Raw genomic sequence first — 72,089 nt, 5'->3', positions numbered from 1 at the left:
ACTAACCTAAGGACATCACACAACACCCAGTCATCACGAGGCAGAGAAAATCCCTGACCCCGCCGGGAATCGAACCCGGGAACCCGGGCGTGGGAAGCGAGAACGCTACCGCACGACCACGACCACGAGCTGCGGACAAATTCTCCAGTTCTTTGGTCATATCGTGCGAAGAGCTGTAGAAAACCTAGAGAAAATAATCGTGGAAGGAAAAATCTAGGGCACGAGAGCCAAGGAGAGGGCAGTGCGCAAATGGATAAATCAAGATCTCTGGTCTACAACTGCAGGCTCTAAGAGAAGCTAGTAGCCGCCCTGAATGGAGATGCTTGGTCTGTGGGGTCACGACGCTCAACAGTGAGCACAGAGGTTTATGATGATGATGACTACTAAACGGCTAAGACGAGCACACAGTTCTAGTTGCCGGTTGCCTACATAACGGCTTCCTGTGCAACAAAAATCTGATTTTCAGTATTTCATTTAATTATTGACAGAATAAGTCTAACAGATTAATTCAATTACTAACGTAATTCAAAACCTTTTCGATACTTTTCTCGCTAACTGTCGCACTAAATAATGAAAGAAAAAAACTTCTTACTACGTTTTCGATGTTCATGCAGTAAAACTTCAGCTTCAGGCATGCCACATGAATTTAATTCTTCTTTACTACTATTTTTTTCTTTATTGAACTTCGATTCGCCCCCTCCCCCCACTCACGGGAGGAGGGGAGGGGGGGGGGGCGCTGCCCGCAGCGTAATATGCCGCTCTGCAGCCAACAGAAGAGTTTAAAAACATAATGAGTAGAGAATAAACAATAAAAACAGGCGATAACACAGTGAATGGTTAAAACTGTAACGGGGCGAAAAGTTGCGGAAGTTAAAATATAAAAACAAGGGGGTGGCTCTGCTGATTTAAACAAATAGTTATGAGACAGGCAACAAAACATGACGACAGTCTGGTTTCTGTTTGCAAGAGTTCAGAAACACACCTACTGACAGGATGCTGTCTGTTCACAACACGTAAGAAACAGGATGCACAACACTAACACTTAACTTAAACACTGCACTATAAAGTAGACACGAAGGCAGATGAGAGGAGGAGGACTCAGGCAGGAGGGAGGAGAGAAGTGGGAGGAGAAGAAAAGCAAAAGGGGGGCAGAAAATGGGGGGGAGGCAGGGCGGATGTGAGAAGGAGTGGGGAAGACAGTGGAGGGGAAAGCAAAATGACCTGGGGGAGACGAAGGAGTCAAAGAGAGGGTAGGCGGGGAGAAAGAAATAGGATGGAAGGGGGGGAGAGGGAGCCCAGGAAAAGGACAGACGGAGGCAGAGGGAGGTGAGGATCAGAGTTGATAGGAGGGATAAATGGAGGGAGAGAGGGCATCATCTGGGAGGGGGAGTTGACCAAAGCCATCTTGGGAAAGAAGATGAAGGGTAGGGGGGACACAATGGTGAAGGCGTGGCAGTGGGCGAAGGTTGGAGAGGAGCAACCAGGGGATGGGGGGGGGATCAAGTCGGTGGCAGGTGTAGAGGACTTGGATATGTTAGAGGAAAAGGAGCAGATGGGGGAAAGGAATCAGGTCATTAGAGGATCCGTATGGGGCACAGGAGGCGCATACGGAAGGTGAGGTGGAGTGCATGGCGCTCGAGGATCTGGACGGACTTACAGAATTCGGGGGGGGGGGGGGGGCGCTATATCCAGACAGGACTAGCATAACAGAGGATGAGACAGATTAACGATTTGTAGGTATGGAGGATGGTAGAGGGGTTCAACCCGCATGTCTGGCCAGAGAGGAATTTAAGGGGACAGAGGCAGTTGTTGGCTTTGGAGTGGATAGAGTGGAAGCGAGGGATCCAGGTAAGTCCAAGGTAGGTGAGGGTGGGTGAGAGGCAGACAGGGCGATGTAGCAAAAAGGTCAAGGTGATTCTAGAGAAGGCGTTGGGACCATTGTAGGGTAGGAGCGAGTGCAAGGAAGGCGCTACTAACTTTATTCACAACACATTTTGAAGACAGCGTTCACAGATACACTACTCTCCATAAGTTTGGAAACACCATATTGCGTATTACAACGGAGCAAGATGGAAGTGACCTATAAGAGTTACTGGTGAGAATACAGAATAGTATGATTAAATAACGATTAATAAGGACACTTACAGTATTGTACCAATAAATATCTACATATTGGTATTGTTCAGATTTATATAAACTGACTTTACTTGTGCAAGTGGCTCTACTAAACACGCCAGGTGCCGCCAGTAGATGCCACTGGGGTGTAGAGGTACGTTATTCACAGTTCTGCTCAATTGTAGTTCCGTTTGTATGAAGGTAGGACAACTGCAATACAAGGTAGTACCAGATTCCGTATGATTCTAGGGTAACGATAATCACTTTGCACCAAGAAGGCAATAGTTTGTTCGACAAATATGAAAGAAACTGAAGATTGTAATCAGCAGAGTTGTCACGCTCCTACACTGGCATCGAGATACAGGCTCCTATGATGATCGTCCTCGCTGAGGAGTACCCAGGAAAACACCAGAACACCAGGAAAAGTGTTTGGTAGTTACCAGTAAACGTAATAGTGAATTGATTGCTGAACCGTACACGACTAAGGACATTTCAGTGAGTGAGTCAACAGTGAGATGGCGCCTCGCAGAAAACAACCTCCGGGATTACGTAGCAGCAGGGAATCTATTGTTGCGCGTGTTAACAAGAAGACAAGGCTTCAGTGGGCTACGAAACCCCAACATTGGACAGCAGCGGTTAGGGAAAGAGTCTTATTCAGTGTTGAATCCACGTTAGAAATATTTGGAAGTAAACATTGTCAATTTGTACGCCGTTTATCCCGTGAACGCTTGAATCCTAAGCGCGTAATTCCAACTATGGAGTGTGGAGTGGCTTCTTAATGATATGGGGATCCTTTGGAGGGAATGTAAAGTCGGAGATTTGGTGAAAGTAAGTGGAAAATTGAAAGATATGGATTGTCATGCCATTCCCCAGCAACATGCCAAGAGATCTGATTTGCGCCTTATTGGGAAAGGGTTTGTCTTGCAGCAAGACAACGATCCGAAACATACAATCCGAGTCAGAAGTATGTGAAGTCTCTGAAGGTTCTGAAAATTTTCAGAAACATGGATTGGTCTCCCCAGTCCCCAGATGGTAAGCCATTTGAGCTGCTAAGGGATGAGTAAACGGGGAACCATGAGTGGGACACACTTGTGCGAGGTCCTGCAGCAAGAATGGAGACTAATTCTAACTGAAAGCCTGGAAAACTACCGAGAGTATGCAAGGCAGTGATTAAAGCAAAATGTGGTTGTTTTGAGGAATCTAAAATTTAGTAGCTCCATTTACCCATGTATTTATTGAATTTAATAAACATTTAAAAAACACTAAAATTCAATTTTATAATGTATTTCCTTTCTGTTGTCCATAATCACTCGGAGTTTCCAGACTTATGGAGGACAGTGTACCACTGAATGTACCTGCCAAATTATATCAGGATCTATGAAAACATAAACATTGAGATGCATGAGAAACAGCTATGCATTCCGTAAATCATATTATATACGAGGTTCGTTCACAAAATTCCAGAACTTTGTTCACAAAATTTTTCTACGCTTACCTTTTACTTATTGTGTATGCTTCCCTTTGAAATACTCTCCTCCACAATTGATACACCGCTCCTAACGCCGTTTCCACTTCTGGAAGCAGTCTTAGTATGCCTCTTTCTGGATTTCACGAAGCACCGTCTGCAAATTTTCTTTCATCTCGTCTATCGTTGGAAGTCTTCGTCATTTCAACTGGGTTTTCAGCTTTGGAAATGCAAAAAAAAGTTAGCAGGGGCCAGGCCTGGAGAATACTGAGGATGAAGCAGCACAATGATGTTTTTCGTGCAATAGTGACGCACCGACAGGGATGAATGTGCGGGTGCGTTACCGTGATGCAAGAGACACGTATTGTGGCCTCGCGTTTCAGGCCGCTTCCTTCTCACATTTTCTCGCAGGCGTCGCAACACGTCCCGATAGTACCATCGATTAACATTTTGTCCCTGTGACACGAATTCACGATGAACTAATCCTTCAAAGTCAGAGAAAACTATCAGTATGGCTATGACATTTGACCTGACCTGACGAGCTTTCCTGTGTCTTGGACAACCTTTCGCGACAAATCGTGAAGATTGAACCTTGGTCTCAACATCATAACCGTAGACCCACGTCTCATTACTTTAAGGAACATCTCGTTTTCATTTGCGTGATCCAGAAGTTCTTCTCAGATTGCGAGGCAAAGGTCCTCCTAATCTTGACTCATGAGCTGTGGGAAGAACTTGGCGGCAACACGATGCATTCCAAGATGCTGTGTCAGGATTTCATGACAATCCAACTGAAATGTTACATTCTTCGGAAATCTCGGGCAGTCAGTCTTCGACTAGCATGCAGAGTTTCGTTGACGTTCTTGACATAAGCATCGTCAGTAGGCGTCGAAGGGCGTCCTGAACGAGGGTCACCTTTAACCACCGTGCGGCCATTTCTAAACCTTGTGAAGTATTCGTAACACCGAATATGGCTTACCCAGTCATCGCCCTAGGGTTTCTGCATTATTTGGTGTGTGTCTGCGAACGTTTTCTTGAGTTTAGAGGATTATTTAATGCACACGCGTTGCTCCTGCAACTATGCCATTTCGAAATTCGCAAACTGTGCCACACAACGTTCTACTCAATGCAACAATGAACAATAACTAACAGACATACAACAATGAAACTTCCGGCATTTCATAATAAACACAGGCGTGTGCAGGGATGCCAACCGCATTTCGCTCCAACAAACCATTGACCGGAACTACGAATGCCGCGGAATTTTTGAACAGACCTCGTAGCTCAGGTAGTCCCAGTGCGAAAAATGCAAGCCAAGAGGATAATGCAACTTTCGAGTAGTTTTTTGTGGAAAGGCAGTATCTTCAACTACAACACGATCGCGAAATCAAGACAGACGGGAGGCTTGAAAGTAACAACATTAGAAAGAAGGCGAACGCAGTTTTCATAAAAAAAAATAATCATGATCGTTAACAAGGGGGAAAACACCATCACGAAGCTATTCATTTTACGGCCTGCAAGTATGCAACTGCCAATAAATGTAGAGAACTTTAATTTTAAACTGAAACCAATCAGAGAGCGGACGACTCCTTCCATTCCACGGATGAATTTTTATTTAAAAACTGCTAGCCTCCAAAGAAAAGAACCGGTAGCCTGAAACAAAACTAGTTATTAGTGTAGTTGCATGAGTAGGACTAAAACTACACTCCTGGAAATGGAAAAAAGAACACATTGACACCGGTGTGTCAGACCCACCATACTTGCTCCGGACACTGCGAGAGGGCTGTACAAGCAATGATCACACGCACGGCACAGCGGACACACCAGGAACCGCGGTGTTGGCCGTCGAATGGCGCTAGCTGCGCAGCATTTGTGCACCGCCGCCGTCAGTGTCAGCCAGTTTGCCGTGGCATACGGAGCTCCATCGCAGTCTTTAACACTGGTAGCATGCCGCGACAGCGTGGACGTGAACCGTATGTGCAGTTGACGGACTTTGAGCGAGGGCGTATAGTGGGCATGCGGGAGGCCGGGTGGACGTACCGCCGAATTGCTCAACACGTGGGGCGTGAGGTCTCCACAGTACATCGATGTTGTCGCCAGTGGTCGGCGGAAGGTGCACGTGCCCGTCAACCTGGGACCGGACCGCAGCGACGCACGGATGCACGCCAAGACCGTAGGATCCTACGCAGTGCCGTAGGGGACCGCACCGCCACTTCCCAGCAAATTAGGGACACTGTTGCTCCTGGGGTATCGGCGAGGACCATTCGCAACCGTCTCCATGAAGCTGGGCTACGGTCCCGCACACCGTTAGGCCGTCTTCCGCTCACGCCCCAACATCGTGCAGCCCGCCTCCAGTGGTGTCGCGACAGGCGTGAATGGAGGGACGAATGGAGACGTGTCGTCTTCAGCGATGAGAGTCGCTTCTGCCTTGGTGCCAATGATGGTCGTATGCGTGTTTGGCGCCGTGCAGGTGAGCGCCACAATCAGGACTGCATACGACCGAGGCACACAGGGCCAACACCCGGCATCATGGTGTGGGGAGCGATCTCCTACACTGGCCGTACACCACTGGTGATCGTCGAGGGGACACTGAATAGTGCACGGTACATCCAAACCGTCATCGAACCCATCGTTCTACCATTCCTAGACCGGCAAGGGAGCGTGCTGTTCCAACAGGACAATGCACGTCCGCATGTATCCCGTGCCACCCAACGTGCTCTAGAAGGTGTAAGTCAACTACCCTGGCCAGCAAGATCTCCGGATCTGTCCCCCATTGAGCATGTTTGGGACTGGATGAAGCGTCGTCTCACGCGGTCTGCACGTCCAGCACGAACGCTGGTCCAACTGAGGCGCCAGGTGGAAATGGCATGGCAAGCCGTTCCACAGGACTACATCCAGCATCTCTACGATCGTCTCCATGGGAGAATAGCAGCCTGCAATTCTGGGAAAGGTGGATATACACTGTACTAGTGCCGACATTGTGCATGCTCTGTTGCCTGTGTCTATGTGCCTGTGGTTCTGTCAGTGTGATCATGTGATGTATCTGACCCCAGGAATGTGTCAATAAAGTTTCCCCTTCCTGGGACAATGAATTCACGGTTTTCTTATTTCAATTTCCAGGAGTGTATATTCATCAATGATAACACTGAATATATCAGACATTTCAGAATAAGAGGAAGCAAATAATCAAAATTTAAAAACTTTATATAAAACTTTTCAAAATTTTCTTTGTGTTGTCTCAGTTGCGTTCAACATTAACTTTGTTTACGATATGATCACCAGTTTCGGTAGCTTATCTTCCATCTTCAGATCTGAGAACAGACAATGAAATTACATGCAGCTAATGAGGACGACGCGCCTTCTCGTGGGGCGCGACAGCAGGAAAAGCCATTGTGGAGTTTACAGGCGCCGCTAGGTGGAAGCTGCTGGCATTACAGCCCACTGTCTTGAGGCTACCGCTGTCGCCTTGCGCCTCTCGCGATGATTGCCACCAGTTAAAGTACCTCGTCATAGATACTAAAATGATGGTTCGGATTACTCTAACTGGCGGCAATCATCGCAAGGCGACAGCGACAGCCCGAAGATCGTTGGCTATTATGCCATTAACTTCCATCCAACGGCGCCTGTAAATACCACAACGGCTCTTCCTGCTGGCCCGTCCCACGAGATGGCGCGTCGTCCTCCATAGTTGCATTTAATTTGAAATATACGTTATCAATTGTTTAATGTTATGTATTGGCTAATAAATTTATTAATGTGTATGGTTTGCTACGGAATGACGACGAATTATGTCGGGTAGTGAATACCAACATTTATTTGCTTCGTATATTTAAGTCACACGACATTTACAGTCCTGTTAAATAGCCAACTTTGTAACTTAGTTTCATATTCTTTATCCTTTGCAATATGCATACACTCACGTTATATTTTACTACTCTGAATAATCATATTACTTTTATGTCCTGTTAACTGAAAGTAAACATGTGTGACTTGCTTCTTGCCTTTCATAGGAAAATCTGTGCTTTCAGTTAATGACTGTAACGGAAATAATTATATGGACGTTTCTATCTATAAAAAAGTTACGACGCTGTACAGGTGTTTTGTTTGAGTAACAGATAGCGTGGTACTTTCAACGAACTAGTCTTTTCGTTAAATAATTATTTCTTATTTTTATTTGTTTGCCAGTACACAATATATTTGCCCTTACGTTCGTTGTATGCTTTACATAGCACATTTTATCCGAAGATTTAAAACACGAATGTTATGGATTGGTGGGTTGGTTGATGGAGGGGACCAAACTGCGAGGAATGTTACGGACGATGCAACGGTTTTGTCCACTGCGAGTTCATCTATAATACTACAGGTGGTATGTTAATCAGCTGTAAATTTTTTAAAAGTAAGCCAAAAGCAATTTTTACGCAACTTTGCTACTTACTTTCTCTTCGTTTGTCTGTTCTCAGATCTGAAGATGGTAGTTAAACTACCGAAACCAGTCATCACTTTGTAAAAAAACAATCGTCCAAATGATCAGGGGAACAAGTAACTAGCTAAGTGACAGAGTTTTATCTTGAAGTGGATTATTTAGGTGAAAGCATTTTTCGAAAGACTAATTAAACTACTAAAGTCTTGGTTAATGCACAATCCTGTATCTATAATATCCTGTAATACCCTAATTTAGTTCCCATATACTGCTCTCATGATCTGTCTGGATGGTACTTTTCGACCCGGACAAATATTCAATTGTCTATCTGCAGCTTCTGAAACAATTCTTAAAGAGCATACAAAAGAACATTTGTATTGTTAATTTAGATACATTATCATCAATATGGATTGAATTGGGAATACCCCAAATTTCTACCAATGGCGGTTTATCATTTCTTATTGCATTACTAATAGGATTTTTATAGCATACTACCTCTGTGTATCCTGTGTTACATTTTCTCTTGTTTACTCGTTTCAGTATACTGCGGATGTAAAAGTTGCTTTATGTCGGTTGCATTGTGAAGACTATTAACAGGGTAAGACTTACGAATTAACTCACGAGGTGTGATCTGTCAGACCGCCGAAAATTTTCGAACTCGCTTTCCAAGGCCAGTTGTGGTGGAATGCTTCTATACTCCCCCCACCTTCCTTAAATCACCAAGCCTACGATGTCTTGTTGTCGGTTGCGTTATCGCCTTCTGTGTTTATTGTTGACACGTGTTATTGATAGGTGTTGGAGTCTCCTACACGTCGCCTCGTGAACTACGTACCTGTTTTCTTCAGTACAGTGCCGTATAGCTCAAAATGTGTTGGCAAGAATGTTTATAACTTTCCTGAGTTTGATGAAATTGTTAGTCGGTCTATGTGATGTATAGGTCTATGTGATATAGATCGAGAAATAAACGAAAAAGACGACGATTTAACATTAGCCAGTGATCACAGTTCTGCTATCGAATAAGAGTATCATTCAGAGGAAGAAATTCAGGAAAGTTGTGATGGGGATCTGTCTGTTTCTTCAGTGAAATGCTTAAAGTGCCTATTAAAATCGAATGTGTTCTGAGTGATGATAAAAATGTAGTTCCCAGCAATGAATGTCAATTTGACAGACTTTCTTCTTGTGCCACTCGGGTGGAGTTTTTATGCGCGAGTTTAAACCCTGGAATTCAGTTTTATTTGGAAATTTATTTGCTATAAAGATTATATAATTCTTCAGAATGTAAAATTCAGTACTCTAACGGTCTCTTTATGTGTGCTATGTAAAAGAACTACACAAAATTATGTGCTTTTGTGTGATAAATAGTAAAATGCTGCAGGCTTTCTTTAGTGCAATAAAATAAACTAGAAGCATTTAAGTAACACTTAAATAATTGTAAAAATAAATGTTATATAGCATAAATTATAAATTTCAAATGATATTTTCTTAGATCTCGGTTTGAACATGGGAGTCCCATAGACCCCACCTCATGGTATACGTTACAGTGTGTTAACTGTAAGACGGCAGAGTTGTGCGGGGAGAGGAGGAAGCAAGCATTGGCTGGCGAGGGGAGAGGAACCGTTGGGGGGGGACAAGGCACGCCTAACAGTTGCAGTGCTGGCACTACAAATTGCACGTCATGCTTGCACGAAAGCAGACGAAAGGCTTGGAAGTAAAACTCGCTTTAAATGTTCGTAAACGAAACTGAAATCGTCATATATATATATATATATATATATATATATATATATATATATATATATATATATATATATATATATATATATGGGGTATTCCCAATTCAATCCATATTGATGATAATGTGTATATACAGGGTGATTCAAAAAGAATACCACAACTTTAAAAATGTGTATTTAATGAAAGAAACATAATATAACCTTCTGTTATACATCATTACAAAGAGTATTTAAAAAGGTTTTTTTTCACTCAAAAATAAGTTCAGAGATGTTCAATATGGCCTCCTCCAGACACTCGAGCAATATCAACCCGATACTCCAACTCGTTCCACACTCTCTGTAGCATATCAGGTGTAACAGTTTGGATAGCTGCTGTTATTTCTCGTTTCAAATCATCAATGGTGGCTGGGAGAGGTGGCCGAAACACCATATCCTTAACATACCCCCATAAGAAAAAATCGCAGGGTGTAAGATCAGGGCTTCTTGGAGGCCAGTGATGGAAGTGCTCTGTCACGGGCTGCCTGGCGGCCGATCCATCGCCTCGGGTAGTTGACGTTCAGGTAGTTACGGACAGATAAGTGCCAATGTGGTGGCGCTCCATCCTGCTGAAATATGAATTGTTGTGCTTCTTGTTGGAGCTGAGGGAACAGCCAATTCTCTAACATCTCCAGATACTGTAGTCCAGTTACAGTAGCACCTTCGAAGAAAAAGGGACCAAAAACTTTATTGGCTGAAATGGCACAGAAAACGTTCACTTTAGGCGAGTCACGTTCATACTGAGTTGTTTTCCGCGGATTCTCAGTGCCCCATATACAGACATTGTGACGGTTGACTTTCCCGTTAGTGTGGAAAGTTGCTTCATCACTAAACACGATCTTTGAAACGAAAGATTCATCTGTTTCCATTTGAGAAAGGAGGATAAAATCACAGAAATCGATTATTTTAATCTTATCAGCTGCAGACAGTGCTTGAACCAATTTCAGACGATAAGGTTTCATAACTAACCTTTTTTGTAGGACTCTCCATACAGTTGATTGTGGAATTTGCAGCTCTCTGCTAGCTCTGCGAGTCGATTTTCCTGAGCTGCGAACAAATGCTTGCTGGATGCGTGCTACATTTTCATCACTCGTTCTCGGCCGTCCAGAACTTTTCCCTTTGCACAAACACCCATTCTCTGTAAACTGTTTATACCAACGTTTAATACACCACCTATCAGGAGGTTTAACACCATACTTCGTTCGAAATGCACGCTGAACAACTGTCGTCGATTCACTTCTGCCATACTCAATAACATAAAAAGCTTTCTGTTGAGCGGTCGCCATCTTAGCATCAACTGACGCTGACGCCTAGTCAACAGCGCCTCAAGCGAACAAATGTACAACTAAATGAAACTTTATAGCTCCCTTAATTCGCCGACAGATAGTGCTTAGCTCTGCCTTTTGTTGTTGCAGAGTTTTAAATTCCTAAGGTTGTGGTATTCTTTTTGAATTACCCTATATATATATATATATATGTTTGTCTACTATGCGCTCACAAACCATTCATCCGATTGCAATGAAACTTTGGTGAGGAGTTCTCCGAACGCCCGAAAAGAGTAATGGACAATGTTTCAACGATTATATCACTGTAACATGTGCAGCGCAATTGATTAGGTGAAAGCTTGACATACAGCAGACCTAGGTTCGATGCCTACTGCTCACAATTTATTTTTTCATTTTATTTCATTCCCCGCAATGTAAAACTATTAATTATAAAATTTAAATATACTTAAACAGGTCATACAGTATAACGTAACTGTAACTGTCAATCTCTATTTATAAAAATGAATGTATGATTGTCTGCCCTTTGTGCGTTCCCAAACCATTTATCTGATTGCGATGAAATTTTGGTGATTTGTTCTCTGTACGCCCACGAATGTACTGTAATATGAATGTGTTTCGAAATAATACAGTAACCAGTGGTGTTTCCATACAAAGCAATACGGTAGCAAGGAAAAATGAAATATAAGGTAATTCGGACGAAATAGGGGGCTCCTTCAAAGTGATCGCGAACAAAATATCTGAAATGGAAACACACCTTTTCTTGCCAGGCGTTTGTGGTGATACGCCAGGATGATTCTTGGAAAACTGTTTGAATCTTCCAATGCTATGCATGCTTTGTCCTGTGTATGTAGCAGCTCTCACTGAAGATTTGTAAATGGGGTGAAGCAGTTTTTTCTACTCTCTTTCCCTTTTGCAGCATTCAATCACACGCAATATAATTTTGCGAGCATCGCTACGTAATTACTGGTTTCCTTCTAACCGTAGGCCTACCAGTAGTGGTTGTTGGCGACTCCCGAAATGGGCCAGCAACTGCCTCTTCACTCATTTTGATAATGTTTAGCACAACTGCACAATAAAAACACGCAGAACAGTACAGCGCAAAACAATAACGAAGCAGACGACAATGGCTACCTTGTACAACACAGTCAGCTACGTAATGTTGGCAGCAGCCGAAACTGCGTGCCTACCGAAGCCTCCCGACGTTTACCGACTTCTACCGATTCAGGACTAGGGAGAGGTCTGCCATCTAAAAGTTCACACACTGTACAGATAAGTTACCTCACGAGTTAAAAAAAAAAAAAAAAAAAAAAAAAAAGCGTGAACTAAAGTTACCAAACCGGCTAAACTCGCGTTGATGGTAGTTCATGTCAACCCGAGTTAGATTAACTTGAATTGTGTTCGAGCGATGCACAATGGCCGCCGCTATCGATAGTTTCTGCGCTGGAAGTTACCGCCGTTACGCCAACGGAATCCTAGTTAAATCTTTGTCTACAGAACGGGACGTCACTCTCTGTAATCCTTAAAAAGTATAGTAGTTATTATGATTTATTTTGTTACAGAACATTGGCATCATGACAATTCGGAAATGAAAATTTTGAGTAGAAAGTGACTGAGGGAAACGATGACGAAGCGGTAACTTTACACCATTCGTGCTCTAGCAGTGGTATTTGGCTATTAAGATCGACCGTCGTCAAAATCCTACAGCAAATTCCGGGTGTCTCAGGAGTGTATTTTGAAATGCGGCTTATAGCGCGAGAACCATTCACGCACGTGACGTGGTATTTAACTACCTTAAGATCCTCCGATCACCGACCATGTCTATTGTCTTGCAGCATATTCAAAGTGTCTCATGAGTATATTTTCAGATTTCAGTCTGTTATTTGGTATCCATTAATCCTCGTGACGAGGCATTGACTGCCTTACCATTACAGCAAATTCCGGGTGTTTCACAATCTTCAAAATTTTTTGTCAAAAGACGCGAAATTGTGGCCTGTAACACGGTTTGCAGTCATGCTTGTGAACAGTAATTTGGCTACCTTACGATCGTCTGATAGTTGTCAAAATCTATACAGGAAGTGTAGGATGGTTCACAAGTGTATTTTCCAAATTTCATATCAAAAGATCCAAAGCTCTGGCATGTAGCGAGGTATGTAGTCATGTTAGTGAACAGGCTTTGGCTACGTTGCAATAGACCAGTGGATTTTAAAATTTGTAATGCGAATTTCGGATGTTTCACAAGTCTATTTTCAAAGTTTCAACACCAAAAGACCCAATATTCCGGCCTATAGTGCGGTATGCGGTCTTAATCGTGAACAGCCATTTGACTACCTTACGCTCGCCTCACAGCGGTCAATATCTGAAAAGCGTGTTTCAGGTTTTTCACATATCTGCCTTCAAAATTTCAAGCCGAAAGACCAAACATTGCGTCCTATGTAGTATCCATCACACTCGTGACTATACAGTCACGTAAGACGTGAAACCTCTTTTATTTTGTGAAAGTTTACACATACTGAAACGCGGTTTTTGACAGGCACGTGTGTTTTTGTTTGGGCAATGTTATTAGCGCTGGTATCAACTGAGAACTGAGATATTAAAGTAAGTACGTTTTTTCTAAATGGAACTGCTTTCGACAGCGCTCTTGAGAAGGCAATTACAGTGATACAGCATTTGTTAAAGTTGACGTTGAAACCTGCCGTAAAAATGTTGAGAAATGTCCTAGAATGTGAGAGCACAGTGGCCGGAAACTTCATTTGCGGTGCCAACACTGCCAAGCAGGCGTCTCGGATGAGGCTGCATGGTTGTAAACCGTAAGGTAGGCCTGCGCTACGAGAATAAAGCATTGTTTCCCCTTGAACCAACTTACGACCTAGATGCAGGTTCACCTACGACTGTTGTATGTGGAAATACGTCATAGTCTGGAATCTAGCGAATCACAAAGGGCTTAGGAAAACTATTTCGCATTTGTGTATCCTCTCAGATTTACGTGAGTTGAAACAGAGTAATCAACGGTTCATTGTTCAAAAATAAAAAGGTCTTATACGCTGCGAAAAGCATCTATTGTATTAAATATCAGAATATTAGAAGGAAGACCTGACCTATCTTTTCACGTACGTGGCTGTGTGTTTCTTAGGAGGTAAACTGTCTCTACCGATATTGTTCTAAATTGTCGTATAGGATACTTTCGTTGGACCATGCATGTTATTAAAAATACTTGAGTGACCGCTTGTACATCGAAAAACAAATATTCTTCTTAATGGAACGTCATTTCATGCTGAACGTAAGCGTGCAATGACAGTGTGCCAGCCACGTGCAATGTAAGCTGTCGACTTATTTGACATTGCAATGTAATTTCGTACACACGTAAATGAACTAAACAATTTACTAACAATGACTTGGTAACGATGTATATCACATAACATAAATTTTGTCTTCCAAAAAAAACTTTATCCTTTATTTAACAAATTATTCAAACTGTTGACCATGGACAGAAAGGCACATTTGTAATCGCCGTTCAAAAGAACGATGAACAGATGTAATTACAGTAGGGCATACACTGGCGATTCGGCGACACATATCGTCTAGCGTAGTTGGGGCTTCATCATAGACTTCATCTTGGAGTGGTGCCCAAAGAAAGAAATCAAGAGGAGTCAAATCGGGGACCTCGTAGGCCATTTGACAACACAATTTCGCCTTATCCAACGTTCAGGAAAGTTGTCATTCAGTATTGGCGTTGCAGCACGGGACGAATGAGCTGGACAAGCGTCGCCTTGTAGCCACATACACTGTCGAATATCCAGGGGTACCTCTTCTAGAAGAATCGGAATGTTCGTCAGAAAATGTGCGTACGAATGTCCATTAACAGCGCCTGGCAAGAAGTAATTTCCACGATGCCGCACTATACGTTTACGCTGTACGACCGTTGATGTTGCACCTGACAGAGCCAGTGAGGATTTTTGGCTGCCCAGAAGTGATGTTATCCAAATTTATATTAACATGCAAATTTATATTAGTGTGGTTAATAAACGTTGCTTCATCGGTAAAGAGCACGTGTTGGAAAAACCTAGGGTCATCTCTCAGTTGCTGAAGGGGAAGCCGACAGAATTCTGTGCGACATTCGCAATCACGACCGTCGAGTGCCCGATGTAAGATGCGAATGACACACGCATAGCTGATTCCACATTCCTTGGCACTATGTCTCGTATCACTGTGCGGATTCATTAGCGTCGTAGCCAGAACAGCTTCTTCGTGTCCCCTGTCAGTTGCAGTCTTCTTTCTTATTCTTCTTTCGACGTTGAACCAGCTTATCTGCACTTGGGTCTTCATAATTCGTGCAATTTCCTGGCGCGTCGGACATTGGCGATCCGGATAGATAGGCCTATACCGCTATACTGTTTTTACAGGATTTCTTTTACGTTCACCCTCGTAAAAGCAGTACATCCAACTTCTCAGTGGTGTACATGTCTGCACGCAACGAACGTTGAAGCACAGCGTAGCACGAGGGCTCTGCTTGGTGGTGTTTGCAGCGCTAATGTCGTTCTCAGCCACCGTGCTCTCGAATTCTAGGATATTTCTCGAATTCCCATGTCTTGGTGTGTGCACTCATAGGTACATTTCTCGATTTTTTTTACGACAGGTTTCAACATCGACATATCACTGTTAATTCTCTTCTCAAGAGCTATCTAATGCAGTTATAAAAGGTACACAGGTCCAGGTTCCATTTAAAAAAAATGTACTTGATTCAATACCTCTGTTGATACCAGCGCTAAAAATATTAACCACACCAAAGACAATAAGTGCCCGTCGACCTTCTATCATTTTCCGAAAACCGCGTTTCGATATGTGTAACCGTTCACGAAATAAAACGGGTATTACTTCTTACGTGACTCACCCTGTACATATAATCACCGATTGGGAAACAGCGAAGCTCCGGGTTGGTCAACTGAACAGAATCGTAAGCTGCACAAACGCGAAAGAGACAATGGCGTTGAATGTTACCTCAGTTTTTTTCGTCCCGATCCGATTTGAACTCGGTTTATGCAAACCTTCAAACTGGTTTACTCGGTCTGGTGTAAACCCGAGTTGGCCTATCACTGCTCATGTATACTATGAACTCTAAAAACTAATTGGTGTGTAACGTCTCCAGTGTTGAAATGACTGCATAGACATGTCCAGAAACCCAGCAGATTACAATAATAATAATGAAATGAAATGCGTGTGTGACTAGAGGCTCCCGTCGGTTAGACCGGTTGCCGGGTGCAGGTCTTTTTAGTTGATGCCACTTCGGCAACTTGTGTGTCGATGAGGATTAAATGATAATGAGGACAATGCAACACCCAGTCCCCGAGTGGAGAAAATCTCCGACGCGGCCTGCCCTCTGACCACTCAGCTATGGAGGTGGACGTAATAATAACAACAATTGTTCTGGCGTAAAGTCAAGCGCCGGCATGCCTGGCGGGAACGTTAGAGGAGAGAGGACAGTGAGACGACGTCAGCCATTGCACGCTGACCGACCCCTCTCCAGGACGACAACGCGACGGCGACGCCCTGTACACGAAGAGGACATAAGCGCCGCACAGCCTGGCCGCGACTCAGTTCTGCGAGTTCTACAGCAGCGAGTTCAAGAATAGCATCGAGACTAGTCATTTCGTTTCTACTATGTAGCATTGTCTGTACTGAAGAGATTTCTTATTTTGTCTGTCGCCCTATGCTTGAGATACATCTGTTTAGTACAAAATTAAGTATTGTAATCATTTTCTTTTTTAAAATAAACTTTATTAATACGATTTGCTTGAATTGGTGTCTATCCATATATGCCTCCCGTCCCCCATGCGGATCCTCTATGACCTCATTCCTTTCCCCCATCTGCTCCTATTCCTTGAACATATCCGCATCCTCTACACCTCCCGCCGCCTTGATCCCCCTCACCACCTGGTTACTCCTCTCCTCTCCCATCCCCGTCCCCTGCCGCGTCTTCACTGTTGTGTCCCCCCTACCCTCCATCTCTACACCCTTCATCTCCTTTCCCAAGGTGGCTTCCACCAACTCCCCCTCCCGGATGATGCCCTCTCTCCCTCCAGTTATCCCTCCTATCAACTCTGATCCTCACCCCCCCTCCTTACCTCCATCCTTTCCCTGGGCTCCCTCTTCCCCCCCTTCCATCCTGTTTTCTCCCCACCTAACCTCTCCCTACCTCCCTTCTCCCCCCCCCCCCCCGAGTCCTTTTGTATTCCCCTCCTCTGCCTTCCCCACTCCCTGTCGCGTCTGCCCAGCACCCCCCACCCCTCTTATGGGTCCTCATCCTCCATCAGTTCCTTTCCCCCCTCCCCCTCCTTCGCTTTTCCTCTCCTCCCCCCCTTTTTTATTTTCCCATCATCTGTCCAGTTTCCCTCCACCTGCTCTCGGCTGTGGTATGTCATATTTGCCAACGTCTTAGTGCAGTGTTCCAGTGAATGTTCAGTGTTGTTCGTCTTTCCAAGTGTTGCGAACAGAAACCATGTTGTCGCTGGGTGTGAATTTTATGTCTTTTGCGAACAGAAACCAGACTGTCGCCATGTTTTTAAATTGTCTGTCTATTATTTTACCTGTCTGCTTCATATGTATTTTATTAGCATCATCATCCCTTTGTTCTATATTTTAAGTTACACGATTTTTTCGCCATGTTACCATTTAAGTCTCCGATTTTATCGCCTCTTTTCATTATTTATTATCATCTTTTTAAAACAAAGTATGTAGGCTGAAGAGCAGCATACTAAGCTGCTGCCAGCCCGCCCCCTTCGGGGGGGAATTGAAATTCAATAACGAAAAAAAAACCAACAACAAAAAAATTGGTGTCTAGTCCCCCTCATCCCCTGGTTGCTCCACTCCTCTCCAGCTCCCTCCCTCTGCCGCGACTTCACCGTTGTCCCCCCCCCCCACCATTCACCTCTACACTCTTCATCTCCTTTCCCAAGGTGGCTTCTGTTGACTCCCCCTCCCGGATGATGCCCTCTCTCCCTCCATTTATCCCTCCTATCAACTCTGACCCTCACCTTCCCCTCCTCTCCTCTGTCCTTTTCCCAGGCTCCCTCTTCTCTCCCCACCCCCCTTTCATTCTGTTTTTACCCCGCCTATCTTGTGCGAACAGAAACCAGACTCTCGCCGTGTTTTTTAATTGTGCCTGTCTACTTCTTGTGTCTCTTCATCCTCATCGTCACTGCAGTGTTTTTATATTTTAAATTCCACAACTTTCCGCCATTTTACAGTTTTTTACAATGTCACCGTTTTATCGCCTGTTTTTCTTGTTTGTTTCTATTCTCATTCCGTTTTTTAACTTTTCTGTAGGCTGTAGAGCAGTTTATTACGCTGCTGCCAGTCCGTCCCCTGTCGGGGGGTGGGGGTGGGGGGGAAGAATTGAAATCCAATAAAGAAAAAAAAAAACTGTTGTCTAGCGAACCCAGGAAGCAGGTTTCCTAGGCACCCCATATTCGATGAGTAGGCAGGATATAATAACAATAATAATAAAATTGGTTAATGCACAGAAGAAGACAGATAGCCCAAACAGAATTGAGTTGAAGCATCCAAACATAACATGGAAGAGATTGTGGCGAAACATTAACTCAGAAATTCATTCATCAGAAGTGGGTTCAACATGGTATAAAGTCACAGACAATATAGTTGCAACTAATGAAAAACTGTATCATATTGGGTTAAGCGACACTGACAGTGCCCAAAAGTGGTCTAGTTGATAACTGCGACATAGGTGGACTTACAGCAGACAGTTAATGAACTGCAAACGGGTCAGGAAGAGATTAGCATTCCTCGCAAGAAGGGCCGGAAGCCAATTACAACACTTACATACTCCTCTGCCCTGCCTCAGATTTCCATTCACAGACGAAAACGAGTACTGTGATGAAACAGTGTAGGTAACATCATCTTATTTCAAGTTTATGTGGAAGAAGACTGCTGACAAGTAAAATGGTTTCAGAACTTCAAAAAGAATTTTGCAAATATGCAGCTGATTTTCCAGAATGAAATTTTCAGTCTGCACAATGCATACTGCCTATTTGGCTGCCAGTTACTATCCTGGCAGGATAACGGTTCATATTTCGACCACTAGTTGTTGAAACTTTCTGATACATTAAAACGGTGTGCCGGACCGAGACTCTAACTTGGGACCTTTACTTTGCACAGACAATTGCTCTACCTGTGCAAGTGCGACTTGTAAGGCTTCCTCACAGCTTCATTTTTGCCAGGACCTCACATTTTACCTTCCAAACTTGAGAGAAGCTCTCCTACGAAACTTGCAGGACTCGCACTCCTGGAAAAAAGAATATTGCAAAGACATGGCGTAGGGGGTAGGAGATGAGGTATTGGCCAAAGTAAAGCTGTGATGATGGCTTGTGATTCAGGCTCATGTGGTTCAGCTGGTACAGCAATTGCTCTTGAAAGGAAAAGATCCCGAATTTGAATTTCAGTCTGGCATACAGTTTTAAACTTCCAGGAAGTATCACATCAGCACACACTCTGCTCCAGAGTGAAAATATCATCCTGGAAATGTCCTCCAGCCTGTGGCTAAGCCATGTCTCCACAATATCCTTTCTTCCAGAAGTGCTAGTCCTCAAAGTTTCACAGGAGAACTTCTGTGAAGCTTGGTAGGTAATAGATGAGGTTCTGGCCAAAGTACAGCTGTGAGGATGGATTGTGAGCCGTGTTTGGGTGGCTCAGTCAGTAGAGCATCTACCTGCAAAAGGCAAAGGTCTCGAGTTGGACTTTCTTTCCGATGCACAGTCTTAATCTTCCAGGAAGTTTCGTGCTCCAGATTTTGTTTGAAAAACATGGAATTGGATGAAATATATTACAAAAGGAAAAAAACTGACCCTTGATATTTCAGCTGACAAATTTTATAAGAAAACATTGTGTCCATTCAGTGTCTTATCACTGCTTTTCAGTTATTGCTTTTATTTTGTCTCTCACAGGAAATATGAAATGTATAGGAAGATTTTAAAATAACAAGGGACTCTAGTTTGATTAGGCGGCAATTGCTTTTGTGATGCCACATACTAAAGAATAAGTACAATTTTGGTTTACAGCAATAAGAGAGGACTACTATTTTGTAATTACAGATAAAAAGGATTTTCACTTGTGAAAGTTTATAGAATCGTGGATTGGAGGCAATATTTCTACTTAATCAAAAAAAAAAAGGGTAGTGTCAATAATAATGACAGTTTTTCTTGCAAGGAACCACTTGGGTGCAAGGTTGTAACTTCAGTCTTTAGTAAAGCTCATATGAAATTTTGTGTTAATGATAGTGATAGGAAAAATATTAGCTGCTAATGACTCACCATATGCATGAGGAGGGCGACAGAAAATGAGTGTCCGGGAGGTGCAGAGGTCAACGTTTTATTACACTTCACAAAATGGACATTGTCAACATTCAAAAAATGTTTAAAACAAACCCTTGCACCAAAAACACCAAATGGAAAATGGTGCACCATAGTGAGCAAACAGCTATGCACCATCAGGATTGAAGGTGAACTCCTTGTGAGGTACAAACTATGCAGGATGTTCAGGTTGATATCCATTCTTGGAGAATGCGATAAAATCCTATTGGTGTAATGGGTTGACGAGAACTTACGGAATGTTATTGCATGCAAATGAATGCAAAACACTCTGTCATGGAGTTTATCCTGAAACTGGCTCTCCTTTAGCTTGTAGTTGCAGACAGTGCAATAATACATTTTATAGGCATTGAAAAAAGACAATCCAGAGGCTGAATTTGTCCATGGTTCCGGGTATGAACTGTAATTTCATACACTTTCCAGGATGGATAGTTTGCTGTAAGGGAATATGATTTTTATTCGCATACCAAGAATGAAGGAAAAGCAAGTTATTTTGACCAGCTATTGGTAAAAAGCTCTGCTCATAACATAGTTGTAGTTGTCCTACGCCCATTTTCCCGCTCTTGCTTGCTGTGACATAAATATTCTCTACTATACTTGCAAGATCATGCATGCCAGAAAGAATTGTAGGGGACAGAGCACCTCCAACTTCTCACAGCACAATAAATAACTTTCCATTGAGTTTACCATCCGGATTAACAGTCGGCATAATTGTATGTGAATGCTTTATGGTGTTGATATTAGTTCATCTTGATACAATGCTTGGTACCTCTAATTTCAAGGGTTCTTTGCACATACATTTCCTCTTCAAATCCCAACTGATCAGAGTTCCAAGTCAAATTCCTTGCTGAACGTTGGGATAAGTTTGCTTGTATCATCTACAAATTTTTCGACTGATTCCGCAGTTCGCTGTGCATTGTCAAGTTGACACTTTGTTTGAACTTTTGTTATCTCATGTCTTCCACTTCTGTAGCGCTGTTTGAAGCTATGCAATCATCCACTGCTCCCCTTGAAATCACTGTAATCTGTCATGTGCAATTTCATGTGCATAATGTAGCAGGTCACACTCAAGCACATCCAGTAAATTGTATCGAGCAGTCTCGAAATGCACAGATGTCAGTTTTTGTAACAAGTGTGCCTTGTCCACCCTTGAATATCCATAGTATTTCTTATGAACTACACAATCATATTGCTGTGGACTTATTCAAAATCTGTTCATAATTGTTTTTACTATGCTGTGGATGATCTGATCTTTCACATACATAATTACGTTTAGTACCTGCTCCTTGACAACGATTGTTCTTTACCACATTGTACTGGAGAAAGGATGTGTGGCTCTCTGTCTGACAAGGATGACGGACTACACGGCTTGACACTTGTTTCAGTGCCACTTTCACTTGTTAAGCATGTATCATCATCATTGTACTTCTCATGTACATTGCGTGCACAGTCCAGTGTATGTGTGTGCAACATCACACATTTCACTGACTCATCTTGCAGAAAGGCTAATATTTCTGTGCCACTTCTTTATCACTCTGCAAAATTCCTTGGGTTCCTTCCTGACAAAATGTCAGCTTCGGCAACTGTTGTAGTGGATATAATGCATGTTTGCTTTGTTTATCATTGCCATTGCTCTACTTTGTATCAACACCACTAGTACTGTTGTGAGCTACTCATCCACTATGCAATTCAGCTATGCTCCGTAGTCTCATGCTGTACTCACCATTGTATACCATCACCAAAAGCAACCAATATTGTGGTTGCATAGTAGACAATAAGAGGGGCTTCGAATGCCATAAACTTATTGCCCTTTTGTTACCTTGCACTCAAGGGGTTCCTTATGAGATCTATTTAGACTATTTGCCAAGATATGATAAGAGAAGATTTCATAGGTTTTGTCAGCCCGCAAGAGGCAGGAAAGTGTCTGTGGAAATACTCTAAAAGCTCATTGTAAATGTAAAGTAAACGAAGATTTCTCTTCAGCTTCTGAAAGTTACCATGATTAAAAGCTGTCTTTTGGAAATGACAAAGATAACAATATGTGTGACAAATATAAAGCATATGAAGAGGGTAAATATCCCCAAGTGACTGGAATAAAATTAAGTAAAACTGTGTTAAACACTATGAGAAATCACAGTCTCCATCTTAGTAAATGCACTGACATTGCTGCAGATGGCTGCTCATGCTCTGTCATGAGTTCAGAGGTTGTGGGAGCAGTCATTAAGAAAAAAAGAACATCTCAACAAGTTAACATGCATAATGCTTTAAATATAGAGGGCTATTTTAGGTTGAATGTCTGTATCCCTATCCTTGACACAATAAACACTGATCTAGAAAACAGATTCTCTAAAGACAGTCTCAGACTCTACAATCTCAACACACTTCTACGAAAAATCTTTCCGTCCTCAATGAGTTCCATGGAGTTAGTGATTATAGATGCAGAAACTTGGCTACAGAGTACTACAAAATAATCGGGGAGGATGCAAGAGACTGCATTTCTGATCTCAAAACAGAGATAAAGCTGTGGGCGTCAAAATGAAAAAGAGAAGATGTAAACAAAACACTTCTGCCATGCCACACAGTTGATTGTATGCAGTTTTGCAATCCACAAATTTTCCCTTCAATTAGGTATTTCTTCTCTTCTTGTGTCAACTGCAACAGCAGAAAGATCTTTCTCAACACTGATACTTATTAAGAGTTGGTTAAGAAAAAATTGTTGGAAAAACTACATAACAGGACTTGCTTTGTTGTATGTCCACAGAGACAATTATTAACAAAGTAAAAATATAGGTAGGTATACTGAGAAGGATGGAAAGAACAGAAAAGATATGTTTTCCTAAGTATATATGATATAATGCCAGCTGTTCTCCTGTGATGTAAAAAAGATAGAGTAATTAGTATTCATACACTTAGACTTCTCTTTACAATTTTATGTAAAAAATGAAAAAAGTGCATATCAGATGCTTATATGCACGAAGCACGCCAAATGTATACCATTCTGTATGGGCATCGAACTAAACTGAAAAATATAAACATGATAATTTTTTTTGTAAAATGGTCTTCTATATCAGATTTTAACAACCCAGTATACCAAAAAAATACAATATTACATTCAAAACTACAGTTTTATACATCTTAAGTAAGTTTTTGATTTATTGTGATGGTGTAAGATCATTGTCACTATGTTTACTTCAATATGAGTATCATTGTAAGTACTATAAGAGTTAGAACAATATTTGAGTATCTAATCAAGACTTCACAAATAGGCTATTATTTTAAAAATGTAATATTATGTAAATTAGCAAAAATGTAACTGTCAACAAAATAAAAACTGATATTTTAAAAGTATTTTTTCTAATTTCAGTTCATTTGATTTTAATTTGCTTAACAGCCCTATGTCGACGAAAGGCGTATAGAGCTTGTGATTGCATGTTAACAATTGTATGAATAAAGTTAGGTACTTAAAAAAAAGGCTTTTTTGTCTAAAATAAAGCACATTTTTGTAATTATTTGATATTTGTGAGTACCAAACATGCTTAAAATAGTAATTTTTGAAGGTTGTTTTCCTTAACTTTCAACGGGAGAACCTGTGGATCTTCTTTCTCTTGCGTACAACCACCCTCACCCAAAAAGTCATTAATCTGCCACTGCAACTATAGCCAATGGTTTCACAATTTGTAAATGAGTAACCACGTCATTAGACACCTGAACTAAATACTCAAAGCACTTCTGCGACTTATGATAACACTGGATAGTATGCAACTCCACTCTGCTGCTCATGACAGCGTGATGGGTACCTCTCACAGCAACAGCTGGTATGTCAACTTACGCCTCCATGATTTGAGAAGGGGAATCTATCAGCACAACCACTAGAGGAGGCCCATGCTGCTGGCTACTTCCACTCTACTGCACGTCACGCAGGGAGAAGATCCCAGCTCTGGTGCATTTCAAGTCTAAGTAGGTGAAAACAGCTTCTCGGAGTGTCACTTTTACAGAGAGCACAATGCACAGTAGGTGGCAGGAGTTTAAAATCCTCAGTAGGCAGGTTGACTCAGCACATTTAACACACATTTTACATAAAAAAATAGGACACAACATTTCTGAGAAAAAGTGCTTGCACAGTAAGTGTAAAGCGCCATATCCACACACATCAAAAAAAGTTTTGCATCATCCCAGTTCCCAGAACTCCTGAAGATAGACTTTGGCTGTGGATATTGTATCACAGACACAGTCCCTTTGACTGTTCAGACATGTCACTAAACCTGCCCAAAGATGTAAACAACCATGTATGAGCAGTGCCTATTAGACGGAGGGGTCTGACAGCTGATTAGTTCCAGTCATTCCATCAGGAAGGAGGTATGCACCTTGTGATGGCTGTAGTTCAACCATGCCTAGACAGTCAATACTGTGGTTCGATCGCATCCGCATTGTTACTTTGTGCAAGGAAGGGCTCTTAAAAAGAGAAGTGTCCAGGCATCTTGGAGTGAACCAAAGCGATGTTGTTTGGACATGGAGGAGATAGAGAGAGAGAGAGAGAGACAGGAACTGTCGATGACATGCCTCGCTCAGGTCACCCGAGGGCTACTACTGCAGTGGATGACTGCTACCTATGGATTATGACTTGGAGGAACCCTGACAGCAATGCCACCATGTTAAATTATGCTTTTTGTGCAGTCACAGGACGTTGTGTTACGACTCAAACTGTGAGCAATTGGTTGCATGATGCGCAACTTACTCCTGATGTCCATGTCGAGGTCCATCTTTGCAGCCATGACACCATGCAATGCGGTACAGATGTGCCCAACAACATGCCGAATTGACCGCTCAGGATTGGCATCATGTTCTCTTCACCTATGAGTGCCACATATGTCTTCAACCAGAAAATAATCGGAGACGTGTTTGGATGCAACCCGGTCAGGCTAAATGCCTTAGACACACTGTCCAGTGAGAGCAGCAAGGTGGAGGTTCCCTGCTGTTTCGGGATGGCATTATGTGTGGCAGATGTATGCTGTTGGTGGTCGCGGAAGGCGCCATAACAACTGTACGATACATGAATGCCATCCTATGACCAATAGTGCAACCATATCGACAGCATATTGGCGATGCATTCGTCTTCATGGATGGCAATTTGCGCCCCCATCATGCACATCCTGTGAGTGACATCCTTCAGGATAATGTCGTCACTTGGCTAGAGTGACCAGCTTGTTCTCCAGACATGAACCCTATCGCACATGTCTAGGATAGATTGCAAAGGGCTGTTTATGGACGACATGATCCACCAACCACTCTGAGGGATCTATGCTGAATCGCCATTGAGGAGTGGGACAATCTGGACCAACAGTGCCTTGATGAACTTGTGGATAGTATGCCATAATGAATACAGGCATGCATCAATGCAAGAGGACATGCTACTGGGTATTAGAGGTACAGGTGTGTACAGCAGTCTAGACCACCACCTCTGAATGTCTTGCTGTACAGTGGTACAGCATGCAATGTGTGGTTTTCGTGAGCAATAAAAAGGGCGTAATTGATATTTATGTTGATCTCTATTCCAATTTTGTTTTCAGGTTCCAGAAGTCTCAGAACCGAGGTGATGCAAAACTTTTTTTATGTGTGTAAAAACATTTGGTGTTACAAGTTTTATTACAAGATCGATTTAGAGATCTCATGCCACATTCTCAGATGCACCTAAGTACACATATAATCAGTGGGTATATGTTAATTTCTTACATCAAACAGGTTGTCACTCGAAATATCTGTAACCACACCCTACGTCCGCAACACCGTGCATGTGATACTAATACTGTGGGATGTAGGATGTGATGTAGTTACCAGCATTTCTGTTGACAACCTGCATTGTCTGGGAAGTTAACACCTAATTGTCAATTAGATGCAAACTAAGGTGCACCTGTGGATGAGGTGTGAGGTCTCAAAATCAATCATGCAATAAAACTTGTAACAACATAACTGCAGGCTGAGGCTATTTTTTTTTATTATTTTTACTACATGTAGCTCTGTTCCCATCAACCAATATGAAGAATAATAAAGAAGTGTTATATCTGATTTTTGTACTCTGATTGTGGAGATAGTCTCTACTTAGTTCCATGGGTAGAGATTCTGTTGGGCCCACTTGTGTCAATAGAAACCTGTACTTGCGCAGATAATGGTACTCTCTTAGAAAATTGACAACTTTACAAAAAAAAGGTTTGAATCATATTATCAAACAGAATGCAAAATGTTGTTCTGAATAATTCAAATCATGTTTGAACGAAAGAAAATTTTAGTGATTATGTAGTAGTTATGAAAGAAATCCCACTGAGTTCAACTTGGGTTCACTCTTATTCATTATGTAGGTGAATGATCTTCCACACAACATTCATTAAGAACGATTGGTACATTTTTCAGATGATACTAGCATTATAATAAGTCCCATTAAAGAGAAAGCAACAGAAGAGATTGTCAACATTTTTTTTTTTTTTTTTTTTTTTTTTTTTTTTTTTAAGAATTATCAAATGGCACTCTGAAGAGGGGCTGTCCCTAAGTTTTGAGAAAACACATTATATTCAGTCATGGTCAACAAACAGTCATTGTAGTAACACTGTTCACGTTTACGTCGCACTTCACTTAGCGTAGACCGGGACTGTGTCCTAGGCATGCCCGATGTTGACTGACTGGGCACGGCCCGTGCTGCTGGAGTTGTTGTTGTTGTTCTTGTTGTTACGCCGGCAGAGGTCGCGTCCGAATTCTCGCGTGCCCTCTGGTGGACGGGACTCTACTTGCGGCAACTACCGCCCGTGACGCGCCGTGCCAATGTGCGCCTCCTGCGATCTTTCTGGTGGCTACTACAGTCATACTAACAATTGATGTAGCACAGGAACAGGAGTCAGTAACCAAGTTAGAATTCTCGAAATTTTTGGGTATACACATTAATGTAAACTTGAATTGGAAGAATCATGTTATGGAGCTGCTCAAACAATTAATTTCAGCTGCTTTTGTTATTCACATAATTCCCACACTTGGAAACAAACAAATCAACCTCCTAACATATTTTGCACACTTTTTTCAATAGCGTCTTATGGACTAATTTTATGGGGTAGCTCATTACTTAGAAAGAAATAACTGATTGCTCAAAACCAGCAGTAAGAATAATATGTGATGTTCACCTTTTCAGGGAGTTGGGAATTTTAATTTCAACTGCACCATCACAATATATCCACCACAATTTGAGAAGGATAGTGATGTCCATACTTATAACATTAGAAGAAAAAATGACCTTTGTTACCCATTATTGAAGCTGTCAGTCAGTCAGTCAGTCAGAAAACAGTTCAATTTGTAGCAACTAAATGTTTTGATCATTTCTCACTGACATGTAGCAAAGCAAGTTTTTAATCATTTCTTCTTTACAACGCCTTCTATTTCACAGATTTTTTTAAACTGGTAACTTGTAGGTAAAGAGTTATTTGTTACTACTTGCATGAATAGAACTAAAAAATGTTTTCATGAATGTTAAAACCAATCATGTATGTATATCCTGTAAACTGACTCATTCTACAATATTTGAATAATATAAACATTCAAATGGTCTATGGAACATGTAGCTAACTCTCAGTTTAAGACTTGCAAGACTACTTGGTAAACTTAACTCTAAATTTTAATGTGGAGTACAGCATGACGTGTATGTGTGATGGGAGAGCTGCAACTTCAGATGCAATAACAGTAGTCATGTGATATTACTGTAGTTTTGTAATTCAAATGATTTTTGTTTTGATTTGTTCATATAATGTACCAGCACATAACTGCCTCCCATTGTTCAGACTTACATTGTGGCTCTTTAACGGTCAATTTGATTTTCATTTTGAGAGGCAAAGAGTGGTTGCCTATCAGATTCTATACTGGATTCGAAGCTGAGTTGGCCCCTCTTTTAACTATAGTTTATTGTAGATTCTCAAACAAAAAACTGTACCAAGTTCTTGGAAAAAAGTACGGGTCACACCTGTCTACAAGAAGGGCAGTAGAAGTGATTTATAAAACCACCATCCAGTGTCCTTGACACCTTTTTGTTGTAGAATCTTAGAACATATTCTGAGCTCAAACATAATGAGATATCTTGAACAGAATGACCTTCTCATTGCCAACCAGCATTGATTTTGAAACACCAATCATATGAAACCCAACTTGCACTTTTCTCACATGACATACTAGAAGCTTTGGATCAAGGCAACCAGATAGATGCAGTATTTCTTGATTTCTGAAAATCATTTGACTTGGCACCCCACCTATGCTTATTGTCAAAAGTATGATCATATGGAGTATCAAGTGAAATTTGTGACTGGATTGGGGACTTTTTGGTAGGGAGGGCACAGCATGTTATCTTGGATGGAGAGCCATCATCAAATGTAGAAGTAACTTCGGATGTGCCATTCTTAGACGATATTAATAGTAAAATTAGGCTTTTTGCAGATAATGCAGATATTTGTAATGAAGTACCATCTGAAAGAATCTGCATAAATATTCAGTCAGATCTTGATAAGATTTCAACATGGTGCAGAGATTGGCAACTTGCTCTAAATGTTCAGAAATGTATAATTTTACACTTCACAAAACAAAAAACTCATACAGGTACATGGGTATGACACTTTATAGGGATATGAAATGGTTCAGTTGTGGGTAAAGCAGGTGCTAAACTTTGGTTTATTGGTAGAATACTGGGGAAGTGCAATCAGTCTACAAAGGAGGTTGCTTACAAAACACTTGTATGACTGGTTCTAGAATATTGCTCAACCAGATAGGACTAACAGGGGATACTGAACATATAGAGAGAAGGGTGGGTTTGTTTGATCCAAGGGAGAGTGTCACAGAGATATTGAAGGAACTGAACTAGAGGACTCTTGAAGATAGATGTAAACTATCCCAAGAAGGTCTATTAACAAAGTTTCAAGAACTGGCTTTAAATGATTACTCTAGGAATATACTACAACTGCGTATGTATTGCTCACATAGGGATCATGAGGATAAGATTAGAATAATTACTGCACACACAGAGGCATTCAAACAATCATTCTTCCCACACTCCATACATGAATGGAATAAGAAGAAACCTAACAAATGGAACAATGGGATGTAACCTCTGCCATGACCCTCATGGTGGTTTGTAGAGTATAGATGTAGATGTAGGTGTAGATGTAGAGCATTGTATGGTGAATGTGGATGGTGCTGAAGTACTGGAATGTGCTCGTCTGTTAAAAACTGCTTCACAAAGAGGACTTTATCCTGGTGCAGGCTCGAGAATTTGTTTTTCCACAGTTGTTTTTTTGCTCACATCCCTCTTCAGTTTAATTAAGTGCAATGTGAAATGCTTCTTAATTACTATTTGGCTCTGTGATATTCATTAAAAATAAGATTCACACTGTTAATATTAAAAAAATATAAGCATTGGCTTAATTCATATTTACACAATTTGCATGATGCATCACTTGCCAATTTGTTTCTGAGTTGTAATAAAAAGACACATTCAGTTATGTGTGAGAACATTTTACAGGAAGTCTGATTCTTTTTAATCATTCCATGATGTCAAATCAGATATTTTTGTCATATTCAAGTCATTATACAAAATTTGTCATACTGTATATTTGGTAGAGTGCACACTATATGTTTTCATCCCTATACTGAAATATCTGTGTTCCAGCACAATTTCATTGTTTTTTGGTTAGTTCTTGTAGTCACTGATTAACGAAGATAGTCATAATTTCCATGACATTTTCTGCACAGACAGTGCTCAGTAGTGTATTAAAACAGATAGAAATACAAATACAAGTGCGGTGCACTTTGACAGAAAGTAGTTAAATATTGCCCCTCCCATGACAAGTCTCAACCCTAGGGAAACACAGTCTTTTTCTTTAACTGTCTCACCTCATAAATCAAGAAACCATCACCTACTGTTAACAACATAATTTAGAATGCACATTGATAAATGTACTTTTCAACATTTAACTGACATAATAAGTCTCTTGAATGGTCATCTCATCAATGATAAAATAATGATGATTATTATTAATTTTTCAGGGGTTGGTGAATGGCTGGAATATAGGTACTAATCCCCTTTCCAAAATCCATGGAAAATGAGTGTGTCTTTGAATAGTAGTATGCACTGATATATCCCCTGTATTTGTTACTGGCAAGTTTAGATACAATGGATGACATGGAAAAAACAATTGTGGAAGAGATCTCTGGTGACACAGACATATCTGCAGAAGTATCGGGCATAATGGAGGCTATGATAGAACAACAAGGACCTGTTTTTCATCCATCACAATTAGATGTCCATAATCAGGAATCATCAGAAACATTAACTCCACCAGCTGCAATTGAATCATTATGGGCCAACAATCCTAGCACCCCTAGTGCAAAAATAGTGACTTCACTGGCTCAAAGGTCTGTTTTTAGAAACACTAATCAATATGATAATCTCATAGAGAATGACAGAGAGAATAAACAGACTGATATAATTCCACTATCAACTCTCAGTTTAGAGTCACGAACTGTTGGTAGTGGCAGAAATTTAAGTGCTGTTTGGCATCATCCTGAACCTCCTGGAGGAAGTTTTATTTACAGAAGATCCATACGTAAACCTTTCTGTTCTTCCTCTATACTTGAAAAGTCTCCAGAAAGTGGATGCAAAGAGTGGCCTAAAATGGTCACAAAGGCAGTTAAAACAAATGGCAAATGTGTACGGAATGTGAGCACCTGCCACATTACAGAGAACTCTGTGTTATCTTCACCATCACCAAAACTTCCTCACACAATAGATGAACATCAGACTGCACTATTATCAATATATTCTTATGGAAAAGATGGAGTATGGTTCACAGAAACCTCATCTGGAGAGTTACTGAAAACAAAATCTCTCAGACCCACAAAACAATCTCTGCAGTTATCATTAAAAAATTCAAAAAGTGTTGTTAATGACAAGAATGTGACTTCTGCACTAGCAGCTGTAAATAAACATCCAGAATTGCCCCATGATTTGGCAGAAGATGATGTAGTAATACCAGTAAATTCATGGGATATCCCAGTCATTGAAAACAAATCAAAAGATACTGGAGAACCCAGTGATTCAATAGAAGATGATGTAGTGACACCAGTAGGTTCATGGGATGTAACAGTCATTGCAAGCAAAACAAAGGATACTGGAGAACCCCATGATTCATCAGAAGGTGATGTAGTAATGCCAGTAGATTCATGGGATATACCAGTTATTGTCAATAAAACCAGTGATACTGAAGAAGCATGTACAACTACCACAAATGATGCTGAAGGAACATGTACAACTACCAAAGATGATGCTGAAGAGACATGTACAGCTAGCACAAATGATGCTGTAGAAATGTGTGCAACTACCGAATGTGATGCTGAAGATGCATGTACAACTACCAAACGAGATGCTGAAGATGCATGTACAATAACCAAATGTGATGCTGAAGACGCATGTACAATTACCAAATGTGATGCTGAAGACACATGTACAACTACCAAATATGATGCTGAAGGAACATGTACAACTACCAAAGATGATGCTGAAGAAACATGTACAACTACCAAAGATGATGCTGAAGAAACATGTACAGCTAGCACAAATTATGCTGTAGAAATGTGTGCAACTACCAAATGTGATGCTGAAGATGCATGTACAACTACCAAATTCGATGCTGAAGACGCATGTACAATAACCAAATGTGATGCTGAAGACGCATGTACAATTAACAAATGTGATGCTGAAGACACATGTACAACTACCAAATATGATGCTGAAGGAACATGTACAACTACCAAAGATGATGCTGAAGAAACATGTACAACTACCAAAGATGATGCTGAAGAAACATGTACAGCTAGCACAAATTATGCTGTAGAAATGTGTGCAACTACCAAATGTGATGCTGAAGATGCATGTACAACTACCAAATTCGATGCTGAAGACGCATGTACAATAACCAAATGTGATTCTGAAGACGCATGTACAATTACCAAATGTGATGCTGAAGACACATGTACAACTCCCAAATATGATGCTGAAGACGCATGTACAACTACCAAATATGATTCTGAAGACTCATGTACAACTACCAAATGTGATGCTGAAGGCGCATGTACAACTACCAAATATGATGCTGAAGACACATGTACAACTATCAAATATGATGCTGAAGACGCATGTACAACTACCAAATGTGATGCTGAAGACGCATGTACAACTACCATATGTGATGCTGAAGACGCATGTACAACTACCAAGTGTGATACTGAAGACGCATGTACAACTACCAAATGTGATGCTGAAGACGCATGTACAACTACCAAATGTGATGATGAAGACGCATGTACAACTACCAAATGTGATGCTGAAGATACATGTACAACTACCAAATATGATGCTGAAGACGCATGTACGACTACCAAATATGATGCTGAAGATGCATGTACGACTACCAAATGTGATGCTGAACATGCATGTATGACTACCAAATGTGATGCTGAAGATGCATGTACGACTACCAAATGTGATGCTGAAGATGCATGTACGACTACCAACTGTGATGATGAAGACGCATGTACAACTACCAAATGTGATGCTGAAGATGCATGTACAACTACCAAATATGATGCTGAAGATGCATGTACGACTACCAAATGTGATGCTGAACAAGCATGTACGACTACCAAATGTGATGCTGAAGATGCATGTACGACTACCAAATGTGATGCTGAAGATGCATGTACGACTACCAACTGTGATGATGAAGACGCATGTACAACTACCAAATGTGATGCTGAAGATGCATGTACAACTACCAAATATGATGCTGAAGATGCATGTACGACTACCAAATATGATGCTGAAGATGCATGTACGACTACCAAATGTGATGCTGAAGATGCATGTACGACTACCAAATGTGATGCTGAAGATACATGTACGACTACCAACTGTGATGCTGAAGACGCATGTACGACTACCAAATGTGATGCTGAAGACGCCTGTATGACTACCAAATGTGATGCTGAAGACGCATGTACTACTACCAAATGTGATGCTGAAGATGCATGTATGACTACCAAATGTGATGCTGAAGACGCATGTGCGACTACCAAATGTTATGCTGAAGACACATGTACAACTATCAAATATGATGCTGAAGGCGCAGGTACAATTACCAAATGTCATGCTGAAGACACAGGTACAATTACCAAATGTGATGCTGAAGACGCATGTACAACTACCAAGTGTGATACTGAAGACGCATGTACAACTAGCAAATGTGATGCTGAAGACACATGTACAACTACCAAAAGTGATGCTGAAGATGCATGTACAACTACCAAATGTGATGTTGAAGACACATGTACAACTAGCTCTACAGATTTGGGTTTTATAGAAGGCTGTTCTGCAGCCATTCAACGTCACTTGCAAACAATATTGGCATCATGCAGCTATAAAGGTAAGTAAATATGGAGAAAAATTGAATTTTTTATTTGACATATAAGCCAAGATGTTATATCACTGTCTCACAAGCTCTGTACTTTCCTCTTCCTTCTGTTGTTCATCCTCCTCTTGTCCTAGTCTTCACAACTCTTTTGTGAATACATGCTATACTCCTGTATGAATACATGCTATACTCCTGTAGGAGTTTGAACATGGTGCAGGCATGGAGCCCTGAGCCGTTCTAGTACTTCTTCATTTCGTTGTGCTGTAATCTTACTCTCTGATACTATCTTTTTTTAGCTTCCCATAGGGAAGATTCCCTGCTGATTAGTTGTTTGTAGGCCATCAGTTATGGCTTTTCCCATTTTATTTACATATTTCAACCACTCTTCTTAGTTACGCATGTCTGACCTCCATTTTCTCAAAAATTTTACAGACATGCAGGTCATGGGGGAATGGTTGCCCAATACCCAATGTGGTAGCTGGCCAGTATGGTTGTCATCACATATATATATGATGGTAGCATCAAAACTCTGTGGGGAAATACTATTGATGCTTGAGCTGTTACAGCTACACATTTGCCAAAGAATGGATGTGTGTAGTAATAGACGGCACATCATCAAGTAAAACTGAAGTGATATCAGGTGTTCCCTCTGCTGTTCCTGATCTATATAAATGACCTGGGTGACAATCTGAGCAGTTCTCTTAGGTTGTTCGCAGATGATGCTGTAATTTACCATCTGGTAAGGTCTTCCGAAGACCAGTATCAGTTGCAAAGCGATTTAGAAAAGATTGCTGTATGGTGTGGCAGGTGGCAGTTGACGCTAAATAACGAAAAGTGTGAGGTGATCCACATGAGTTCCAAAAGAAATCCGTTGGAATTCGATTACTTGATAAATAGTACAATTCTCAAGGCTGTCAATTCAACTAAGTACCTGGGTGTTAAAATTACGAACAACTTCAGTTGGTGTGTGTGTGTTGGGGTTTACGGGCGCTCATAACTTCAGTTGGAAAGACCACATAGATAATATTGTGGGGAAGGTGAGCCAAAGGTTGCGTTTCATTGGCAGGACACTTAGAAGATGCAACAAGTCCACTAAAGAGACAGCTTACACTACACTCGTTTGTCCTCTGTTAGAATATTGCTGTACGGTGTGGGATCCTTAACAGGTGGGATTGACGGAGGACATCGAAAGGGTGCAAAAAATGGCAGCTCGTTTTGTATTATCACGTAATAGGGGAGAGAGTGTTGCAGATACGATACGCGAATTGGGATGGAAGTCATTAAAGCAAAGACGTCTTTCGTCGCGGTGAGATCTATTTACGAAATTTCAGTCACTAACTTTCTCTTCCGAATGCGAAAATATTTTGTTGAGCCCAACCTACATAGGTAGGAATGATCATCAAAATAAAATAAGAGAAATCAGAGCTCAAACAGAAAGGTTTAGGTGTTCATTTTTCCCACGCGCTGTTCGGTAGTGGAATAGGTAGAGATATAGTATGATTGTGGTTCGATGAACCCTCTGCCAAGCACTTAAATGTGAATTGCAGAGTAGTCATGTAGATGTAGATGTCTGTTTGGGGGCACCAGAATTACAGGCAATGGCCATCAAACTAAGTTATCAGTCAGCGGCCATGAGACTCTAGGCAATCCCTTCAGCAGACTTGAATTCTTCAGTACAGATTGTAATGACTCTAAGATTTTTTTTCCTTGATCACACTGTAAGAGGAAACAAAAATCAAGCAGCCTGCAGAAACTTGCTCCCCTGAGTACGTGGATTACACCTGCATCGATGAATGTTCCTTTCTATCTGCTAAGTCTTTGTTGTTTGTAGATAGAATCAAAAATTTTTCTAAATCTCTTTCCTCAGTAAACTAGGAAGTGTTTCTGTCTTAGTTAAAACAGCAAATTCTATCCAGTCCTCACATTATTCTCTTGCAAGTAACTTGCTGATGTAACTGTCACTGAAACATCCTATAGGAGTCTGAAAAAGGTACAGGTTTTAATTTCTCTCTTGAAGTTAATGCTGCAAAAGGATGAATAATTATGCAAAAATTTGGAGTGAAGGGTTCACATTGTGTATTGTTTACATCGAGGCATGTCGGACAGCAAGGTTGACATCAGAGAATTCGTCTTACTTCTGAGGGGAGTTCACTTCCTAAGAAAGTGTAAATCATGGTGCTGTGATATGAAGCTGTATTCCCGACCCCCAGATGTGGTCCTTTAAACACCAGTGCATTGGATATACAATATCTGTTGGACGAACAAGCCAGTTGGTGGAGACTGTGGATGATAGCTTCATAAAAATTCACCATGTGAGCAACCACCATTTTGTGTCAATTGCAGAGAAAGAGACCCTTGCGGATCCCCAAAGTGTGCTGCCTTAATCGAGGAATGTAAAGTCCAGAATCTGAACACCTCTCATGTTTTTAAACCTGGAAAAAGTATGATCGCTTGTATCCTGCTCCAGAGATTTTTAATTTTGCCACCACTGCATTCATTGACTTTACGTCGAGTGCTGGCCGGAGTGGCCGAGCGGTTCTAGGCGCTACAGTCTGGAACCGCGCGACCACTACGGTCGCAGGTTCGAATCCTGCCTCGGGCATGGATGTGTGTGATGTCCTTAGGTTAGTTAGGTTTAAGTATTTCTAAGTTCTAGGGGACTGATAACCACAGCAGTTGAGTCCCATAGTGCTCAGAGCCATTTGAACCATTTGAACTTTACGTCGAGTAAATACTTTGTCCATTCCCTCAACATTGAACTCTGGTAGTCACACAAGCAAATTAGCCAATGGGGTAGATAGGCTTTACACCAGCAGCTGGTATCATGATGGACCAAAGACATTGCAAGAGTTATTCAGGACTGTTGTAGGCTTTGCAGCATCTCAAGCAACATTCTTCACAGATCTCACTCATCACTTTTAAGTGGCTTCATGTAAAGTCATGTTTTCTCTTTAATCCCAGGTGTGGGACAAGCTCCTTAGTCTACTGGTGGTGGTATTTCTACTGTTGCATCAGTTCTTGCTAAATGCCTCACTACCCATTATGCAACAATGATTATATAATGAACCTTTCACTATATGGGAACTGCTTCACACTCTTGGCTCATCTCTTGGTACTGCTCCATGCTAATTTGATTCATAATCTGATGATCTAACATCTGAATGTAACTTGCAGACTCCATCTACTCAGGGTCCTCAACTCTATATGATTAGAAGGTGTTTTCCCTTCACAATGAGAAGGTAGTATCAAAAGCCCAAACATTAAACCAGGCAAAACCCACTGTTCATCAACAGCTATCAACCAATTAGCCTCACCCTCATGCTCAAAAATGGTTCAAATGGCTCTGAGCACTATGGGACTTAACATCTGTGGTCATCAGTCCCCTAGAACTTAGAACTAATTAAACCTAACTAACCTAAGGACATCACACACATCCATGCCCGAGGCAGGATTCGAACCTGCTACCGTAGCAGTCGCGCGGTTCCGGACTGAGCGCCTAGAACCGCTAGACCACCACGGCCGGCCCCTCATGCTCTCTAAACTGCTTGAAAGGGTGGTAGCTCAACAGTTACGCTGAGTTCTTGAAGCAAAGGGCCTTTTGTCGCTCTACCAACGTGGTTTCGGGAGAAAAGTAGCCTATTTGACATACATAAGCTCTTTCGTGCCACATGGTGCCATATGATTTTACTTACCCTTCATGACCAGGACTTTTGAGGCTTCTTAATGTTTTTTTTGTCAGTTTTTATCCTTCTGATTGTTCCAGGGCAGAGCTGGTATGTTGTTCATAACCCCATGGACTTCCGCAGGGCCCTATTCTGAGCTTCTCACTCTTCTTTGTCACCATCAATGGCTGGTGACCTCCATCAAATCAGTAGATATGCCCATGCTGTATGTTGATGACTCTTGCATTAATAGCTCCAAGTCTGTAGCCTTGGATGAAAGCCAGGGAGCGACCCAAAGGGCCTCTGCTTGGAGCCTTTCCCAGTGTTTCCAATTATCTCTCACTAAAACACAGGTCAAGAATTTCTGTCATCATACTGCAGCTCATTCCAGCTCAAAACTCTACGTGGGTATCCAGTACTCTCTCCTCTTTGATAAAAAGCTGGCATGGCTGCCCTGTATTCCTCTACTTAAGGTTATATCAGTGAACAAAATCAGTTTTTGAAACTATAATGTGTTGGATAGATAAAAAAAAAAATTACTCATCTGGTAGCGGCAGGAGAACACACATATAAATAGTATTATGTGTGCAAGTTTCTGGTGCCAGTGGCTCCTCTGCACCGGAAGAGATTTAAAAACCTGAGAGCTTAAAGATGAAAGATAGGGTAATATGCAAGACAGTGATTAGTGCTAGAACATCACGCACAACTTAATAAGAGCAAGGAATAGACAGGTGAGAAAACAAAAGGCATAAAAAACTAAAACAGAATAAAGAAAGTAATAGTTACTGTGAAGAAATGCTGAGACAGAGGAAATTAATGTAAATTAAGGCCTGGTGGGTGGCAAAAACCCAGGACATATTGTTCCAGTTCCCAGCTGCGGAGTTCTGAGAAACTGGTGCCTGTGGGAAGAGTCCAGATGGCGCATGTAGTGAAACAGGCACTGAGTTCATGATTGTTATGTTACAGTGCATGCTGTGCGACACGATATTGTGTGTTGGCAACATACACCCTCTGCCTGTTTACATTCATCCTAATTGATAACTTGGCAGTGGTCATGCCAATGTAAAAGGCTGAACAGTGTTGTGGTAACAGCTGGTATATGACAGGTATTCATTTTACATGTGGATCTCCCTTTGATAGTATATATATTGCCAATGACAAGGATCTTGTAGGTGGTGGCAGGAGGGTGCCTAGGGCAAGTCTTCCACCTGGGATGGTCACAGGGATAGGAGCCACAGGGTAGGCAGATGGCTTCAGAAGGAGCATACGGTCTGACAAGGATATTGTGGAGACTGGGAGGGCAATGAAAAGCTATTCTGGGTGTGGTGGGCAAAATCTCAAGACAGAATGGACCTCATTTCAGGACATGATTTTAGGAAGTCATGGCCTTCTTGAAGTAGTTGGTTAATACATTCAAGACCAAGATAATACTGAGTGACAAGTGCTGTACTCCTAAGTTGTTTTTTGGAGGAATCAGCAGTACAGGAATTGGATGTGATGACCTAGGAAATCTGCTTTAAGATGAACTGAACGTGAAAAATTAATCTCTCTGCTTCTCACTTCAGTGTTCACTGGACGTAATTACTCCACCAGCCTAGTTTGAAAGCAGATTTCCCAGGCCATCACATCCAGTCCTGGTACTGCTGATCCTTCCATAAACAACTTAGGTGTACATCACTTCTCACTCATTATATTCCTGGTCTCAAATGTATTAACCAGCTAGTTCGACAAGGTCATGTCTTCCTAAAATTATGTCCTGAAATGAAGTCCATTCTGTCTGAGATTTTGCCCAACACATCTAGAATAGCATTTTGCCACCCTCCCCATCTCTACAATATCCTTGTCAGACTGTATGATCCTTCTGCAGCCATCTGCCTACCCTATGGCTTCTATCCATGTGACCGTCCCAGGTGGAAGACTTGCCCTATGCACCTTCCTGCCACCATCTACAACAGCCCTGTAATTGGATATATACTATCAAAGGGAGATCCACGTGTCATATACCGGTTGTTACCGAAACACTGTTCAACCTTTTACATTGGCATGACCACTGCCAAGTTATCAATTAAGATGAATTGGCATAGGCAGAGAGTGTATGCTGCCAACACACAATATCCTGTTGCACAGGATGCACTACAACATAACAGTCGTGAACTCAGTGCCTGTTTCAGTATACACGCCACCTAAATTCTTCCCGCAGGCACCAGTTTCTCAGAACTCCGCAGTTGGGAACTGGCACAATATGTCCTGGGTTCTTGCCACCCACGTGGCCTTAATTTATGTTAATTTCCTCTGTCTCAGCATTTCTTCACAGTAACTATTACTTTATTTATTCTGTTTTGGTTTATTATACCTTTAATTTTCTGACCTGTCTATTTCTTGCTGTCCTCCTCCAACCTCTATCACACACAAAGCCCTCAGCTTTTCACTCTTATTAAGTTGTGCATGATGTTCTAACTGTAGTCACTGTCTTGCATATTACCCTATCTTCCACCTTTAAGCCCTCAGGTTTTCAAATCTCATTCAGCGCAGTCTCTAACAATCAGTCTTTCCTTCTCATCCTGTCTGGCAAGACTCATCTGACCAGTGTTTCTGGGTGAGTTTTCTGAACTCTACTTCTTTTCGTAAACCTCACCAGTCCTTCTCCTTCACCCTTCTTCCTTCCCCTTTAACCCTTCTGCCAGAAGTAGGAGTGACTGGCTCCAAAAGCTTGCATGCATAATACCTTTTGTATGTGTGTTCTCCTGCCGCCACTTGGTGATACATTTTTTATCTATTCAACTTAAGATAGGCTGAATGTGAAAGGTTAATGCTGTCTGCTTACCCTGCCACACCTCTTGTGATGCAGCTCCTGCCACTGTACTCCATTACTGATCTCTGGGGTCATCCCAAATGGAATATTGTTGGTTTCTGTCTCAGAAGCTCCTTCAGCTTTGAAATTATCAGACACAGTACATAATCATGGAGTAAGCCTGGCTGCCAGCACCTACCAGATTAGTCCAATAGACAGTCTCCTCATGAAAGCAGGGATCCTCCTTCATCAGTTCTGATGGTACCAACTTTTGCTCACATACACAATCACCCTATGACAATTTCCTAATTATGATGTATCAAATGCTTTTTTCATGCAGGGGGTATCAATCTTGTGACAGTCACCCTCATGTAGATATCCTAACCATGGATTCTCCAGGATATGCTTTTACACTGAACGGGAACAACATTTGTTGCTGTGAATTTGTGGTGTTTTTACAGTAGAGCTGATAACAGAGTCCTACGTTTTATTAAACACACCTGACTCAACCAAGTTTCATTTTTAGTGACTGTATGGGCAGTCTCCAGGCTATTGAGCAGTGTCACTTTTGTCACATTGCAGTATCTCCTATCATGATCTTCTCCAAGGACCTTAATCAGACTACCTGCTCAGTTCTCTGAATTTCGAGGCATGTGGGTATTCTGGGTGTTGAACTGGTAAACATATGGTTAGAGAAGTGATTACTAATTCATCATTCATGTGGATTTGTGGGCTCAGATAAGGCCTGTATTTACTTGGAGTTGGAACAATTTCTGATTGGCTACTGTCCCCTCTAATAGAATCTGCACTATCAAGGAGATCATGGCTGCATGTCATTCCTCTTTTCATACCACCTGGAAGGAGTCCACTGTCCTTTGCTGCCTCTACACCAGTCATACCAGATCAACCCCTAGTTTTATCTTATGTAATGAGCCACTCTCACATTGTGGCTACTTCTAGTTCTCCACACCAATCATGGATTTTTTGACTCTAATGTTAATGGATGATGTATGGACAGATGAGATGGTTCTTTGTTGTCTCTGAGAAAGTGACTTTTATTCTTAAATCTAATATTTTAAACTGTTGTTGGGTTGGGGTCAGGTTAGCTGGTGTGGGAGTGCCTTCACCTTGAGTCACATGGTTACCATTCTTTTACTCTGTTTTGAGAATACATATTATGAAAAGGAGAGATTGCTGTTCACCATATGGCAGAGGTGTTGAGACATAGATGGGTCCAACAAAAACACTGCTAAATAAGTAGGTTTCTGGCCAGAAGATTAATAACTTTTCAAGTATCCTGATCTTGCTTTAAGTAAACTCAAAAGTTACGAAAGAACTGTGGTACTGTGTGGTGATTTTAATGTTGATTTTGCAAATATTAGTACAGAAAAACAGAACTTGCTTAACTTCCTTTAAAGTCATAACCTGCATGTAACCATAAACTCTTCAATCTGCATTATAGAAGCTAGTGCCACTCTGCTTGAACAAGTCTGTCAATTTGGATAGGTAGCCAACATAGATGCTCAGTATGGGATATTGTGATCATTTGACACAGCTACTTACAGCACCCTTCAGCTGACCTTCATCTCAGGATGGGTCTGTTATGTATAAGAGGAACTTCTTTAAGTGAAGTATAGAATAATTTATGTTGTTGCTCTCTAATGGATCCTGGGATAGTGTTCTTTGTAAATCTAATGTAATACAAATGGCAATTTCTATCATTTCATAACAAAATTTTGTGAATATTTTCAAACAGCCTTTCATAAAAAGAAATTCAAGAGGCAAAATTAAGAGAAAATTAGTGATATATCGGGATATCATCAAATGAGACTAAGGTATTATGGACAGCTGTGCAAAAGCTTATTGGGAAGAAGGAAACTCATAACAGTATTGATCTATCCCATGATGGCATCTTTCTTACAGACCCAAAGTTGGTAGCATATTCAGTTAGTACTTTTCCACAATTGCAAAGGATTGAAAAATTCGGAAAATTAGATGTGAAAGACACCTAGGAACTTGCAAATCTTGAAGCCAAGAAAATAGCATGTTCCTCTGTCCTGTTTATCAAGGTGAGCTACTAAAAGTCGTATGCTCTTTAAAATATAGTCATTCAGCACCTGTTGATGAGATCCCCAATCACATTACAAAAACATAATTCTCACACCCTTCATTAGACATATGCAACTCTTCACTGTCAGAAGACATTTTCCAAGATCTTTTAAAACCTACTAAAGTAATGCCTCTTTACAAGAAATGAGACAATCAAAAAATGTCAAATTATGGACCTGCAGCACTATTGTCTGGCTTTACAAAAAATGTTGAGCAGTACTTTCTAGCTCAGCTAGCAAAATTTTTGAGTCAGAATAATATAATATCAGTATATCAACATGGTTTCAGAGCACAGTGTTCCATTGACATGGCTACTTTTAATCTTATCAGCCACACCTTAAATGCAATTGACAAACACTCCAAAATCCCAGTTATTTCCTTAGATTTGGCACAGGTTTTTGATGTTGTAGAGAATTCAGATCTCGTAAACAAACTTGACTGTCTCATACATTCATACATCTTGCACACCAGATGGAACAGTTTTACCATGGGTGGCCCTCCCAAGGCTATCAGTATCTCTGATGAAATGTCATCTATTCCTGGAACCTTGTTTCAATTTAGGTCTTTCAGTGCTTTGTCAAATTCTTCCCACAGTATCATATCTCCCATCTCATCTCTATCTGTGCCCTCTTCCATTGCTATAATATTGCCTTAAAGAACATATCCCTTAAGTGGAGACTCTCTGTATACTCTTTCCACTTTTCAGTTTTTACTTCTTTGCTTAAGACTGGTTTTCCATCTGAGCTTTTGATATTCACACAGCTGCTTCTCTTTTCTCCAAAGGTCTCTGTAATTTTCCTGTTGGGGATGTCTATCTTTCCCCTCGTGATATATCATTCTAAATCCTTATATTCGTCCCCTAGCCGGCCGCGGTGGCCGTGCGGTTCTGGCGCTGCAGTCCGGAACCACGGGGCTGCTACGGTCGCAGGTTCGAATCCTGCCTCGGGCATGGGTCTGTGTGATGTCCTTAGGTTAGTTAGGTTTAAGTAGTTCTAAGTTCTAGGGGACTTATGACCTAAGATGTTGAGTCCCATAGTGCTCAGAGCCATTTGAACCATTTTTTTTTGTCCCCTAGCAATTTCTGCTTAGCCTTTTTGCACTTCCTTTCAGTCTCACTTTTAGAAGTTGATATTCCCTTTTGCATGCTTTATTTAATGCATTTTTATATTTTCTCATTTCCTCAGTAAAATTCAATACCCCCTGTGTTATCCACTTATTTCTATTAGGCTTTGTCATTTTACCTATTTGATTCTCTGCTGCCTTCACTATTTCTGTCTCAATAACACACATTTATCTTGTACTGTATTCCTTTCCCATGTTCTTGTCAATCATTACCTAATGCTCCTCTGAAATTCTCAGCAACCTCCAGTTCTTCCAATTTATCCAGGTCCCATCTCCTTGATTTCCTACCTTTTTGCAATTTCTTCAGTTTTAATCTACAGATCACAACCAGTACATTGTGTTCAGAGTCCACATCTGTATCTCCACATTTCTTACAATTTAAAATCTGATACTAAAATCTGTGTCTTACACAACCTGAAACTTTCTGGTGTCTCCAGGTCTCTTCCTAAACTTACTCCTGCATTATCTCTATTCGGTTTTGTATGTATAACCGCTGTATTCACTTGACCAGAAGTCCTGTTCCTCCTGGCACCTGCCTTCACTAATTCCCACTATATCTAACTTTAACATATCCATTCTCTTTTTCAACATTCTAACCTACATGGGTGATTAAGGGATCTAACATTCTGTGATCCAATCTCTAGAACACCAGCTTTGTTTCTCCTGATGACAACATCCTCCTGACTAGTCCCTGCCCAGAGATCCAAATGCGAACCTTTTTACCTCCGGAATATTTTACCCAAGAGGACACCATAATCATTTAACCATACAGTTGAGCTGCATGCCCTCAGGAAAAATTGTGGCAGTAGTTTCCCCTTGCTTTCAGCCATTTGCAGTACCAGCTCAGCAAGGGTGTTTTGTTTTTTGTTACAAGGCCAGATCAGTCAATCATCCAGACTGTTACCTCTGCAACTACTGAAAGGGCTGCTGCCCCTCTTCATTCAAACATTTGTCTGGCTTCTCAAGAGATACCCCTCCATTGTGGTTGCACGTATGGTATGGCTATCTCTATCACTGAGGCCCATGTCATCTACCAGTTGTTATGTAAACATTGTTCAGCTTTTTACATTGCCTTGGCTACCACCAAGTTATCAATTAGGATGAATGGGCATAGGAGGAGGGTGCATACTGACAACACACTGTATCCTGTTGCAGGACATGCTCTATAACACGACAGTCATGATCTCGGGGCCTGTTTCACCACACATGCCATTTGGATTCCCCCCCCCCCCCCCCCCCCAGACTCCAGTTTCTCAGAACTCCACAGATGGGAAATAGCACTACTGCATGTCCTTGGTTCTCGCCACCCACCTGGCCTTAATTTACATTAACTTCTTCTGTCTCAGCATTTCTTCACATTACCTACTTCTTTTTTCCCTTCATTTTACTTTTCTACATCTTTCATTTTCTGACCTGCCTATTTTTGTCCTCCCCCTCCTACCTATGTTATGTAAAATGCACTTAGCTTTTTGCTCTTATTAACTTCTACACAATGTTTTTGCAGTAATCTCTATCTTGTATATTACCCTGTCTTCCATCTTTAAGCTCTCACATTTTCAAGTCTCATCCATTGCAGTACCCAATAATCAATCTTTTCTTCTCATCCCATCCAGTAAGTCTCCCCTGATACATGATTCTGAGTGTCTTTTCCAAACTCTACCCCCTTTCCTTAAACTCTCCAGTCATTTTCCTTCACCCCTCTTTCTTCCACTTTTAAACTTCTGCCACTGGCTCCAAACGCTTGCTTAAGTATAATCTTCTTTTACATGTGTGTTCTCCTACCACCACTTGGTGAGTAGTATGTTGATCTGTCCAATTACATTATACATGTCATAAATGTGATGTTTAAATATTTGTTACTGCTTTCTTTCTTCTTCATTGATTTTTTTCGTCTGTCTGTGGTACCCTATTGACCTTCTTGTTTCTTCTCTTTCTTTCTGTATTGGCTTTAGTTGCCACCATTGCTGCTGTCTCATATTTTTGCAGCAATTAAAAAGCTCCTCACTGAATTTAGAATCATCAAATTGCGTAATATCTATCTATCTCAATCACTGGAAGCATAAAGTGTTTTGTAATTTTTGACAATGTATCTTAAGATTGTTTTCACTGGGGAACTGTAGAAGCTACATTGTCATATTTGTTTTTCTTTGGAAATATTTGCTGTGTTTTCTAGTTTTTCTGACATATTCTATATACTGTAAAATTTCCTTACTATGGATTTATTGGAATGAAAAGTACATCTAATCTAATCTTATTGAGTCTGCGATGAACAATGTACTCACATTAGATACAGCTATTTCGAATACTGTTAGCTTTGGCATAATCAGCTTTTATTGCAGCTTCTATCGACAGTAATAGATGCCAGTATCAACAATAACAGATGCCAGTATCAATAGTTTCTTCTCCATAACATTATTTTGGCTCTACATATATTCTATTACATGCCAAACAAATAAAAACATTTACCTACAACTGTTGCTAAGCTATATCAAGTTATATCATTGCAACATAAAGACATGGACTGTGGTAGCATATGTGTTAATAAAATGAGTAACAGAAATACACTCCAAGAACATACACAAAAAGAAGATATGTGAGCTGTGACAGGGAATGCAGATCGATAGCTGAGGACACTCATTAACACTTCGTTAATGTGCCTGTTGCTGGTAAGTACACTTTCTACAGTGGTTGGACTAAAATATGTTAAAAACAAAAAAACACAACACATTATCATGTCTAACATGGTGTAGGAAAACTGTTGGCATTCAAAACACCTTCCAATCATCTCAGAATGGATAAATACAGGTCCCATACATTTTTTCAAGGGAATCTTATACCATCCTTCCTGCAAAATAGTGACAAGTCCACGTAACACTGATGGAAGTGGATAGTGATCATGCACGTTTCTCTCCAAAGTAGACCGCAAAGGGTCATATTGAGATCTGGTGACTTAAGTGGCCAGGGAAGATGTGGCACTTCATCCTCATCCTCACAAATCCAGTCCTGGATGATGCAAGTTGTTTGAGCTGGTTCCTTGTCTCTTGGAACACACCATCACCACTGTGGAACAAACATTGTCTTGTGGTCCTGTGGGATGGACATATCTGGCCAAAATGGTCACATGATACTTGGCAATAATGTGACCTTGCATAGTAACTATGGGGCCCATAGAATACCACAATACGGCTGTGCATATCATCACCTACCCACTCTTGGGATGTAATCTGTGGAAGCATTCTGAAACAAGACAGATCTGACCAAATGACATTCTTCCCTTGCTCCATAGTCTAGGTTTTATGGCTTCGGTACCACAGTTTCCTGTTCTGTAGGTTTGGAATTCAAACTTATTCTGCAATTTCCTGCTTATGAAGCTTCTTTCGTGGTGCTGACAGGGTTCGCAAGAGCAACATTCAGTTCTGCAGTGATTTTTTTAGCTGCCACACTCTTATGTTTCATCACAAACCTCTTCAATGACTGTTTGTTATGATTACTCAGCACATCTTCAATGACTGTTTGTCATGATTACTCAGCACATGTTTTTGTATGTGTTGTGACTTAGTGAATGATGTTTTTCCACTTTCCCCATGTGCTGCAGAAATCTTAGGTATGGTGACACTTGGATCACCAAACATGTCAGCTACCTTAGTTATAAAACCACCCACAATACAAACACCAACAATTTGTCCATGTTTGAAGTCACTTTGCTCCTACGTAATACACTCACAACTACACAGAACACTGATCTGACCATGGCTAACACTTGTATCATATTGAGGGCATTGCACAGTTGCTGTTTGTGGTCATATACAACAATGCAAACTGTAGGTTTGGCTCATGTCTGCATTTATGCTCAAACATGCATTTATCATGGTATTTGCAGTTTTTTCCTTCCGCTGTATATGATGAAGGGCAGTATATCATACTATTGCTTATTTCCTTTATTGTTATTTTTTAGCTGATTTCATATATTTCTTTCAGTGGATGATCATATAGCTGCTTCATGGTTTAAAGCAGTACAGTGGCAAATGGATGATCCATTGTCTCCAGAAGGCAATATTTGGGCACCCCTCCAACCCCTTTCTGAAGAAAATTGTTGCCAGCTATGGAAGCACACAGAAGATGCTAACCTGACTTCAAAGATAGATTTTAGTGCTATAGAAACAGAGAAGAGGGAAATTTTTCACGGTTTTTCCTCACTTTCTGATGAGGAGTCATCTCAACACCAGGTAAACAAATATGAAAATAATGGTTGCTCCTCAAAGGCTTGAACACTAAACCAGACTCTGGAATTTTATGGAGAAAAGAAATCCACTAAGCAGCAACAATTTTTTATGAAATTTATTAGCAGATCAGTTTGAAAGCTTTATAGCCAGTCTGCTAACGATTTTCATAAAAGATATAGCTTCTTGGCAGAGTCCCTTCTCTGCAAAATGAACTGTGTGGCTGTGGATCCCTGCAATCAGCCACTACATGGAAATGCATCAACACACCACTGGAAGTTATTTAAGAGCAGTATACAAGGGATACACAACCACAATGACAACAGTATAAATAAAGATGTGATAGACAACAATTTTGTAAGAACCGTACAGTTGATTTTCAAAATAATTATATAATAAAATATCACAGTTTTTCACAAAATTTCAGAAAATCGCTGATAATTGATATAATTGCAGACATCAAAACAAGAACTTTAACCTTTTATCATAGTGTAATACTTCCTTAGGGCAACGACCTTGCCGCAGTGGATACACCGGTTCCGGTCAGATCACTGAAGATAAGCACTGACGAGCGTGGCCAGTACTTGGATGGGTGATCGTCTGGGCCGCCATGTACTATTGCCATTTTTTGGGGTGCACTCAGCCTTGTGATGCCAATTGAAGAGCTACTCGACTGAATAGTAGTGGCTCCAGTCAGAGAAAACCACCATAACGACCAGGAGAGCAGTGTGCTGACCACACGCTCATCCTATCCGCATTCTCAGCTGGGGATGACACGGTGGTCAGATGGTCCTGATGGGCCACTTGTGGCCTGAAGACAGAGTGCTTAATACTTCCTTAGCACGATCAGAGAAACTGGTGTAAATAATAAGTTACTGAGGGTTCATATTCTGTTTCAGTATGTGCAAAATAGATGAGTTACTGCACAAAAGGAAACAATGTTATTAATCATGAAGAGTTATACCCCAGTATTGTATTTATTGGTCCCAGTAAACTTTGATATGAAGGTACAGAGCTTGACAAATGTAACCAGACAGCACTGAAAGGCATTTGAAGTATTTGAACAATGTAATGAAGAGTTCATAATTAATGGAGATAAACAAATAGAGAAAACTTATTTGTGTCTATATTTTCTTCTCTACTTCAGTCACCCAGTATTTCAGTTTAACTTGTGACACAAGTATGTTTAGAAGTGCTCATTCCTCGTGACACACTGTTTGTTTGTGAACACTTCAGAGGTGACAGGAGAAATGAAAATTAACAGCAGCCTGTTAAGTCTTGAGATAGTTTTCAGATTTTGTAGAAGTGCAGTAAATTAGTTTCAGTTCTTTTTCTTATTATTATTATTATGAACAACAATAATGATAATTATTATTATTATTATTTACATTCTTTTTGGGTTTTCAGTTAGCTGTAGTCATTGATGGATTTTCAGCAATGAGAGTTGCTGTCATCTTTAGGTTACTGTCTGAGGAATGATCTCTTGATCCAGTGTTACAACACTATATATTCTTATTGTTAATCAGTCCTCAGCAGTGACCACTGCAGAGAGTGGCAGAGTGGGGTGGAGGGAGGGGGGGGTATGTCAGGTACTCTTGGAGTGCACCCTCTTCATGCTGTACCCTCAGTCTGCCAAGCACTAGATTGCAAACTTTGACAAAATTCATTTGTTTGTTCAGTCACATGTTATGTAATCCCATCATGGAGGATAGCTTTCAGTCCCATTATACATTAAGAGCCAGAGGCAACCACTTCTGGCTATTTATGTAAATTATACTCAGGGCTGGCCCAAGTGACACAAGCAGCCACTTGGAGTGCCAAGCTGAGGGGTGCCCCTGAAGCACACTTAGTGCAGAATTTGTACACAGGTTCATCGTAATTAGTAGCAAAAACAACACATTTCCCTGATCGCTAGATTTAGATGTATTTTTAAAGGTCCTACCAGGGGCACAAGGAAAGGCAGCTAATGTATGAGGGAGTGCGGGAAAGGAAGGGGGGGGCATCAAATCAAATGTCACTTGTCTGCAATAGTGAAGGTGGCAGAGGGAAAGGGAAGGGGGGGGGGGTGCTAAACGATTTGTCACTCATGTGGGAAAATGTTCTATAACTGGCTGGATTATACTAATAACAAGTTATGAATGACATTAATCTAATCAAATTGATAATTACAGTAATACTTCTGGATTACTTCATATATCTATGTTAGGAGAGAAACAGCCATTTTGAAACAAAAAAAAGAAATAGCCACTGCTCCTCACAACAGCTGCTGCCACTATCTGATACTTCAAGCACAGTATTTTGTCTTTACACAGACAACTATTAGCTGTCTACATACTAACAAAATCAAGATCTGTTGAATACAAATATTAAAATTAGGCAGAATTTACATTCTTGAGTCAAAGTGTTCAGATATATTGTAGGAGGAGGGAATACAAGGTATTATTTTACTTTGTGTTTAACTATCTAGAGATTTTCATTTTCATACCTGATGTCCACAGGAAATCTGTTATAGACTTTTGCTTCAGAATATAACACTCCATTCTGAACTGAAGAGAGAGTTGCATGCTGTATGTGGAAATTATTTCTGGCTGTGAATTGCTGAGTTCATCATAATTCGCTCTTGTTATTAACAACAAATACCATTGCGGGATATAAGTTTTACTATGTAAATGCAGGTGCCTGAAGCGACTTATACTTATTTTCAGTTATCACCTTTCTGTAGTATCCTTATTTCCCTCTTCTGTAGAATAAAACTATTTTCACCTTAGCTGCTATGCTTCAACTGATTATGTCACAAGGCAGAACTGAGTGGAAGTTTGCAAAGTATATTAGCAGTCTTGTCTGTGGTCAACATAACGAGAGAGGTTTCTGAGTGCAAAACAGGCAGAACCGAGCTTTTTGGTTAACTCGTTCCACCTCAGTTTATTATCTGTCGGAACGCCCAGCAATGTCACACACAGAGCCTCATCCAGTTTATGTCCACTGATATCTGCTTCTGGTACCTGTAAGTAGTTTTTATTTGTATAGATTTGCATAATATAAGTTTTTGCTAGATTAAGAATTACACTGTTGGCCATGAACCAGTGGTAAGCCTTTTCCATTATTCCCCCGGCTGTGCCTGGTATGTATTGTTTGGACCTTTTATTATGAGGCATGTGCGTAAAGTAAGTACTGTTTTGGAAAAAAAAAACCACATAAAAATATTTTCTTTTTTAAATCAAAATTTATTTTTAAAAAAGAGCACTTCTGAAACTATTTTTCTACATAGTTGCCCCATTGTGCAGACATTTGTTGGAGCAGAAAACCAACTTTTCTATGATCTCTTCATAGAAAAATGCCACCAGTGAAGACAGCCAGTGCTGAACATCATTTGTTGCATCGCCGTCACTGTCAAAGCATCCAAAATCATGCTTCAGGTTCAAGAACAAGTGGTAGTCAGAAGATGAGAGATCAGGGCAATGCTATATGTGACTGAACTGCTCCCAACCAAATTGTTGAATAACCTTTTGAGTGACACCAGCAGAATGTGGATGTGAATTGTAATGAGGCAACAGAATTCCTTGACTGAGCATTCCATGCCATTTGTTTTAAATTGCCAACCGAAGTTTTCTAGTGTTTCACAGTATCATCCCACATTGATGGTTTCACTTCTTGGAAGGAACTCGACAAGCAGAATGCCCTTTCTATGCCAGAACACAGTGCACATGATTTTTTGTGATGACAATGTTGTTTTGTCTTCTTGTTTTTTGGGGGATTATGAGAGCCCCCAAACCATGAACTGTTGTTTAGACACTGGAGTGACATGACAAACCTAAGTTTCATCACTAGTCATGTTCTGTTTAAGAGCCGGCTAGTGTGGCCAAGCGGTTCTAGGCACTTCGGTCTGGAACCGCGCGACTGGTACAGTCGCAGGTTCGAATCCTGCCTCAGGCATGGATGTGTGTGATGTCCTTAGGTTAGGGAGGTTTAAGTAGTTCTAAGTTCTAGGGAACTGATGACCTCAGATGTTAAGTCCCATAGTGGTCAGAGGCATTTGAATAATTTTTTTCTGTTCAAGAATTCATCTTACTCATAACTGTATTGGGTTAAGAAATGTCATAGCACTGCCAAGTCACTTCATTCTGTGAACATCTGTAGGCATTCTCGGAAGCCAAAGGAAACACAATTTGTAAAAATTTAAGCAGTTTGTGACAGTCTCATAAAAAACAGTTTTTGAAATTTGTGGAAACTCATCACAAAGAATTTTCTCATTCAGCAGAAGGCTGTCTACTCTATGCTTTGTCATGAAGATTGGTTCATCCATCACTGAACTGTCACACTCACTTTCTCACTATTCCATCAATCATTACATTTTCACCATAAATCTTTACAAGTTGATGAATTTCAACTGGCTTGACATTCTTTGCATTCAAAAATTGTATTACAGAATGCACCCTACAGTTGGAGGGTTCAGTGGCTGTCTTAAAGATCTTGTATGATAACTAAAAATGGAAACACAACACAATCTGGCTGTAATGGCATCAGTGGAAAGACAATGAACCAGAGAGCCAAGTGCAAATGTGTGGAACTGTGATGATGACTATCCATGCAAGGGGAAGACATTTAATGTCATACAATTTTAGTCTCCGTAGCAGAATTTTATGATCTATACAGTACAAGATCTTGACAAGATCACAGAAAATGCCAACAGGGCAATTATTTGTTGTTTGGTTATACTAGAACTGAGTTTGTGGAAGCACATATTGCACTCTCAGTAAAGAAGCCTTCATGGAAACCAAACTGAGCTATTGTGAAAAGTTTATTCTGAGGAAGATGGTTCAGTATACTATTGTAAGCTGGTTTTGCAAAAGTTTGAAGAACACATCAAGGAGTAAGATTGGTCTGTAATTAGAGGTCAGTTACTTACGTCCACTCCTTGACTGTTTGACCGAATGCAAAAGTAAATCAGAGATAACACTACCAAGCTAGTACAAGATTTTAATACTTTGCCTGTGATACCATTGTAGCTAGAACACGTGAGATGGCAAAAATTATGTCTAGTGATTGAGCATGCATTACTTGTCTGAGTAAGTTTATTGGATCTGCTTTTAATGGACAAGTTTTTTCCCTGTGCTTTAAGCTACTGCCGGGAAGAATTCCTTGAATTTAGTAACCACTGATTTTAATCTCCTAACACGTGTCTCACTGCTACTGCTGTCTGGAAGTTCGATTTGATTTACCTGGAATTTTTTTATGAGACAAAAGTCATGGGATAGCAGTATGTGCATATGCAGATGGCTGTAGTATTGTGTACACAAGGTATAAAAGGGCAGTGCATTGTTGGAGCTCTTTCGTACTCAGGTGTTTCATGTGAAAAGGTTTGCAGCACGATTATGGTCTCACCAAGGGAATTAAGACTCTGAACATGGAATGGTAATTGGAGCTAGATGCACTGGACATTCCATTTCAGACATTGTTAGGGAATTCAATATTCTGAGATCCATAGTGTCAAGAGTGTGCTGAGAATACCAAATTTCAAGCATTGCCTCTCACCACAGACAACGTAGTGGCCAATGGCCTTCGCTTAATGACCGAGAGCAGCAGTGTTTGCGTTTGTCAGTGCTAATAGACAAGCAACACTGCATCAAGTAAGCACAGAAATCATTGTAAGATGTGTGATGAATGCATCCATTAGAAGAGTACTGTAACATTTGGCATTAATGGGCTATGATAGCAGATGACATGATGTACCTCAGGAGGACATTCAGTAACTCTATCAAACAATGCCAAACCAAATAACTGCTTGCATAGGGCCAGAGGTGGACTAATGCGTTACTGACTTGCTCAATTTGTGAAGCTCTTTCTCTTGAATAAACCATCCAGTTTTCCTGAAATTGTAATCATTTGTTTGTCTACACACATACAACACATCTACTGATTTCCAGCCCATTTGGATAATTTCTTCATGGAATTTTTCTTTTTTTTCTTGTTTTGTGTATTTTGGTACATCTGCCTTGTGATGTGATGCTTGAAATCATCCTCTGCATGTCTTATCCTATTGTCGTAGTATTCCCTTCTCTCTGTCATATGGTTTGTTGCATTTCCTTGTGGATTTTGTAGCTCCTTTCCTTGAGTGTCATATTGTTCCTTTCTTGAATCCGTGGTTTCCTTGGGTTTCTTTTCCCCAGCATTTTCTTTTGTCACTTTATGTTAAACCAAATAATAAATGCCAATATAAAGACAGCACAAACAGTTCAGTTTCAAAATAACTTCATTCTGTGATCTGTGAGTCTACGTAATGCTCTCAACCTGAAAAACAGTGTCATGTGAGTAGAGAATTTTCTGTTAACTTTACCATTTCTGATGTGACATCACTATAAAACCACAGGGGGTAATATTGTAAAGTAGTTATTGTGTTCCATTACGCTATGATGTATAATCATGGAGTCTTTGTATATGCAGCAGTTTGGATTTACTAAATAATGTTATTCAAAATTTAATTTTTTTTCTAGAAACAGCTTATCATATCCATAATTTTCTGCAGGGAAATGGACCAATAATAAACAACCTGGCTGGAGCACTACAAGAAGGCCTGGCTCAATATTTGACAACCAGTACTGCTTATCGGCCACCCAGTCTGGAATCTTTCGAAACACTGGACAGATCGAGCAGCAGTGATGAAGAGAGTGACCATGGGGAATACAATGAGAGCAGTGATGATGACAGTACAGATTCATGGGACAGTGGCTACTTCAGGGGAGTGACTTACCATCAGGTACATGCCATAAGGCTGTCCATTAGAGTAAAAAATAATTGTGTGCATTTAAAAAAGAGTTGAATTTCATTTTGAAGATTATTTATTATGCTACTCAAATACTTTTTTATAACAGCTAAAGAACCTTAGTCTGAGGTCTGTAGTCAAGTACTAACTTATTTTACAATTCTTTGTTGTTTAAGTGAGTCTGTAGTTACACTTTCCCTTGGTCAGATCAATGAGCATGTCTTTTCACAATAACTGTTGTTATTTTTATCAAAAATCAGTTATATAGAACAGATAAGACTTCAATAGCCCATGTGATCTACACTTCCTGGTCTGATTACAAGCAAAAAAATTAAACCACTATTTTGTTGTGAAAGGCAGTTGATGATGCTTAATTTAATTTTTTCTAGCAGCATCTTGTTGTGTCTTCTTTTTATGATATTTCAACAGTGCCGCTTATTGTCTGACTCAGGTCTTCCCTGAAGTACTAAAGCATCAGTGGGAGTGTTCTGCCCTTTATACTGCCAATTATACCTGTCCTTTATGTTTCTATAGTCCAAGCTTAGGTGTTTCATATGCCATCCACGCTCAAGCACTCTTCACTTGCCCGAGGTGTTCTGTATGCAGTCTTGTCCCATTGGCAGTGCTTGGCTTCCAGGTTGTGTGTCAGTAACTAACTTCCCTGTTTGTGACATGAATTGAGTTTTTAAGGCAGGATCCTATTCCTAGTTCCAATTATAGCAGACACCAGAATGGTACAGCCAAGCAAATTAGCTGTTGTTGAACACTGCCTAGAAGTTAATCATTTCATCGATTATGGTGCTAAAAAATTCTGGCTGAGACATTGAGGTTCTGGAACAGTACTGACATTAAGTTGAAAGAAAATCTTATCAGCAGAGATGCCACACATGGAATGTCAAAGACAGGTGTGGAGCACGAAGGTGCAGATAATATATGAAATACCAAATCTAATAACATGGAGACATGAAGTGAGGAGTTATAAGGGAAGGACTGGGCCCTTGATGTTTCAATGTATCAGGGAGCACCTAAGGATGAAAATGAGCTGTGGTGTCAAAATATCGTGCCAGGAAGACACAATCTGGCAGCACACTCACAAGAATATTAGACACTTTAAAAATTATTTCCCAAGTGCTTTTCAAAGTATTATTCGTCACAGGAAGTGAGTCTCAAGACTGTGTACATTCTCCTGGTGTGTTCTGTGACTTGGAGTATAACCCTGTCCTGTACACTCGTGCTATATTTCATAATGACACTATTCATGAAATCCTCTGAAAGCTCCTCTGTAAGCAAACTGTATCTGAAGATATGGAATATTCCTTTTTTTAAAGCAAAGACTGCAGTATTAATAAAAGATTTAAATAAAATGTTTGTGACTAATGGTCTTATGTTAAATCAGTAAACAGATCAGTGCCATCTCTCCAGATGCTCTATGACCATAATGCTATCAAAACAAAGGATGACAGAGATAAGGCCAAAATATTAAATCCCTTTTTCCAAAACTGTTTCACCAAGTAAGGCCATACTGCAATTCTTTCTTTCAGTTGTTGCAAGTACATCAAATTGACAGATAACAAGGTAAGTAACCATGGGGTAGAAAATCAACTGAAATCACTCAAAAGAGAAAGGCTACTTGACCTGGTGGGATACCAATATGGTTCCATGTAGAGTATCTGGAAGAGCCTGTTCAACTTCCAGCACCAAGTGGACAGTAGGTTACTGGAGAAGTGATGCATTCCTAGTATGCTCACATATTATGACATAGCCTCCTTTAAAAAAAAAAAAATAAAAAAAAAATCAGAATATCAGATCAACCGTGTTATTGGATTCAAGAGTTCATAGCAAATGGAACACAGCATGGTATCCTTACTGGAGAGAAGCCTTCAGAAATAAAAGTAACATCAGTTGGATCTCAAGGGAGTATTTTAAGACCATTGCTTTTCCACATATACAGGGTGACCAAAAAAAACTTGGTACACAAAAATTTTGAGTACTTAGAGGAGATAAAAAGAACACCTTTTTACTTAGCTAAAAAATTATTGGTTTAAAGATGTCGTTGAAAATGTTCTCCACTTACAGCAATGCAAACTGGCATCTGCCTGCTGATAATTGTCTAAGATGTTCAAAACAGCCATGTGTTTCTCAAATAATGGCCAGCTGGAGTGTCTATTGGTGTTCCATTCACCAAATGCTTCAAAGAAATCTGTAGGAGGTCAGCAACATCTCTAAAACAATATTCATCACAGGACAGTTTGAACACTGCATCTGAACATCACTAGTGTCAAAATCTTCATAGACCCCTAGTGGGAAAACAGTGCACCTGCGTCATTTATGCCACATAAAAAAGTGTTCTTTTTTAGCTCATCTAAACACTCTAAAATTTTGAATACATAGTTTCTTTAGTCGAAGTAGAGAGGATATAAAATGTAGACTGGCAATGGTAAGGAAAGCGTTTCTAAAGAAGAGAAATTTGTTAACATCGAGTATAGATTTAAGTGTCAGGAAGTCGTTTCTGAAAGTATTTGTATGGAGTGTAGCCATGTATGGAAGTGAAACATGGACGATAAATAGTTTGGACAAGAAGAGAACAGAAGCTTTCGAAAAGTGGTGCTACAGAAGAATGCTGAAGATTAGATGGGTAGATCACATAACTAATGAGGAGGTATTGAATAAAATTGGGGAGAAGAGGAGCTTGTGGCACAAGTTGACTAGAAGAAGGGATCGGTTGGTAGGACATGTTCTGAGGCATCAAGGGATCACCAATTTAGTATTGGAGGGCAGCATGGAGGGTAAAAGTCATAGAGGGAGACCTAGAGATGAATACACTAAGCAGATTCAGAAGGATGTAGGCTGCAGTACGTACTGGGAGATGAAGCAGCTTGCACAGGATAGAGTAGTATGGAGAGCTGCATCAAACCAGTCTCAGGACTAAAGACCACAACAACAACAGCTTCTTTAGACCCTATATATAAATAATTTAGTGGATAACACCAGAAGTTCAATGAGGTTTTTCATGTATTGTGTTGTCATATACAACAAAGTTGCAACACTAGAAATTGTAATGATATGAGTGAAGACCTACAGAGGGATTGTGTTTGGTGCAGGGGTTGGCAGTTGACCCTCACCATAAACTAATACAATTTATTGTGGATAAATAGGCAGAAACACCCATTCTAGTATGATTATGTGACTGCAGAACTTGCTACCTAGCCTATGGTGGTGGCAGTTCTCTGTCTGCCAAACGACTAAAAAGTCCTAACCACTACACCCAAGAGGTGCCACGTTTATCAACAGTGCAAGGTAATCTGACATTTGTTAAGTAGTGGCACCTGTGTGGATCAACTAATGAGTTGACTAGCTTGACATAAAATTAATTTAATTCCTTCAAACCCACAACAAAATAAATGACATCTTAGGGAATGAGAATAGGCATAATTGAAAAATTAATAACAAGAACCTACGGTATCACAAAGAGATTTATTAACTAATATCAAGCTCAAGAGAGAACAAACATATAATCAGAAACTTCAACTATATAACATTTCATTAACACAAACTTAGGTTGGTTGGCAATAGACTTGGGGAACCTAACTGGAATTTATGTGTAGATGAGACTGGCTACTGTGAGTGGAAGAATGCCAATCTAGGCCAGCACACACTGCTGTATCGTTCCACTGATTGGTCTCGCACATCAAATTATAATTAAGCATGCAATGGACACAGGGAGTGACTAATTTGACTACAAGGCTGCTGTAAAAAAATATGGCCATGAAAATGATTGATAACCATCTGAATTTGCCGAAGCTGTGCAATGTTACCGATATAGCCGAAGCTGTGCAATGTTACCGATATAGCCGGTGAAATATGAGCCACTGACATCCATGTGCAGCCACTGTCAAAGCTGGTAGGTTCGATGGCACGTCGTACTGCGGGAGACGACCTCACATCTGCCAGTGATTGTCTCATGTCCACAAAAATATTAAAGTTTCGCCTGGGTGTCCAGACGAGTTTACAAGTAACTGCTCTCTCCGTAGAAATGGAAGAGTGATTGGACTCTGTGATGGTCGAGAAGCAAGTCCTCCTCTCTCCTGTTGTTCAAAACCTTCCAAAAAACAGCCTTTCCCCCCTGATGTTCTTGAATAAACCTATCATGGGCCAGCAGTGATTACCGTGCCAATCATGAGACCCGATCTTCCTCAACCAATCACTGCAGTGCAATACACATTCTGTTATCCAAAAAAACAGCACACAATGCCTGGAAGTCCTGTAGCCAAGCTCGCGGCGCATTTCGCTAGACGAGGGAAGCTTCCTAGTGAAAACAAGCTCTGTCTCATCCATGAAACAATTTAGTGGGTGCCGTTTGGGTGTGGCATGGCGGCATCTAAGAAACGCAACATCTGGAGAAATTCTTCGTCCCGTCTTAAAAGGTATGCTGTCCTTGTAATAAGCACATTAGCTGGGCACCAGCCCAACTCCACTAGCCCAACGCTGCTTTACCTGGACCCACACAGGATATAAGGAGACCAGGCTCCCACACCACATCCACTCGCTAATAAAGCAGTTAGGCTGGCACCAGGATGCCCAGTGCCACCAGTTTATAAAGAAGTGTCATTTTGCATTCAGCCACAGCGTTCCCACTCCCTTGCTTGGGCGCCAACAGGACAATGCCGGCCGCCAGAATGGCAGCCCATAAACCACTGCCCTGCAGGGCACATGGCCACTTACTACAAAGGGAAGGCTAGCAATGAAAAGATCCTGAGAACTTGCCTGCTGCTTGGGGAAAGTTCTCAAGCTGCCCCTAATACAATGGTCACCTCCAGCATCCAAAAATCTGTCTCTACAGCCGTGTTTAATTCTACTAATGCTAGTCAAGTCACACAAGTACTGTGAGATCAATCAGTGGTTCACCCTCGAAGGCAGTAACTTACAAAAACTACTTTTGCTCAATATTTGAATATTTATCAACCATCTGGGTATCACACCACATGGGACTGAGAGAGGAAATAGGGAAGATAAACACATTTGATTACATGTTGTTTAGTAAGTGTGAAGTTGGCATGAAGAAGCCCGGTCAGCTCCAGTGGCACACTCTACAAGAGAAGTGTTGTGCATCACATTGTGGTTTACTGTTCCTAGATGAGTCAACCAATATATTTCTTCCTCCAGTGTACATCTCATGAAAAGACTATAAAGGTAAAATCAGAGGGATTCAGGCTCACACATGGGCTTACCAACAGCAGTTCTTTCTGCCGACTGTTCGTGACCGGAATAGGAAAAGGGGGAAGTAACACTGGTACACAACGTGGCTTGTGCAGAATAGATGTAGACACAGATTTTCTTCAGTGCAGGTTTTTTCAGATAATAGTTAATATCATATCTGGCACAGTTTTTTGGTTATTTCACTGCAGGTTCGAATCCTGCGTTGGGCATGGATGTGTGTGATGTCCTTAGGTTAGTTAGGTTTAAGTAGTTCTAAGGGACTGATGAGCTCAGAAGTTAAGTCCCATAGTGCTCAGAGTCATTTGAACCATATTATGCAAAACCAAGTACAGTACAATCAGTTCACAAAATGGTTTGCGGTATATTGAAAATGTGTATCCACAAACTACATGCAGTACATTAATTCACTGTCATAAACCAACTGAAAGGAACTGACACTTCATGTGGTAAAAGAATCAATGTCATTGTGGGAAAAAGGATGCTTCTAATAAAGTGACAAATAGGCATATAAATACCCTCATTGATATTTTGTTTCATTTAGCTGCTGCATCTTTCTTAATTAAGTTCAATCCATCTGTTATTAGGAAACCCAGTGCACTGAAGTAGAACACAGTACACTGAACTGGCCATGGGAAAGTTCCATTATTGCCATTCAGGTGGCATCAGTCTGATCAAGCTCAACTCTGCATCATAAGCAGTCTCACATCACTTATGAGCCAAGTTATATCCTTCCTCAAAGACTGGGCTGATATGAACAATTTAAACACACAAGTTTTTATGATGCAAGAATATATCTCAGAGTTTGCATGAAACATGCCAATACCATGCCTTTTCAAATTGGCTGTTGTAAATTGTTTCTTACCAACTAACAGTATCTTCAATCCTAAGTTTGATTTGAACACCGCTGTACTCTGAACCAAGATGCAGCTTAGCAGCTTTTATATACACAAATCATTTTAAGAAAGAAGTCACACAAAAAATCTTAGAACCAATTGATGACTGAACCCTAAAACTTTGGATATGAGATCTGAAATTTACCTTCCTCGCCAGCTGGTGAAAGATGCATTAGTATTAGTTATTAATTTTTTCAGTTTATTTTCTTGCTATCAGCATTTTACAGTAAGAATCTTATCAGAGTACACATTACGTGAGAGTGGATATCTCAGTGTCATGTGTCGTTTAGTACTGGTTTTTGTGCTTTTATATTGAAATGCCACTTACTTTTGGTTTTTCATTGTAAAAAATAAAAATATATTCCAATGGTCTGATTTGGAAATAATAATAATAGTTATTAAATATAATAAAGTAATGATTAATTTTATTTTTACATATTTAAGATACACTCATTCGTTTCCATACTCAATTATTATTTATGTACTATGAGGCAGACTGCATACTTACTCATACTGTAGCTTGTCAATATGTTTTTATGAAATGATCAAAGCATCAACAAATATAATAATAATTGGGTGGTTTACAGGGCCGAAATGAAATTTCATCTGATGCAGACATTGACACAGACACTGATAGTGAAGATGAGAGTTTAACAGATGATCTACGAAAATTAGGTTTCCGAGACCTGGACAACAGAATTCAACAAATGGCAGTTGTTTGGGGCTACTGCAGTGAACACTTTGGACTTGATCCAGACAGAGTACTTGAGGATGAATTAGCAGACCCTGACATGCCTGGCGAGTGCTTAGTTCATAATATTCTGGCTGTACGGAGAGTTTCTGGACTTTCAAGGAGGCCATAAATGGTGCTTCATTCTACTGAGCTGTCAGTCTAGTGCAGAAAAAACTCTATTCAATAATATCAATTTAAATTTTGTGCTTCTAACTACTGTAGGTGTCTGTGTCATCTATGCAAAAGCACAGTTACTCTTAGTGTGGGTGTAGCTTTAATTGGTGTGTATGCTCCCTCAAAGTTCTTTTTTCTGCATCCATAGGTTATAAGAAACTGAGAATTTTCATCTCAGGTTTCCTAAGCTAAGTAAGTGTGATTTATGCATGCATGTGCTGTTTAATTTAATATATTAAATTATAAGTGCACATACCAAATATACATTATATTCGTATGAGCCATTGAAAGTGAAGGTTAATGGATTCTTTCATCATTTCTTGTTAGAACAATACATATTTAAGTTGTAAACTGAAAAGAAAGGAAATTTTCTTCCAGCAATATTTATTTACTATGAACCGGTTTTCTCCTTATTAGGGCAACATTTTATAACAACTGTTGTTACCTGGTGAAGTTATAATAAGCTAAATACTGGATCATAATGAACATATATCAGTAGAAGAAAACCCTGCTTATTTGCTTTTCAAATGTAAATAAAAGAAAATATTAATTTATGGGAAACTCTTAGGTTAGAATTACCGGTAATATTCTGTAAAATTCTGAACAAAGCAAAACTTCATATTGCTTCTTATGGTAGATTGTACATACATCTAAAATATTTCAGATGATAAATTATTCCTTTTGTGCACAATTAATTTAAGTGATTCAACATTAAACAGATGTAACAAAATATTTTCTGTGTGACTTACACAATTTTTAATGGAGTATTATTGAAAAACTCTCATTCCTATTGAGTACAATAGGTGATAAGTTTGGAATAATTTTAGATGTTTTCTTTTGCAGTCATCCACTTAATTTATGACAAAAATGGAGTGTTAATGGAGTGCCATAAAACTTGAAAAATCAATATCACGTATGTATGGAGTGATTACGAAGTCCCAGTACCCCCTATGGTATTGTCCACATGTTTACAGATAGTCACATTGTATTACTGTGAGATCATGATAGAGGACAACTCTGAGGTAGTATTATTAATTCCAGAGTGTCTGTGTGTACACAATTGTTTTCATAACAGGGTACAAATATGATTATCCTCAACATTGCTGGCTGATGGCAGTAAATGCTCATCGAACAGCATCCTTAAGTTTGTCAAATCTAATAATGTGTGGTAGCAACCTTCTGTTTAATGAAACCCCATAATGCAAGGCACTGCAGTTCATATCATGACACATGGTGGGTTGTGTTAAAGTTCTTCACAAAAATATGGGTTCCCTTTACTCCGGGAATAAATGCTTTCCCTTTTGCACTGCAATATATTGCACACTCATCTGAGAAAAACACCTTTCCCCTTGAAGGAAGAGTCGTAAAGACATCAAGCATTTGCCCCCAAGACTGATGCCATTTTTGTAAATCATTATCAATCAATTAATTAAATTTTACAAATGAAGGTTTAAATTCCTTTAACTTTTAATCATATGTTTTTTGTAAAGTCGAGTATGGAACTCCCAATTCCTGTGACCACATGAAATCCACTTTTTTGGTGAATGTTTGATAGGCGTTGCAGCCTCCACAAGTTTTTCCAGTTGTGTGGATGGTTGTCCTGCGTGGGGCTTATCTTTTATGCAACCAGTTGCAAGGAGCTTTTTCTCATGCCACAAAATTGTTGGTGTAGGTGGGTTAGGTTTCTCAAAACCTTACAGTGCAATCATGCTGAATATTTTTCATTGATTTTGCCACATGAGGTCATTCGTGAGCCCCCTTGCTCATTACAGTCCATTCCTCCATGGTATAAGTGGACTTACCAGCCATGATTTAGATGTATATCAGCACTCTCAACAATAGAAAACAACAATTCATGAGCATCTATGTAATACATAGGGGGTAATGGGACTTTGTGAGTGGCCTTTAGACAAGTCACTTATGAGTGGCTATGACTACAAAAAAACAGAATGACTGGTCAGTGCTTACTTCAACAGGTGAAATTCTGAGTACTGCCAACAGACCCATATAAAAGTGCAAAAAAACTATCCAAGATCTTCTAACAATTATGTCATTCTTCAGGGATACAGTTGGGCAACTCACTCAGACTCAAGGATGAGAGGGAAATGAGGTGAGAAAATGACCTTTATCTTTTAATGTCTGCTGACTCTCAAATATGTTGTGGATGTCATTTAATATATTTGAAGAAACTGGATAATTTTTATTTTGTCCATCTCAGTTGCATTGAAATTTTGCTTCAGTGGTTATTGGTTTCGGGCTGACTCACCCATTCTCAAACCACACACCTAAAATTACACAGTACATGTCTTACAATAATGTGTACACACAGAGTGTATGTCCATATTACAGTTACTCACATGCTTATAGACATACCTTGTTATTAACCACAGTTATTCAGTACAATATGGTGCCAAAAGGCATGAACAGTTTTTGTTCAGCAAATAATACTGTGGGCCACAGGTACCCTAATTCATCTTGGCCTATGTGTCTGTTGCAATGAAATGATGCTACCAAACTAACAAATATTACCCACAGTTGTCAACAGGACACTTTGTCAGGTGTTGCCTTCATATGCATTGTAACAATCTTTAAACATTACTACTTAACTTGCTTTGGCCTGTGGTTCATTGATGTGGATTCTGCGAATAATGAGATCACAAAAATTTCAAGCCTGACAAATTATTTATTAACATCAGCTGATCAACAAAACTGACATAACTGTAAAACAACTGACGAAACTGAGCAAAACCAAACTGAGCTCCTGAAGTAAACAAAACTTGACTGACTGCCTTGCACAGCATCGCTGCATCACTTTAAATACAATTTTAACAATCACTACCACTTAATTTATTACAAAATGTAACTTACAATTAAAAACAATTTCATCTAAACTAACTGCTGTTACATTTGTACAGGTTATAAAATATAATGTCAAATAACATAATATTTTTATTATCATCTTGGTTTTATGTGTGAAAATTAATTCACAATCTGATGTCAACAATTATTTTCATTTTACTTTAATTTTATAATTAGTGACTGTATGGATTTTATTGCTAATATTTGTTCAAAGTATACACATCATGTTTCACCAGATTACATAAATTAAATTACAATGAATGACATAAAAATGAATAACAAATGAAATTACGTCACTGGATAATGATTTTTTTTTTGATTTGCATTGTAATGAGGTTTCTGTGTTAGCGAATTTACAAATTGCAATCATGGTAATTAGAGGCATTAGTTATTTATGCTAACATTTCCACAGCCTCTTATATTTGTTGCTAAACATTTTTACTTCAATTTCATGATCTGATATTTAATTTGGCATATGTACATATTTTTGTTAATGAAAACAATCTATTAATGAAAACAATCTATGTACGTCGTTCCAGAATTATCTATATGTATTTACAAAGAAGAATAGGTTTTTGGGCAAACTCAACTGAATTCTACCTATAAAAATACACATATAGGCCCTAGGAATCACTGAATTGTATGATAAATACACGGATGCATATAAAAAAGGTGGTATTGGAGAGTTCATAATGATCTTGAGGGAGGCTGTTGCATAATAGAACGCACATGCACATATGGCTGTCTATTAATTTTCTATGGTGCTACTGCAACCATTGTCATTTCTTGATAACATTTTTAAAGAGTGAATAAATATCAATTTTATATCACATTTTGACAATGTTGATATGAGGGCGACACCTACCAATGTATCCTGTTGACTACTGTAGATAACATTTGTCAGTTTCGTTGTGTCAGTCAGTTGAAACAGACACATAGGCTAAGATGAATGAGGGTAACTGTTGCTCACAGTATACTTTGCTGTACAGGAGCTGTTCATGCCTTTTGACACCTTATTGTATTAATAATTACAGTTAATAACAAGGTATGTTTATAATCATATGAGTACCTGTAATATGGACATACACACTGTATGTACACATTATTATAGGAAATGTGACTTACCGAACGAAAGTGCTGGCAAGTCGATAGACACACAAACAAACACAAACATACACACGAAATTCAAGCTTTCGCAACAAACAGTTGCTTCATCAGGAAAGAGGGAAGGAGAGGGAAAGACGAAAGGATGTGGGTTTTAAGGGAGAGGGTAAGGAGTCATTCCAATCCCGGGAGCGGAAAGACTTACTTTAGGGGGAAAAAAGGACAGGTATACACCCGCACACACACACATATCCATCCGCACATACACAGACACAAGCTGTCTGCTTGTGTCTGTGTATGTGCGAATGGAAATGTGTGTGTGTGCGAGTGTATACCTTACCTGTCCTTTTTTCCCCCTAAGGTAAGTCTTTCCACTCCCGGGATTGGAATGACTCCTTACCCTCTCTCTTAAAACCCACATCCCTTAGTCTTTCCCTCTCCTTCCCTCTTTTCTGATGAAGCAACCGTTTGTTGTGAAAGCTTGAATTTCGTGTGTATGTTTGTGTTTGTTTGTGTGTCTATCGACCTGCCAGCATTTTCGTTCGGTAAGTCACATCATCTTTGTTTTTAGATATATTTTTCCCACGTGGAATCTTTCCCTTTATTATAGGAAATGTACCTTGTAATTATAGGTTGTGGTTTGAGAATGGGCGTGTCAGCCCAAAACCGGTAACCACTGCAGCACAATTTTATATCAGTGCAACTGAGACAGATTAAATGAAAAATTATCCAATTTCTTCAGTACTGAATACTTGCATATAAGTGTTTTAATGTTTTCTCATCTTGTTTTTTTTTCTGTCTTTTCTTCTGCTGATCAGTAATTGAGCTATTACCAAGTATCAGTCCTGTGGCAGCATAAGCCAAGTGACACATTCGAGCCACATATCAATAGGGTTGTTGTTAATAATGACAGTGTTTGACAGTACACATTTTTCAATTATGACTATCCACAAACATTAATAGTTATGGGATAATTCTTTGATTGGCACTTCAAACACTTCATTCTCGTATTTTATAAGTACTGTAAGTAATCTCTCTCTATTCCTTTTTTTAAGTTAATATGCATGAGAGAACTCATCATTTACCTTTGATTTTTAATTAGGAGACCTGGCTCCACAACAAAGCTAATAAAAATGGTTGTGTGTCAATACTGTGCATTGCATTTTGTTTAAAATACACAATAATTAGAAACAGGCCCCTTATTGTATTAATATATGAAATCACATTTTTTTCAAAATTTAAACAATAAATATATTTTTGACCTTTTTGTTTATACTTATAAAATGTAAATTATGTGCTGTTGATTAAATGCTAAGCTATAAAGTTTACACCGAGTATTGGTGCTTTGGATATCTATGTATATACCATAATATTTTATACAGTTGTAACCATAAATTAGCTATAATTTGAAAAAAAAATTGTGGTAGAAGCATTAAGTGGGTGTTTTGGATGTATGTATCCATAAATTGTTTACTGTAGTAGTTTGTCGAGTAAGGTGTAAATATACCGTTCGGATAGTTAACTTACCTTCATGAATACAAACTGAAATATTAAGTACTAGCTTGTGCTATACAAGATTGTAACTTTTTGTATTGTTAAAACTTTAGTGTGGGATAAAACTAGTTAAGAGAGTCATTTGAAAATTTGATGGTTCAGCACACGGGGGTTTAAGTATTTTAACGTTTCTTCATCTTGTTTTTCTTTTTTCTCTCTCTCTCTCTCTCTCTCTCTCTCTCTCTCTCTTTTCTTCTGCTTATCAGTAATTGAGCTATTACCAAGTATCAATACAATTTATTTATTTGGAAAACTGTGGTACAGTCACTACTTTGTGTAATGAATAACCAAATAATCAGTTTCAACCACTGTGGCCCATCTTCATATCGCCAGTGTATTCAAACACACTGTTGCAATACTTCACTTCTGAAGATGATCCACGGTGGCTGAAACCAGTTGTTTGGGTATTAATTATCCAAAACTTTGACTGTACTAATGATTTTCTATAAATAAATTTGCCATGTCATTTCCATTAACTACAGAAATGTTTTCTTTCTCTTAATACAACATTTTTTTCTTTTACATTTTCTTAGACTATGGTATCTATTTGACAATGATTTTAAAATGTATTTGTGAAAACTTGGATTAAATACTCTAAGCATTCTAATTACATCAAACTGGAGTTGGCCTTCAAGTTGGTTAGGTTTTCCTCCATCTTCTTTACGACTTTAAAATAATTTATTGACAAAGAAATCACACAGTCATTCTTTATTCAGACAGTAGTCTGTGTTGCTGTTGGATTGATGCTGTCAGTGTGGGGTTATGAAGAATTAGGAATGTAGGTGAACCAGCTAGAGCCCCTGTCATATACAAGTGGTACAACTATACATTCAAGGTGTTACTTACATATTGTATATGCCTGTGTTTGCAAATAATTATTTGCATATTAAGTACAGCAGAATAATGCATAAAATGAAGCTACAAGGCAATAATATGTTATATACAACAGAAAAAACACTGCTTGTATTGACAATAATTTTACGGGTCCAATTAGTGAGAAATATATAATTCCACAAGGGATAGTTTGTTTTTGTGCTCAGATAAAACAGTAAACATGAGCTAAATACTAATACTATTCCTTATTTCCTGACACAGACAGATAGCTCATGTTTTCCCAAGATCTACATACATGTAAGCTACTTTAAATTTTCTCACGTTTTTAGAACAGACAACCCTTTTTGCGCCTCTTTCTTTCTTTCTTTGGACATTCATCTTTTTTTACATCCACCAATTGCGAAACCCCTTCTTTTCTCTTACAGCTTTGGGCATAGGATCTTGTATAAATTAAGCTTGGACCTTTGAGTGAATGTCACACCACAAAGTGGAACATGGATTGTTCCACACACTAACACTGTCTCTGAATTTGAAGTTCCACATTACAGCCTCAGCATTTGCTCCGAATTCAGCACCCATTTACATTAAGTTCTGAGAACAGGATTACCATTTACATCACATAAATGTAGACAAATACCAAGGGCTAAGTGATTCCTGAGAACAGCATATTAATTAAAAGAATACTAACTCAATATGAAGTCCTTATAGCCTTTCTTTGATCATAGACTGATGAAACATGTAACTCTGTTGATACATTGTGTCCTCAGGTTGACGTGTGTATTGTACACTTTTTATTTCAGTATCCTGGCTTACAGAAATAACAGTAATCTGCATAGATGCACCCACAGAAAAACTAATTTCCTAAAGGAAAGGAGTGACTTGCCTCTTGAAACACATTGTAAATTTATATTTGACTTGGTTAGGATACTAAGAGTATTTCATTCAAGGATAACATAAATAAAATAATTGTAGTAATTTTATAAGTATGTTTTGTGACTAAGTTTGTGCATGAGAAAATTTTCAAATTAAACTAATTTTTAAAAAATTGAATGTCTTGGAAGAAAATTCAGGTTGCACTGGACTCTAATATTTGTACAATCAGTTTTATGTTTGTATAGGCCTTGCATAAGATGTCTATAATAGAAGTAATTAAACAAGAAAACTAAAAAACATTGATTTCAAAGAATCATTGATTGAAAATATTCAGTTTGAAAATATTGTGTTTAGCTTAACTTCCTCTGTGTAGCATATTATTACTTGTGTATATCTAAGTGGTATCTGTTCTGTTGGGAATGTCCAACAGAGCTGGTAAATACATGTAAACATGAAATGTAGGCAGGGGGAAGAGAAGGAAAGGGGAAGTTTGGATGAGAAATTGTGATGGCTAGCCACATGGGACATTGTGGTAATGCAATGCAAAAGTTGAAAATTTGTGCCGGACCAGGACTGGAATCCAAATTTATCGCTTCTCATGACCTCTTGCCATAACTGCTTTGGTCAGTCAGATACTATCCCTGACCGACCCAAATTTCCTATTTATCGCATGCTGCAATGTAGCTTCCCTCACTCATTACACCCTCTACTCGCAAATCCTGATTCCCATAGTAGTTCAGATGGTATCTGTGCATTCCACTGAAATAAGTGGCAAGGAGTTGTTACCCTCTTTTATAGAAATGTATATATTTGTGTGGTGTCTGTTCTGTCAGATATGTCACATGTAGTATTACAAGTTTTAATACTGTTCTATCACATAGGTTATGCTCTGATCATATAAGTAAATTAGGGAAGGAAATAATATTACAGTTACAATATTTTCACAGAACATGATTCCGAGTGCAAATTTTGAAATTCAGTTTTTGGTTGTAGATGTTGCTTCTTTGTTTTTTATCAGATGCCACTGCAGACGGGGATGTGATGACCTCAACAACAAAAGTCACAGATAAAATTAAAATTTCAGACAAGAAAACCTTTACATAACAGTTTTGTTCAGTTGTTATGTCTCCCAATTGTCAAATGGCCATTTTATAAATGTTTTATACAAAAAAATGTTAATCTGAGTTTTTTAAGTCCCCCTTTAGAATACATGTTACAAGTGTAAGAAAACTATAGAGACGTCATGTACTCTAGTCTACAGTATGAATAATTTGGTATGGAAGTTTGTTATATGATGTGATTTATGTAATTTTTATTACAGGAAATAATAAATTTTATTTATTTATTTATTTAAATATTTTTTTGGTAATGGATCTTCCTTATTTCTTCGTGGAATATCTGTACACTCAGTTAGATTGCCTGAAGGCCAGGCACTGAAATAAATAGGTGTTGGATATCACCCTTCCTGAGAGGCTGGGATGGGAAACTTTGTAACATCAGCAGCATTTATGTGATGACAGGATTTTTTGGGCTCATTAAATCGAAGTCTTAAATTATTAGATGTGTTTTGGCTCTCAGTGGATGGAGTGCAGTATGAGAATACGGACAGACAGACTTGATACGAAGAAGTAAGTCATGTAACGTACTACACTCCACAGAGTTCATTGCAGTTTTTGAGTTTGACATAACCTGTTCTGTGCTACATGGGATCACAATGAATGTATCCCCAATCACAGTGTGTGAGTTACTTTTGCCAGTTTAAGATCTGCCTTAAATAAAGTCAAGGCAGTGGCATTTCTTCCAACTGTTTCTTGCTCTCTTTCCTTCCTTCATTATTTCTGCTTCTTAAGGTCAAAGGTGATGGGATGATATGGGCCAACAGAAAGAGATATGGGATGAAGCTGTGAGTATATAAACCCAATTGAAATTTGACTGCAGGTGTGTGGTCACCTCCTTGAGATGCTATGACTATTTAGGCATCTGTGTCTGAGCAGGCTTATTTAGGAATAACACTGCACTGCTCGCCACACACACGGAGAGCCCAGTAAAAGGGGTACTAAACATCAGCAGGCACATTTAAGTCCAGCTAGACAGCCATTTCCAGATGATCATATTGTCTCCAAATTTAACAATGGAAAATCCAGGATGGAATGTAACAATATTAGAAAAGGAAAGTTGCTACTCACCATATACAGGAGATACCGAGTCATGATAGGCGCAACAAAAAGATTCACAAAATTATAGCTTTTGGCCATTAAGGCCTTTGTCAGCAATAGAAACACACGCGCACACACACACATTCACACAAATGCAACTTGCACACATGTCTGCAATCTCAGAAAACTGAAACCACAGTTTGTGCAAGTTGGATTTGTGTGAGTGTGTGTGTGTGTGAGAGAGAGAGTATGTGTGTCTATTGCTAACAAAGATCTTGGTGGCCAAAAGCTATAATTGTGTGAATCTTTTTGTTGTGCCTATCGCGAATCAGCATCTCCGCTATATGGTGAGTAGCAACTTTCCTTCTCTAATATTTTCTCCAAATTTATTCAGAACCATAACTGGAAAATGGAATATGATAAAATTACTGGATTTGGTGGATAACAACAAATAATCAGACAAAAGAACAGCTCTTGTAGCTGATGATTTAGTACACCTAAACTGCAATACACTGCTCTGAGTGAAATTAAGTTATTGGATAAAGGTAGGATTGTATTGTATGTATTGTATTGTATGTTAAGCAGGGACCTAGAAATCACGGAGAGGCTCCATCCCTGCCACAGCTGCAGTGGTCCACAACCCCATGACTACCGCAGTCCCCTTTAACCCTCTGCCACCCCACACTGACCACTATTTCAGGGTTATTGTGTGGTTCAGCCCCCGGTGGACCCCCCCATGGAACATACACACCAGATGAATGAAACCCCTACGTTTGCGTGATAGAGTAATGGTGGTGTACACGTACGTGGAGAACTTGTTTGCACAGCAGTCGCCGACATTGTGTAGCTGAGGTGGAATATTGGGAACCAACCCGCATTCACTGAGGCAGATGAAAAACCGCCTAAAAACCATCCACAGACTGGCCGGCTCACTGTACCTCGACACAAGTCCACTGGGCAGATTCGTGTTGGGAGCAGACGCTCCTTCCCAATTCAGAAAGCCATGCATTACACTGCACAGCTAACTGGGTGGGCAAAGGTAGGATTACTAAGAGCAGTACAAGCTACACCACCTTTTGAAAGGTAGAAGGAGAGTGTCATACTAATGGAGTTGG

General features: G+C 39.9%; 1 protein-coding gene across 2 annotated transcripts; it reads left to right on the top strand.

Moving 5' to 3' along the window:
- Window positions 1-32,892: 32,892 nt before the first annotated feature.
- Window positions 32,893-61,562, top strand: LOC126234794 (prestalk protein-like). Of its 2 annotated transcripts, XM_049943543.1 has the most exons (5): window positions 32,893-33,464; window positions 33,564-33,925; window positions 47,576-47,823; window positions 54,341-54,571; window positions 61,275-61,562. In XM_049943543.1, the coding sequence occupies exons 1-5, from the start codon at window positions 32,941-32,943 to the stop codon at window positions 61,548-61,550; spliced, it is 1,641 nt and encodes a 546-aa protein (XP_049799500.1). In that variant the 5' UTR covers window positions 32,893-32,940; the 3' UTR covers window positions 61,551-61,562. The 2 variants fall into 2 exon arrangements, with proteins under 2 accessions (XP_049799500.1, XP_049799498.1); XM_049943541.1 differs by having other exon boundaries at window positions 32,893-33,925.
- Window positions 61,563-72,089: the final 10,527 nt, after the last annotated feature.

Source organism: Schistocerca nitens, chromosome 2, assembly GCF_023898315.1.
Source record: "Schistocerca nitens isolate TAMUIC-IGC-003100 chromosome 2, iqSchNite1.1, whole genome shotgun sequence".
NCBI lineage: Eukaryota > Metazoa > Arthropoda > Insecta > Orthoptera > Acrididae > Schistocerca > Schistocerca nitens.
Note: the sequence above shows the minus strand (reverse complement) of the source record. Positions and strands in the feature narration are given on the sequence as shown.

Bases quoted from the DNA above. Each gene is read 5' to 3' on its own strand.
- LOC126234794 (XM_049943541.1), top strand. From the start codon at position 32,941: ATGACTACCAAATGTGATGCTGAAGATGCATGTACGACTACCAAATGT. The intron at 33,926-47,575 runs GTAAGTAAATAT...TATTTCTTTCAG, and splicing joins GGCATCATGCAGCTATAAAG to TGGATGATCATATAGCTGCT. The intron at 47,824-54,340 runs GTAAACAAATAT...AATTTTCTGCAG, and splicing joins AGGAGTCATCTCAACACCAG to GGAAATGGACCAATAATAAA.